This window comes from Plecotus auritus, assembly GCF_963455305.1.
Source record: "Plecotus auritus genome assembly, chromosome: 13".
NCBI classification, from domain to species: Eukaryota; Metazoa; Chordata; class Mammalia; order Chiroptera; family Vespertilionidae; genus Plecotus; species Plecotus auritus.
This window is the reverse complement of record NC_137779.1, coordinates 19368337-19438377: the sequence shown is the minus strand read 5'-3', so window position 1 is coordinate 19438377 and position 70041 is coordinate 19368337. Positions and strand designations below refer to the sequence as shown.

The 70041-nt window shown below is 52.8% G+C and overlaps 2 protein-coding genes across 4 annotated transcripts in view; one reads left to right on the top strand and one right to left on the bottom strand.

Annotated features, from left to right (window-relative positions):
• The window catches only part of ARHGAP32 (Rho GTPase activating protein 32), a 194294-nt gene extending 179051 nt beyond the window's left edge, over nt 1–15243 (top strand). For both annotated transcript variants that reach the window (XM_080649766.1, XM_080649765.1), the window contains 7 exons: nt 425–570; nt 1550–1745; nt 2563–2708; nt 3348–3419; nt 5473–6372; nt 7031–7992; nt 9183–15243. In XM_080649766.1, the coding sequence (XP_080505892.1) occupies nt 425–570; nt 1550–1745; nt 2563–2708; nt 3348–3419; nt 5473–6372; nt 7031–7992; nt 9183–11450 (4690 nt within the window). In that variant the 3' untranslated portion in view covers nt 11451–15243. The remainder of the gene's footprint in view (nt 1–424; nt 571–1549; nt 1746–2562; nt 2709–3347; nt 3420–5472; nt 6373–7030; nt 7993–9182) is intronic.
• A 23469-nt stretch (nt 15244–38712) lies between these two features.
• Nucleotides 38713–65371, bottom strand: KCNJ5 (potassium inwardly rectifying channel subfamily J member 5). Of its 2 annotated transcripts, XM_080650002.1 has the most exons (4): nt 64983–65371; nt 59446–59551; nt 43540–44487; nt 38713–40044 (listed from the first exon to the last, which is right to left on the bottom strand). In XM_080650002.1, the coding sequence occupies exons 3-4, from the start codon at nt 44474–44476 to the stop codon at nt 39722–39724; spliced, it is 1260 nt and encodes a 419-aa protein (XP_080506128.1). In that variant the 5' UTR covers nt 44477–44487; nt 59446–59551; nt 64983–65371; the 3' UTR covers nt 38713–39721. The 2 variants fall into 2 exon arrangements, with proteins under 2 accessions (XP_080506128.1, XP_080506127.1); XM_080650001.1 differs by lacking the exon at nt 59446–59551 and having other exon boundaries at nt 64983–65000.
• Between the last annotated feature and the right edge of the window lie 4670 nt (nt 65372–70041).

Sequence of the window (70041 nt, the reverse complement as noted above, 5' to 3'; positions counted from 1 at the left end):
TAAGTTGCATTTGACATTTGACCTTAAGTAGATCCAATCACCTTGGAAAGTCTAATTCATCAGTGTTCCTTAAGGACACCCTGTTCAAGTAAAACCGATCTGTTGTTTTTATGCGCATCTCCCCAAAACAGGCCAGTCAGTGGCACTTAGCCGAGGCCTGTGAAAGTATTTTTCTTCCTCTGGTTGGTGTGGGATTTACCAAAGGACTTGTATGTATGCATATAAGCATAACCAATGGACACAGACACCAGGGGAGTGAGGGCATGAGTGGGGGGGGAAGTAGGGGGGAGCAAGGAGGGATAAGGACACATATGTAATACCTTAATCAATAAAGAAAATTTGTAAAAAAGGATTTACATGTTTAAAAAAATGCCCTTTAAGATTGCTATGTCTGACGCTGATGGCGATCTTGTCTGCCCCACAGATCGAAACAGATCGAGTCCGCCTGCTTCAGCGGCACGGCGGCCTTCATGGAAGTGAGGATTCAGTCTGTGGTCGTCGAATTCATCCTCAACCACGTGGACGTCCTCTTCAGTGGGAAAATCAGCGAGGTCATTCAGGAAGGGGCAGGTGCGGCTCGGCCAGAGTGCGTTCCTGGGAGGAACGTGCCCCTACACTTCTAGAGCCATGGAGACTGCATTTCTTTCTTTATTTATTTTTTTTATTTTTATTCATTTTAGAGCGTCAGCCTGCGGACTGAAGGGTCCCAGGTTTGGTTCCGGTCGGGGGCACGTGCCCAGGTTGCGGGCTCTATCCCCAGTGGGGGCGTGCGGGAGGCGGCCGATCGGTGATTCTCTCTCATCATTGATGTTTCTCTCTTTCTCCCTTCCTTTCTGAAAAAAAAAAAAAAAAAGAAACATCAATGATGAAAGAGAATCATTGATAGGCTGCCTCCTGCATGCCCCCTACTGGGGATCAAGCCCGCAACCCGGGACCCTTCAGTCCGCAGGCTGACCTATCCACTGAGTCAAACCAGCTAGGGCAAAACCTGCATTTTTTATCTCCGTTCCATGATTCTGTCTTTGGTAGAAAGCAGCTAATTTATGCCTATTTCCCCAAAATACACAATTTAACAGTTATTTTGTGGTTACTTTGTTAATGCTACGTATTAGACCTTTTGTGAGTTATGTTCACGACAAATTAAAAAATATTCCGTGTTACTTATTATTGGTGGATGTAAAGGTGTAAGATGGAGCAGCAGCAGGAAAATTTTTTCCAGAACTAAAAATATTGGGTGATACCAGGCAAAGTCTTAAGAAAGGAAAATAGTTACATTACTTAAGAATTCTAAGTGTGTGTGTCAGTGTGTGTGTGTGTGATTGCTAACAATCCTGTATGTCACCTTCTATTCCTCACTTAGTATAAAGTCCTATTATTTTTGCCATTTAAAAATCGGAATGAAGAAATTTGAAACAAGACAGATAGGTAGGTAGATGGATAGACAGATAAGCAGATTGAGATACACACACACACACACACACACACACACACACACTTACATTTTTCCCCCAGGCAGAAACATTTGACTATTTTGTTTTTCTTTCCAAAGCGTCTCTATCCAGGCCCAAGTCCCTGCTGATTTCCTCTCCATCCACCAAGCTTCTGACATTGGAGGAAGCCCAGGCAAGAACCCAAGCTCAGATCAATTCTCCGCTTGTGACTGAAAACAAGTACATTGAAGTAGGAGAAGGGCCTGCCGCGCTGCAGGGGAAATTTCACACCATCATCGACTTCCCGCTTGAAAGGTAGCGTTCATGGAGCCCTCGTCAGTGTGATTCCTTGGTGTGTGTTCTCTTGGTTTTACCTTGGCCTCTGTGTTTCCCATCCCTCTGCTCCTGCATTGGTTCCGGCCAGTCCCAGGCACTCCTGTGCTCTGCCGGCTGTGGGTGAGACCTCCTAGGGGCTGAGAGGCGTGTTTCTCGCAAAGCGTGGCAACACCACGTCATTTTAAAAAGAAGAGAGTCCGTTGTACAGGGAAAATCGTTAGAAAAATGACACAGTTCACTGACTAGCTTTATAACATTAAGGCGGTTCACTAAGGGGCTTAGTGTTGTGACTTCCTTAGGTGTGAAATGAGGGTGTAGTACCTGCCTCCTATGCTTGGATCTCATTTAAGTGAGATATTACCTGGAAGGCAGTAGCACAGTGCCTGGCCTTCCATAGATGGCAGTCACTGTTCTTAATCCCTGTCTTTGTTTTTGGCTTCATTCACTCTACTCACACCTAAAATCATTTTCCCTAACTCTAGTTTTGGAGTTTTAATATTTCCTATTCCCAAACATGTCTCACTCCTGCTCATTTCCCAGATTGTGAGGGTAGTTCTAAGTGTGGCAGTCTGAAAACTCCCTGCGGGAGTGATCGCTAGTGTGGAAAGCCATGCAGTCGGCTCCCATTCCACGCTCAGCTGCACCGCACGGCTGGCTGCCCTGAGGCGTGTGCCGTGACGGTGGCTGTGCGTTCAGCTGTGCTCGCTGGCTCTGGTTCTCCCCATCCCTTGTCCATTTTCTGTGAGTAAAGAGAGCCCCTTGGATATCTCCGGACGGAAGTGTTTCCCTCTCATAGGAGGAGGCCTCAGAACAAAATGAAAAAGTCCCCTGTGGGCAGCTGGCGCTCCTTTTTCAACTTGGGGAAATCGTCGTCTGTTTCCAAGCGGAAGCTGCAGCGCAACGAGAGCGAGCCCTCGGAGATGAAGGCCATGGCTCTGAAAGGTCAGTGCCCTTCCCCGTCCCTGTCCCCGTGCTGCGCCGAGGGCAGCTGGCCCGCCGACAGGTCACCTCCTCCTGCTGCCGTGGCGTCTCTCTTCTTTCTCTGGACCCATACTCGACACGCTCCAGTGGGGTATGCTGTCTCCTGGAGGCTGCAGTCTGAGGTCACGGTGTCAGCAGGGCCGTGTGTAGGTGTGAACCCTGCCTTGTGCCTCTTCCAGCTTCCGGTGTCACCTGGCATCCCGTGGCTTGTGGTGGCGTCACTCCAGTCTCCGCCTCAGTCTTCAGAGGGCACTTTCCTCTGTCTCTCTGTGTCTGCTCTTCTTAAAGGGACACCGCTCTTCTTTAGGACCTACCCTCAATCCAGTATGGCATCACACTCCTCTTTAGGAAATATAAAAGGAAGATGTTTTTAAATGCATCTCTAAGCTCAAGTTTGTAATCCTTTAGAAAAGAGATTTTTTTCCTATAGGCAACCACTTGAGAACAACAATACATTATGTAGCACCATGCTAGCTTGAGAATGGTTGTCAAAATGTACAACTAATCACCTTGGAAGTGTAAGTACGTGTAGAGAAAAACACGGCTCCTTTTCACCGTCACAGTGACTAACACTCTCATTGTTTGGTTCTGATTCTGAAGGTGGCAGGCCAGAGGGAACCCTCCGATCAGCCAAGAGTGAAGAGTCTCTTACTTCTCTCCATGCAGTCGATGGTAAGAGGAAACGCACCAGTCATTTTATTCTGTATTTCAGAAAAGAACATAACAAGCAAGTATATTTTATAAGTACATGTTTAACAAAGAGGCCACAGAGCATCACTGCTTAAGAATACTAGTATCTATTTAGTGTTTTCCAGTGATGTTTTAATATAGTACCCGTCTCTAATTTCTTCACTTTTGACATAATTGCTATTTAATTTGCATAAGAATGGGTGAATCTGTTGAAGTTAACCATTTATATTTATCAATGCCCAGTGAAAAATTATATGATTAGTATTTCTTAGTTTTCACAATGAGAGCCCAGTATTACAAAGGATAAAATTAAGCAGTTTTGATATGCAAACTAGAAGACTCTTGTCTTGAAAATGGCTAACTTAATGTTAAATTCCATAGATCAGGTCATTTATGGAGGATAATCTTCTTCTCAGGAGGAGGCAGCATAAAGTGAATCTGCTTAAAATGGGGACCGGAGTTGTATGCTAAATAATGCAGAAAGGGTTGATTGTAACTGAAAAAGCAAAACTAAAAGGTTATGAAAATAAGTTTTAGCTTCTGTCTAAAGTCGGGTTATAGTTGCCACTGATTTTCAGAATGAACAAAGCACTACTTCATTGTTGACTTGGAGGGAAATAAAACTCTTTTGACAAAACCATGTAATAATGGAAAGTAGGACGTCCTTGACATCACCTTTGCCTTCTAATCCGTTAGAAAAGGGTTTGTGAAGAAGGCGGCAGGAGGTAAAGAAGGCCCTTTTACGACAATATTCAAGAGCCACCCTGATTGCCCAGGGGTTTTCCTTAGTCTGTTGCTGTTCAATTCGTGCTCTTTGGAAGTACCCTGGGATGTCCTACTAACTGTTCCAGTGGCACCTCCTCGCTGGCCAGTGACTGTGCTGTGATTCAACAAGTCTTCACATGTCACTGCAGTGGGGTGTTCCGCATCTTGTGGGTTTTCCAGGATTTTCCATTTCACTTTAGTTAAGAGAATGCTTCACAAAGCAGTGTGGTGGGCTGGGGAGATGCAAGTATTAAGCAGAAGATAATAGTCAAGGAGGGATTCATTTTACACGTGGCCAGTGCATTAGTGAATGTTTTTATTAAGACAATTTCTACCTCTCGGTGGTACACTTTCACTCTGGCAGCTCTCACCATTGTAATCGAATGCTGAGATGGAGGACTTCTGTCAGGAGGGTGCTTGGCAGTGGCATCAAACTGTGTGATTTGCAAGGGCCTCCACCACTTTCGAGGACTGCCTGCCTGAGAGACTTAGAGCCTGCTCCTAAGGGGGGAAAAAGGAAATTATTTTTGTTTAAGTATCTGAAAGGAATCCTTTACTAAATAGATGTTAATACTTTATAGGATTATAGAGATTTTTTAAACTGAGAAATTGGGGGTTATGAGGATTTTTCCCACTAAAAACAAAACAAAAATCTCTTTTGCTGCTGTATATCCAAAGTACCATTTAAAGTGATTGATCCCACCCAGCCAGTGTGGCTTAGTGGTTGAACATTGACCTAGGAACCAGAAGGTCACGGTTCGATTCCCTCTTAGGGCCACATGCCTGGGTTTCAGGCTTGATCCCCAGTAGTGGGCGTGCAGGAGGCAGCCCATCAACTCATCATTAATCTTTCTATTTCTCTCTCCCTTCCTCTTGGAAATCCATAAAATATGTTTTAAAAATAAATAATAAAAAGAAAGTGATTGATTTTTGTCTCACAAGTCATGTGTGAGGTCAGTGATAAAATAAGACAAAAAGAAATAAAAAACTTGCCTAAAGTCACAACAAAAGTCAGTGTTGGACGAGGGATAGAACCTGGCACCTCCGAGTCCTTTTCCGATTGAAATCGATGGCTGCTGCCTTCTCCCTCCCATCATGTCCGAGGTGCGTGTTCTTGAGCATTTGGCTTGGGGGCCCCGTCTGTGAGCCCCAAGAGCCAGTTACCTGTAAGAAAGGAAGTGCCCTTTCCCTTCCCCGCGTGTCCTCGGTAGGTGACGGGTGGGGGTGCACCTGCGACCTTCACATTGAGCGACTGTTGTCCGTTCACCAGGTGACTCCAAGCTGTTCCGGCCCAGGAGGCCGCGATCCAGCAGCGACGCCCTGAGCGCCTCTTTCAATGGAGAGATGCTGGGGAACCGCTGTAACTCCTACGACAACCTGCCCCACGACAACGAGAGCGAGGAGGACGTGGGGCTGCTCCACATCCCGGCCCTGGTGTCGCCCCCTTCGGCCGAGGATGTGGACCTGAGCCCGCCGGACATGGGCGTGGCCAGCCTGGATTTCGACCCCATGTCATTTCAGTGCAGCCCCCCGAAGGCCGAGGCCGAGGGCCCGGAGAGCGGCGCTGCCTTCTTAGACTCCCCCACGGGACACCCCAAGGATAAACCAAGTGCAAATAAAAAAGACTCGGAAGCCGGTGGCAGCCGGGCCCAGACCCCGGGAAGCACTGCCAGTTCTGAGCCCGTGTCTCCTCTGCAGGAGACACCGAGCCCCTTCTTCACCCTGGACTTGAGCCCGAGTGAAGAGAAATCTGCCAAGCCATCCTCCTTCACGGAGAAGGTTGTCTACGCATTCTCGCCAAATATCGGACGGAAATTAAGCAAATCACCTTCTATGAACATATCTGAGCCCATTTCAGTGACCCTTCCCCCTCGGGTGTCAGAAGTCATCAGCGCGGCCTCCACCACGGCCTCCGCCACGGCAGCCCAGACCCGATCTCCTCCCACCTGGCACACGGGTGTCGACGAAAGTGCCGTCGGAACTAGATCCCCTCCCCAGGTAGGAAAGATGAAGGCAAACGAGAGTGAGGCCCTGGAAGGATGTGAGCCTGGAGTCCAGCCCCCAGGCCTGGCGGCGGCCGCAGAGGTGGAGGTGCCGGCAAAGGAGAAGGAGGAGCCGTGCGTGTCCGACGGTCAGAGTAAGGCTGTACCTTCTGGACAGGCTCAGACAGGTACCGTTTGCTTTCCTCCACTCTTTCTTTAAGCTGAGCGGGATCTTCATTTCCGTGTGCCGCCTGTGCCTTGTAAGGGAGAGATTCACTTCACACCTGCCCTTTAGTCAAAGAGAATGTGGTTCCGGGTGGTGCTGAGTGCTCCAAGCCTTACACTAAAATCAAACAAAACCCCCGGAGGGCCGGTGGTCCTGCGTCCCACTCCATAGAGTCCGCGGGTCTCTTTGGACAGTCAGAATCCATGGATATTTTTTGCACAACTTCATAGCTCTTGATTCTGTTTTCTCTTCTCGTAAAATGCCTGTATTTTAGCCTTCCATGTTAACCAGCCAGCCTCCACCGGTAAAACCATCCTAAGCCATCTGCAAGCACGTGGAGCTTGTGTTCTAAGCCATCTTGCCTGAGCCACATGGGGGACCTGCTTGTTGTAGCAACTCAGGAGGAGGGGCAGGCCTCACCCATGCTCGGTGTTAGTTTTCCTCCGATCCAGATGTTTCTACAGCAGATGTTGCATGTGGGACGGAAGATCGTGGATTGCCATTTTGAAATATGGAAGGCACCTGTTTTTTAGGGATCAAACGGGGAGTGTTGGCTTTCCATAGCTGGGATAACACAAGCTGCCTTTTCACTCTCATTTTTTCTCCCAATTTCCCACCAGGAGCAGTTACCCATGACCCCCCTCAGGAGGCCATTCCTGTCAGTTCAGTGTCTCTTATCCCACCGCCACCGCCTCCGAAAAACGTTGCCCGCCTGTTGGCGCTGGCGTTAGCCGAGTCCGCCCAGCAGGCCTCGACCCAGTCGCTGAAGAGACCAGGCGCTTGCCAGTCTGCTCCTGTGAACTATGGAGACGTGGCAGGGGCTGCGACCGAAGAGAAAATGCCTATTTACTACCCTCATGTTACTCTGGACAAAGCCAATGTCCCCGCCGACGGGCCCGCAGAGCACTTTCTCCTCCCGAACCACGCATCCGGGAGCTGCCAGCAGCTCCTGCCCGACCCGGCCGCCACCCGGGACCAAGCCCGTCCCAGCGCCCCCGAGCCCGGGCAGCAGCCCCGCCAGGCCGACTTCCAGCCCCATCCAGCCTGTGTATCTGGGAGCCCGGAACAGGCCAGTACCACTGCAGGCCCCTTAAGAGACTCGAAGTCTGACGAGCACATCGGTTTCCCGGACGACCAGTCTGGGAAGACCACCGGGCCGACCGTCTCCTTTGCGGATGAGGACCAGACTCAAGTTCACTTCTACAGCGGAGATCAGCCGCCTTCTTATCTCGGTGCAAGTGTGGATAAGCCCCATCACCCCTCACAACTTACTGACAAATCTCCCACACCCTCTCGAGACAAACCCTACCCTCCTCCTGGGTCCCCCGAGGAGCCTGTCGGCACAGCCAGCCTGGCTTACGTGGCAGCGGCTGCGGCAGTGGCTGACACTGGCGCCTGGGAAGCCAGCTGGGAGCCGGCGGAGCAGCCCACCGCGGCAGATTTTGCCGCCGCCACCCTTCAGCGTCCTCACAGAACCCATCGGCCCCTTCCCCCACCTCCTTCCCAGAGACCAGCAGAGCCGTTACCAGCTGTGGGGCAGGTACCAGCAGCCGCCTGTGTAGGATTAAATAATTCCCACAAGGTAAGAAGCGGGGGGCGAGTCAAGGAAAGGAAAGGCACTTTTTGCAAAGGTCTGTCACTTAGCAGGGTGTGTTATCTTGGAGTCAGGCACAGTATCGATTTTCCAGTCCTCGGGCAGGTTTTCATGAAGCGTTTCCCCTTGGAGGTTGGGATCTGCCTTCTCCTCGATGCTGGTTTTTCTCAGGAAGGAGCAGTTACACAATGACCGTGGTCTAACCGCGTCTGCCCGCTGCTGCCTCCCGCCAGCCAGCCTCCGGGTAGTTTCTTCAGAGCGATACCAGAGGTGATAGTCAGTGAGTCAGACGGGGCTTCGGGTATCAGGGCTGCGGGTTCTCCCGGCACCGGCACTGACTCATCGTGATCTCGGGCAAGTCATTGAACCTCGCCCACTGCTTATTCGCCTCTGCCCGATACAGGCGGTTTAGTCTCAGGACGTGTGTAAGGCGTTCTGCCTTGCACACTTCTTAGAAGTGTGAGCTTGATTTCTCCACACGAAGCAGCAGGTTCTGCAGTCCAGCGAGCACCCATTTTGACGAGAGAATGTTGTACGCAAAATGCTAAGGTTTCTTCCTAAAAAAAAAAAAAAATGCCCCAGGTGTTCTGGGATCCCCTTGAACTAGTCTTCTGTAGAGGAAGGACGCTGTTTCTACAGCTGCATTGCAAGGCGGGGTGTTTGCAGCCCTGGCCTCTGCAGCCACCCCAGGGCGGGTCGAAGGCAGCGGGGGCAGTACCTGCTGGAGTTCAGTGCCCCCTGGGGCTTACAACTCCTCACTTCAAACATCTCTCCAGAGAGAACCCCTCTCTTGGTTTAGCAAAGGGTTCCAGCTGCTGGCCAGCCTGAGCTGGGCAGAGTCGGCACAGATTTTTAAGCGTGACTATTATGTGATTAAACCTCTGTTTTGGTCTGCACGTTAAGACAGTGTCACAGGCAACCTCCTCTCACATCTCAAACCCATCACCAGCTAGAACAGACCTCACGATGGAGGTGGCCGCCCCGCCAGGTGGCCGCGCAGGCCGTTTCCTGGCTGTGGGGACAGGGTGCCTGCGGTTCTGGCCAGCGCGACCGCATGGCTGGGGGAATTTCAAGCTGCTACCCACACAGCCTCAGCTTGTGAGTTACCCGTGTGATGGTGCTGACCCCACAGAGGGGAGCACAGAAGATAAACTCACGCTGTCCTCATTTTTCCGTAGGTCCCAGGAATAGTTCCCACTCCGGAGAGGCCACCGGAACCCAGGGCCGCAGATGACCCTGCTCCCGGCCTTGTGGGTGACGGCGGGGCTGCCGCTCCGTGTCCCGTCTCTGCTCCCACTGTGTGTCCTGCTGTCCAGCCGGGCCTCCCCGAAAAGCTGCGGGAAGGTCCCCGCGCGCCCCCACTGCACCTGCGTGCGGAGTCCGCCCCTGTACATGCCCCCTGCGGCTTCCCGGCCCCCGTGCCCCCCGCCCGGACGATGGAGAGTAAAGTCGCGGCCGCCATCCACTGCAGCGGTGCAGAGGCGGCGGGCGGCGCCAGCTACCATCCCTTCGCCTCCGCTGCCTCGGCCATCGGGGATGATGTCTTGCCTTTGCCACTTCCCGTCCCACAGCCGAAGCACGCGCCTCAGAAAGCCACTTACTCCACCTTCACGAGGCCCGATGTCACCCCTGAGCCCTTCGGTCCGGAAAACTGTGTGCATTTCAACATGACTCCAAACTGCCAGTACCGCCCCCAGAGCGTGCCTCCCCATCACAGCAGCCTGGAGCCGCACCACGCCTATGGGGCCCGGTCCGAGCCGCCAGCCTCCCTGGGTCCCCGTTACAACACCTACGTGGCCCCGGGGAGAAGCGCGTCGGGACACCACTCCAAGCCATGCGGCCGCGTCGAATATGTGTCTTCTCTGAGCTCATCTATTCGGGGTGGCTGCTACCCAGAAGACATCCCCCCCTACCCCACCATCCGGAGGGTGCAGTCTCTCCACACCCCTCCGGCTGCCATGATCCGCTCTGTCCCCATCTCCCGGACGGAGGTGCCCCCCGACGACGAGCCGGCCTACTGCCCGAGGCCCCTGTACCAGTACAAGCCATACCCGGCCTCCCAGGCCCGCTCGGACTACCACGTCACGCAGCTGCAGCCTTACTTTGAGAATGGCCGGGTGCACTACCGGTACAGCCCCTACTCCAGCTCCTCCGGCTCCTACTACAGCCCTGACGGCGCCCTGTGCGATGTGGACGCCTACGGCACCGTGCAGCTGCGGCCCCTGCACCGCCTGCCCAGCCGCGACTTCGCCTTCCACAACCCTCGGCTGCAGGGGAAGAGCCTGTACGGGTACGCCGGGCTGCCGCCCCGGCCCCGGGCCACCCTGACCGGCTATTTCTCCGGTAATGACCACGGTGTCGTCAGCATGCCCCCGGCCACCGACGGGAAGCACACTTACACCTCGTGGGACTTGGAGGACATGGAGAAGTACCACATGCAGTCCATCCGCAGGGAGAGCCGGGCCCGGCAGAAGGTGAAGGGGCCCGTCATGTCCCAGTACGATAACATGAGCCCGGCCCTGCAGGACGAGCTGGGTGGGATCTATGTCATCCACCTGCGCAGCAAATCCGATCCTGGGAAAACTGGACTTCTCTCCGTGGCCGAGGGCAAGGAGGCCCGGCCCCCAGGGAAGGCCCTCAGCCCCGAGGGCGGCGACCCCTTCTACCGGAAGCACCCGGAGGCCGAGCTGGACAGGGCCCATCACCACGGCGGGCACGGCAACGGGCAGCCGGAGAAACCGTCCCTCCCGCAGAAGCAGAGCAGCCTCAGGAACCGCAAGCTCCACGACTCGGGCTGCGGCCTCCCTGAGCACAGGGCACACCAGGAAGCAAGCCATAGGCACCTGTGCGAGCCGAAAAACGGGCCCCCGCACCCCCAGGGAGCCGGCCACTTGGATTACGGGTCCAAAGGGAGTCCGGACGCCTGTGAGCCCGCCAGCTACCATAACTCTGGAGGGAAGTACATGACCGTGGGCCCCGAGTCTTTGCGACTGAACCACAAAGAGACGAGGCTCTGCAAAGAGCTGGAGAGGCCTCGGGCCAGGCAGCCCCCCGCCCCAGACAAACACCCCCGAGACTGCTACCCGGAGGAGGAGCCGCTCGGCCAGGCCTCGGTCCCACCGCCGAAGCCGGAGCGGAGTCACAGCCTGAAGCTCCATCACACCCAGAGCGGGGAGCGGGACCCCGGGGCGCTGTGCCAGTACCCAGTGCACGGCCGGCGTCAGGGCAGCCTGGCCACCGTGTCCCAGTACGACAACCTGGAGGGCTACCACTCCCCGCCCCAGCTGCAGCGAGGAGGCTTCGTGGGAGGAGCCGTGGGGGCCTACCTGCCCCCGGGCTTCGCCCACCCACAGAGCAGGACCTACGCCACCGCGCTGGGGCAGGGCGCCTTCCTGCCCGCAGAGCTGTCCCTGCAGCACCCCGAAACCCAGGTCCATGCGGAATGAGCCCCGAGAGCAATAGAGTTGAAGCAGCCTCTGCTGGACAGTGGACTGTTCTATTTTTTTCAGTAACCAAAAAGATTAAAAAAAAAAAAAAAGAAAAAGAAAAAGAAAAAAGCTACAAACCCCCCAACCACATTCAGAAACAAAACATAGTAAGAAAAGTCAATTGCCACCTTTCTCCCCTTCCTGTTTCATTTCCGCCTCTGAGGACTCGCTTTGTCACCAGACGAGGGCCGAGTGGCTGTAAAGCACGGTGTTGACAGCCTAGCCGAGAGCCTGTCGCCACCTAGCGCGCATCCGTGAGAGCCCAGGACTGCCCGGACCTGCGTTCGATGTGGCTTTGTCCTCCGAGTGCCGGCGGCATACTTCAGAGCGGCTGCCATCCGTCTCCTTTTGCGTTCCTGCCGACGTGTCCCGGGCCCACGTCGCTGGCTCAGGCTGGCACTCAGCTCTCACGTCATTCTCCCCATCTCGTGTTAAATTCCAACTGAGAAAAAAACCCTGATCCTTCAGCTAAGTCAGTTGAACCTTTAGCAGATTCTGACTAAAACATACAGGGAGTAAGACTAAGCATTTAGTAAAGAGTCATCAGAGAGAGTCAAACCATGTCGGCCTAGGCTGCCCCGTGTCCTGCGCATCCTTATTTCTCACAGGTGTGTCTCAGCTCCGAGAACAGGCTCAGATCCCCATCGGGCTCAGATCCCCATTGGGCTCAGATCCCCGAGAAGAGGTGGTCAAAGGCAGAAGCAGACATCCTCAGGCGGGCGCCAGGGGGCGCTGGTAGCACCAGAGAGCTCTGTCCCTGCTTCCAGTGGGCCCTCTGCCTTCAGTTTCCGTTTCTCTTAAGGGGAGTTAGTGACTTGTAACCCTAGTAAAAAACATTTCACACCATTTATTTCCCTAAAGCAACTTTTTCCATTAAAAATGAAAACAACCCCCAGCATGGTTTGACTAGATAGACACGTAATTGATCATGATGGCAAACTTACACGTTAATTCCTGTTTCTCAACCGGACTGCAGGTTTCCTGGGAATTCTTAAAGTAGCTCTGTCGTCCCTGTTAGTAAACCTGCAATAGCCGTGTAGTACCCAGCCCCGTGTCACCGTGGGCATTCCCGCCGTGACTTGTGTGCCCTGAGGAATGGCGTGCTGTTTGCTCACTCCCTCTGCTATCACAGTCTACTGTAACTGCCATCGACACCAGCATTTCCGGTACCATTCTGATAACTCTGGGGGCCTGTTACACATGCCCCACGCCCAGAACTTTCTTTTGAAAGTTGCACTCATTCCTGATTCGAGTTGGACTAGGCACCTCTAGCCCAACGCAATTCCATTTTCTCAGCTCACCCCGAACACGTGCGCCAGGCGAGCCAGGCAGTCCTGCCTTTACGTGGACGCGTGTCGATTGTCATTTCATTCCAGGACTCTTAGTGACACTTGATTTTTATACATCCACACCTGGGGGCTTTCATTCCATTCACTGGATGGTCGCTGCTCTGGCTTTTTTACCACTTGGAATTAACTTGTATTTAGAGCAAAGGAAGAAATCTTTTAAGAGGCTAAATTTATGCTGCTATTATTGCTGTGAATTTGTATAAAGATTAGGAGTCATGCCAGTTCCTTTTTTATTTAATAAAAACAAAAAAAAACGTGTGATTGCATTTTAAGGGTTTATATTTAGGAAAAGAAATAAAGTTTTAAGAATAACACGTTTATTTATATGTGAAAATACTCAGTAAGGTTTTCCTTGGTTCCCCCAGAATTGATCAGAGGGATTCCGTCAGGATCCTGATAGAAGAAACCCCGAGAGCGATCTGTGAAGAGGCCTGTGGGCTGTGGGCCTTCCCGTTAAAGGTGCAGACCCGCTGGCCCAGCGTCGAGTTAGGCAGCCTGGCAGGCTCCCATTCGGTACACGGACCGCGGGTGCTGTGACAGGAGTTTGGTCTTTGGTGAACAGACGGCACTAGTTTTATTTTATTTTTCACTTTAACCATCTCTTTATCAAGTGGGCAGCCCGTTGCCCTTCGTGATCACACGGCCCTATGTTCCCCCGGCAGCATGGCCGTCGGAGAGAGCTGCTGTGGCGGGGACGTAGATGGCTTTAATGACAGGTTTTTCCCTCAATATTTGGTAAAGTGTCATCCTGGTAAAACATTTCACACCGTTTGTTCTCATAAAGCTATATATATATATATATTATTTTTAGTAAAAAGAAAAAGGATTTAGAAGGATGTGAGTCCAGAAGGGTGTGGCTGGAAAGTCCCCCCGTCCAGTCTTCATACTCGTGGATTTGTGGTCACACACGTTGACTCCTGCGACCGAAGTCTTTTATAAACACGACGGTCAATTCCTCAAAGCAGTTATTTTACTCATGTCCTATGGGCTCAGAAATATCAGGTAAATATTTTGATTACAGAAAAAAGACTCAAATTACCGGTATGAGTGTGAAACACGAACTCTAGGTACAGTCCAGCGTTGTTTCACTTCATGTGTGTAGAAACAGCCTTAACTTTGGAGTTTGTTATTTAAGGGACTCTGCCTGTGTCTTTCCCTCTCTAATACCATCGGGTAAAAATCAGATGGCAAATCACTGTGAGCCGGGTTACCTCAGCTAGTCCGCCTGTGCGACTTCCCAGATAGTGTGATGAAGGATCGTTCCTTTCCAGTGGTGGCGTGGAGCATGCTGGTCAAGGAAATGGAGCTGCCTTATGCATCCAACCCATATTTCTATTAGTATTTTCATAATCCCATCTCCAGGTTTTATCTTTGGCAAGATCCTGATGCCACAGTGCATGGTTTGATCGAAATCAATATTTCCCCGGGTGTCTTGGCCAGAGACGTTGCTAACAGCCCCAGAGGTGCCATTCTCTTGTCACTAAATTTCATCTGAGCCTTATTGCTTACTGTCTTCAGTTTCCTTTTAAAACGCTATCCCTGGATGGCCCCACGGGGAGGCCTGCACTTTTTTATAATGACGGCATTTTTAGAAAACGGTTAGGGTCAGGTTGAAAATTCTAGGACTCGTCTGTACAGGATGTGGAGAGGCGGTTCACACATCTGAGGCGGCAGTAGATGCACGCAATGTGAATCTGACATCTGCCCCTTCTGCTAACACAGGAGCCTGCCACGGCCACGTGTCTGTCCCCCGCCCTGCCCACCACCCATCCAGTATCGCAAAGCGTTGTCTGAGCAGGGTGTGTAAGGAAGTGATGATGAAAGCAAGAGTATGTCAGGAGGTTCCTTCCCAGTGGTTAGAGGCATGTGACTGTCAGTGCTGTGTGGGGCCGAAACGCCGGGGATGGTGTGTGCGGGCTCGGCCTTGTCCCATCCGTACTGTTAAGTGTTCAGAGATTAAAATGGTTATTTTACAGTTTAGATTCTGAGGTGGCAAAACCTGAGTTTTCAACCATGGCCTGCATGAGAGAAGCATCCTAGGACGTCGTAGACCACACTTTTGAGTTCTTTCATTTTAATTTATATGGTGGTTTTTTTATGTTCGAATATTTCTGTGAACCCGTGTAAATTGTTACTGCATATACAGCTTGTGTATTTTTGTAAATAGTTTTGTGATTTATTTCTCGATCCATATGTAAATATTTAGAGTCTCATTTCTTTAAAACTCATTTGAAGCTGAGCTGTGGGTTTGGGGTTTTGTTTGCTTCTTTGTTTTGGTTTGGGGGGGTGGGGCGGGGTGGGGGAGAGAAGGGCTTTTGTACTATGATAATCCAGACGGAGAATTCTGTGGTTTCAAGCAAATGTCCCACTTGAACGCAATTCAAATATCAACAAAACTATTTCAGGTTAAAACAGACTTCTTTGTGTGTGCTTCCTTCTTAACCTAATATGGATGATAACCAACTAGATGGGGTGATTGACTGGGGCGATTAGTATTTAAATAACAGATTATTATTCTGAAGGGGCTTTTATTTGGCAGGAGGGGTTAATGCCTCCTGTGTGTACCTGTTTGCCACAGTATGCTGTCTGGCCAACATTTCCCGGGTGAAGCAGCATCTTTGAAGCTGAGAGGACCCTTAATCTCATGGGCTGCCCTGGGGAGGCTGGGCACTGCTACCGCCGCCTGGCTCAGAGCTGGCGGTCCCCATCCAGGGAGCAGTTGGCTTCTTAGCTCAGGATCCTCCAGATGGGATTCTGAATAACAGGCCTGTGTCTAGATTCCCACAGAGCACCTTGGCTCCTGATTGCTTATCAGAGTGCAATGACCAGAAAAAAACCACCTCTTCCACTTGCTCACCGGTGGCCAGCTGGTTGGTGGCCAAGCCAGATAAAGTGCGTGAGTCGGGCACGTGCATTGAGCAGCCCAGCTGCCTGACGGGCTCCTGAGCGCACTCCTGTGCCAGGTTCTCAGAAAGGAGACATTTCAGTATCAACCAGCACTTTTGGAGGGGAAAACACACACCTCTTCCAGAGGAAGCCAGGGAAACCCTAGTTTTCTTACCGGAAGTCACAAATTACAAACCACTCTTCGTTCTAAAGCTATTAGAGTGTTTCCCTTTTTGCCAGAAACGGGATATTGCCTGTGGTCCAGGTGACCCTGGGGAGCCAGCCCTGCTTACATGCCTGCCCCCCATGCTCCAGACTGTAAGCAAAGACGTAACACCTGCCCTCGGTAAACACTCCCAGACCTGAAGGTGTCCCTGTGGGACCTGCTCATATGGGATTGAAGAAAAGACGTGGGTGACATTTCCACTGTGTGTACTGAATTTTCTGGGTCTCTCCTTCCCATTGCCAACTATTTCATCACCAAATTTTCGTCACACCTGATGAGAATGTAGTACGTACTTCTTAGAGTGCACCCTTGAGTGACTGGTGACAGGTGCATTGGTGGAGCTGGCGATTTTAATCATCTAGCTCTATGTGGAAAGGCACATTTTGAAGTAACACCAACCCCCCCTCACAGTTCAACTTCCGATTGACTCTTGTTTCTCCTAATTCATGGGTGAGGCCAGGGTGCGGAGGTGTGAGTGCTGGAGCCAAGTCCGGACCAAGTGTGCTGGACCCGAGTTCCCACTCTAATAAAGGACAGCTTGCCAGTGGAGAGTTGCATGTGACTGCCACTTACAAATTCTAAAACCCTTGCTGAATGCAACCTTCCGCAAGGATTCCTAAAACTCTAAGCCGTGGCTTTTCCATCTTTAAAAGGGAAATAATAGTACCTGCTGCGTAGGGTTGCTTGGAGGACTAAATGAAATAATCCATGTTTCTAAAGGGCTCCTCCAGAGAGCATGTGCCCTGACCTGGAATCAAACCAGTGACCCATTCAAGGCATCCAAGACTTTTACTTTGAAATGGTGCAAGGCCGCCCAGCAGTTAAAGAAAAGGGTTAGATGATGCTTAGACCATTACTAGAGGCCCAGTGCATGAAATTCGTGCATGGGTAGGGTCCCTAGCAGCTGCCATCTGCCAGCTGGGGCCTCCCTTCCCCACTGCTGGCTGCTGGCCAGGGCTTTCCTTCATTCCGCGCCATCCCCTGGTGGTCAGCAGACGTCATAGCAAGCAATCAAACTTCCAAAGGGACACTTTGCATATTAGGCTTATATATATATGTAAAGATATCACCAAGGATTTAATCAGTCGGGTCAGTCTGCTTGCAAAGCTGATGTTTCACACAGTTGAGGTACATTTTGCAGGAACAGCCTCGGCAAGGACATGGATCAGGGGTTGACATGAGACTTCCCAGTGGGATGCAGCATGACTCAGCATTAGGGAAGCCCCTGCTTTCGAAAAATACGTTGCAGTTGCCCGGCCAGTGTGGCTCAGTGGTTGAGCGTTGACCCATGAACCAAGAGGCCACTGGTTTGATTTCCAGTCAGGACACATGCCCAGATTTTGTCTCAATCCCCAGTAGGGGGAGTGCAGGAGGCAGCCAATCAATGATGTTTCTCTCTCATGGAAGCTTCTATCCCTCTCCCTCTCTAAAAATCAATAAAAACATTTAAAAAATAAAAATATGCTGCAGTTACTCAGTGGAAACCTTTCTGTGGATAGCACTGAGGACGACACTGAGCGATGCCCACGCTCCGGATTAGAGATGTTCTCTCCATTTCGCTCCATTGGCCTGCTGACTGCGGCTCAGGGCCATGGGCGGATGAGCCTCTGAGAGACCCTTCTCTGCTGACGAAGTTGCCCCCGACAGGTGCGCCTCCTTGTGTTGCCCACCTGCTGTGGGTTCATGCACGCAGCCCGGCAGGAGCAGGAGCAGGAGCAGGACTCTGAGTCGCTGCAGACCAGGAGGGGAGAAACAGGAACGGCATTTCGCAAGTTACTAAAGAGCTCACTCTGCCTCTCCATTGGTAAAACTTACGGTAAATAGTCAGGTCCTTCCCATTATTCTTAAACACACACTTTTTTCCTGATTCATCATCTGTTCAAGCACAATGCTTATCCGGAGGAGAGAGTATAGTGATTGTGTTGATAGACTGAGAATAACTACCAATGCTAACCGTACTAATGTATTCACCTATTATCCAGGCTATTCTAAGTGTTTTACATATGTTAATATCAATTCAGTCTTCCTAACAATTATGCAAAGTAGCATTATTGCTTTTCTTGCCACTGTACAGATAAAGAAACGGAGGCCCAGGAAGTTGAAGGTACGTGCGCTTGAGTTCATATCTCAGGGATTCAGGCCCACCCACCCCCCCGCCACTCCTCACCCCCCATGTGTTCACCGCTTTTATTAAGTAGAGGCCAGAGAATGGGGCACTGCATGTGCCATTCCCAGGGTGCAGGGTGCAGGCTGCCGAGTACCCGGGGGGAGAGCTGACCTGGGTGGCAGTGGCTGCCCTGATGGCTGCCACTCCCCTTAGCTCTCCACCAGCTTCTTCCACGCACCTTAATTATTGACAATCATGTCCTGGCATGGGAAACTGCTGACCCCCTGGGACAAGGTCAAGGACCAACAAATAGTTCTGTGGGCGGGGGGAGGGGGGGTGTGGAAATCCAAGGCAGTGGAGGGCTGGCAGATGCCTGGCGAGGGGTCCCTTTTGGGTGTCCCACAACGGTGGCAGGAAGTCGGCCCTGCACCCACAAGTTTCTGATCACAGCTTGGAGAAAGGCTTCGGAATGTAAAAGAGAGTGTCTTGCTCCGGGTCCAGAGAGATGGAGGAAGGCCTGTGAAGGGCAGGGGTGAACGGGGGTGCTGCTTGAGTCAATACTCCACAATCCCCTTTCCCATCACTCCGGCCTCATTGAGATCCTCATTCTTCTGCAAATGCCAAGTACACTCCGTACACTCGGTCTCAGCCTCCCCACTGACAGCCCTCCCCAACGATGCTCAGGTCCCAGTGTTTACCTGGCCTGCTCCTTGCTTTTAGCCTTTGCCCAAATGTCAACAACTCAGGAAAGGCTTCTCTTTATTTTTATTCATTTATTTATTTATTTATTTATTTATTTATTTATTTTTTATTGTTTAAAGTATTACATAAGTAGTACATATATCTCCTTTTTTTCCCCCCATTGACCTTCCCCCAGCCTCCCCTACCCCCTGTCGCATGTTTTTTAATATTTTTATTGATTTCAGAGAGGAAGGGAGAGGAGAGAGAGAGAAACATCAATGATGAGAGAGAATCATTGATCAGCTGCCTCCTGCACGCCCCACATGGGCGCCCAGCCTGCAACCCAGGCACGTGCCCTGACCGGGAATTGCACCATGACCTCCTGGTTCGTAGGTTGACGCTCAACCACTGAGCCACACCGGCCGGGCTGAAAAGGCTTCTCTTGACCACCTTTCTAAAGCAGCATCTCCCTTGCTCTCCATCCACTTCCTCTGTGATGTGTAATGTTTGTATCTCCTCTAGGACTTGAGCGCCAAGAGGACAGGACTAGGTCTTGTTTACCGGAATACCCTAGTGCCCTAAACAGCGCTCTAGCATAATGTGCGCACCAATACTTGTTGAATGAGTGAACGAGTGGGTCTCTTATCTGGGTAACGCGTGGGAAGCACGGGCTGGGAAACCCTGGGCTTGGGCACTGGAATATAGCGGGTTATCTTCCTTCAGCGGCAAGAACGAAGCCAGCACCGCTTGTGTGGTCTGCTGTCCTGTGTTACCAGCACTTCAGGACACTGGTGTTGGTCGCTGGCCCCAAAAGGAAAGCAAATAGGCTTAGCATATCTACATTCAACAGCTAGCGTGACTAGGCACTGCTGGGATTAGTCAGGAAATTGTGTTAAATAAAGGAGGTCAGTTTTGAAAAATGTTTGGAAGGGAGTGAAGGAGAGTCCCTGGGAGGAAAGGAATGGAGAGGATGTGTCCAGGAGCGACTTCCTTTCCACACTCAGACCCACCCTCCAGAGCATGTTAGGGCGGGGGCCTGAGAAGATGCAATGTACCCTTTCTTCCAGAGTAGGCAAACATAAGGCTTGGATAGTTTTCAGCAAATATACGCAGTAATCTGTGAACCAAGGGATGGTAGAATGTAGGGAAACCTAAATGAGTCAGTCCCTGCATCATCTCCTTCTCGAAGTGATATGAGTTTTAAAGGAGGTAGACGGAAGTATAGGAAATGACCTCACTGATGTTACCCAGACCCCTCAGGGTAAAGTTTCTGGGACTCTAAGACCCCAGGAGCCTCGAGAACTCTGAAGGTCATTGCCACGGCTCTGGGCTTCATGGCGTTCTGGCCCGTCTTTCCTTCTGTGGTCTTCTCAATGCCACTTAGCAAGTGTTTTACACGCATCATGGTGGGGAGTGGTCTCTCCCTACCAGAGTTTATGATTATGAGGGTGCCAGAGGCGGTCTTGACTCTTCTGATTTTTATGAATCTTTACTTAAGAATAAACTAGCCCTAGCCGGTTTGGCTCAGTGGATAGAGCATCGGCCTGCGGACTAAAGGGTCCCAGGTTCAATTCCGGCCAAGGGCATATGCTCGGGTTGTGGGCCCAATCCCCCCCTAGTAGGGGGCATGCAGGAGGCAGCCAATCAATGATACTCTCTCATCATTGATGTTTCTATCTCCCTTCCGCTCTGAAATCAATAAAATAAATAAATAAATAAAAATAACTAGTCTGGCCATCTTGGCTCAGTGGTTGAGCGTTGACCTTTGAACCAGCAGGTCACGGTTCGATTCCCAATCACATGCCCAGGTTGTGGGCTGGATTCCCAGTGTGGGGTGTGCAGGAGGTGGCCAATCAATGATTCTCTCTCATCATTGATGCGTCTCTCTCCCTTTTCCTTCCTCTCTGAAATCAATAAAAATATATATTTAAAACAAAAGAATAAACTAACCCAGTGGTCGGCAAACTCATTAGTCAACAGAGTGGCAAACCACGGCTCGCGAGCCACAGTTTGCCGACCACTGAACTAACCAATTAAAACATGTAGAGTAACTTCCTAGGGGCTAGGCAAAAGCATCCAATGTTGGACTAAAAAAATTATTTTGCGACACTGCAAATGAATTGTCCAGGGTAGCATACTAATACCATCATCTCCTACTTTAAGGTAATCTTTTTGGATATCTGGGATGTTTCCTTTTTAAAAAAATGTTTATTTATTTATTGACCTGAAAAAGAGAGAGAGAAGCATTGGTTTGTTGTGCCACTTATTTACATACTCACTGGTTGCTTCTTGTATTGCCCTGACCAGAGATCGAACCCCCAACCTTGGCATATGGGGACAACGCTCTAACCAACTGAGCTACCCGGCCAGGGCAACTGGGATGTTTCCACCTTACAAAGATGGACACATTTGTCCCCTATCTTAGAGAATGTGGCGCTTGTCCAAAGACCTCCTTAGCATCTGGGAAGGCACCTGCTCACCTGCTCTGGCTCAGCAACCTATTCAGCTAATCTGTAACCCATTACAGTGACGAGAGGAGGCATGGGAGGGAGTGATACGCAGGAGAGTCAACCTAAATATATGCAGCGCTCTCAGAAGATAAGAACTTAGACCTGTTCTCATGGATCCTAAGTGGTGGGCACAATGGGTAACACTGAGCAAGGAATTGTGGGCGGGACTGAGTCATTGGGTGTGTAATTGGAGTAAACTTTGGAGCCCCGCCCACCCCTGAGGTCCTGTTGTATTTGTGAAATCCTAAGGAGCCATGGCCTAGGCCAGTGGTCGGCAAACTCCTTAGTCAACAGAGCCAAATATCAACAGTACAACGATTGAAATTTCTTTGGAGAGCCAAATTTTTTAAACTTAAACTTCTTCTAATGCCACTTCTTCAAAATAGACTCGCCCAGGCCGTGGTATTTTGTGGGAGAGCCACACTCAGGGGGCCAAAGAGCCGCATGTGGCTCGCGAGCCGCAGTTTGCCGACCATGGGCCTAGGCCACTTGTGGGTCATTTGGGAGCTGCCTGCTCTACAGCTGAGCCAGTGTACCGTTCTCCCCTCTCCCCGTCCTGGCATCTGCCCCATCCAAAGTCTTCCAATAGCACTTACAATAAATCCAAACTCTTCGATCTAGCAACCTAGCCCTGACTTCTCTCTGTTGCCTCTCTCTGTCTGTCTCTCTTGTTAGAATTCAGATGACACTGGCCAGTTCTTTTCCCTTTATACCAAGCCTGTTCCCATCACAGGTTCCTTGTACAAGCTGTTCTCTCTGCCTAGAATGTTCTGATGGGAGACTGACTCTTCATTAAGATCTCACCACATCAGGCCTTCCTTGAGGACCCAGCCTGAGGTAGCCACGCAATCGCATCACCCTCTTCATTCTGTAAATAGCACTTCCCACTCAGACATTCTTTTTACTTATTGGTTTATCTACGAATTGTCTCTATTTCTTCACTAGTTTGTGTGCTCCATGAGAGGTTGGCACACGGTATGTTCTCAAATAGGTTTGCTGAATGAATGAATCATGTTTAAGAAAGAAAGAGTCGGGGGCGGGGAGGGGCCGGGATGAAAAAGGGTGGAGGGATTAAGAATTACAAATAGCGAGTTGCAGCATGGTCACAAAGGTGTAAATCACAGCATAGGGAGTGTGGTTGATAATATAGTAACTATGTCTGGGGCCAGGTGGGTATTTGTAATATCAGGGTGACCACTCTGGACCGTACATGATTGTCTGCTATGCTGCACCCCTGAAACGAATACAGAATAATAGTGAATGTAAGCCGTACTGATAAAATAAAACAAAGGAAGAAAGAGGTCATTGGCAACAATAACGCTGAGAAAACTTTATTTTGCCTAAGCTCAGCCCTATAGGAAAGGCTGTCATTTGTAACCATGCCAACTACCTAGAAATGAGTCTATTTTGAAGCAGCCACCAGGTGGTGCTGTTGACACACTTTTTATTCTCAAGGCTGTTGATGGGCAGGTTCACTGGGGCCTGCCTGGGATTCCCTGGGCTGCTGCTTCCTCACCTCCTCACCCCACCTGCACAGAGCAGTGTCCCCGCGGTGACCCGGCCGCCAACGCTGGGAACTGGTCGAAGGAGCTACTTTTTGGAGGCAGCACGGAAAGAAGAAGGTGACACGCAGGGCCTGGACAAAAATGCCACCTGTCTGGAGGACTCTAGCGGGCCTTTGCTTTCCTGCCAAGGGATTCTACGTGTTACTAAATTCTCAAATAGTATTTATTGTTATTTTAAGGAAATAGTATAAAATATTTAGAATGCGGTGTCTATTTCCATATGCTAAGTCTAGGCAGAACTTTGGAACCTCAGCTGAAGGTCCCACATTGGATGCATGTCAGAATTCCCTGAAGAGCTTTTTAAAAATATAGCTTCTCACCTGGCCGGTGTGGCTCAGTGGTTGAGCGTTGATCTATGAATCAAGAAGTCATGGTTTGATTCCAGGTCAGGACAACATGCCTGGGTTTGGGACTCAATCCCCAGTAGGGGGCATGCAGGAGGCTCCCGGGCTGCTGGAGGACAGAGACTACCCCCACACCTGCTGCTCCCAGGCTGCTGGGGGACAAAGACTCCACACCTGCTGCTCCCAGGCTGCTGGGGGACAGAGACTCCCCCCACACCTGCTGCTCCCAGGCTGCTGGGGGACAGAGACTCCCCCCACACCTGCTGCTCCCAGGCTGCTGGGGGACAGAGACTCCCCCCACACCTGCTGCTCCCAGACTGCTGGGGGACAGAGACTCCCTCCACACCTGCTGCTGGAGGAATGATGGGGGACAGAGACTCCCCCCACACCTGCTGCTGGAGGAATGATGGGGGCAGAGACTCCCCCCACACCTGCTGCTGGAGGAATGATGGGGGCAGAGCCACTCATGGGCAGAGCTCACACCCTTCTCCATCCCACACTCTGTAATACAAAGAAGAAAAGATATTTGCACAAAAGCCACTTATTGCATCATTATAACTTTCGCTTTGGGAATGAGACAAGGAAGTATGCATTACATCTCTCCGAATGCAAATGAGTTTTTGAGGAGCAGACGGAGTGTTCCTCGGGGTAAGATGCCTGATCTGTTGTAATGAAGAGCCTGGGGTTTCTGCTTGGCGCGTGCTCATCACCCCAGGCTTCCTTCTCCGTAGAGCAGCACAAGCACAGCCGGTGAGAACGTCCCCGGGACCAAAACACGGAGCTCCAACATGGGAGGACCTGGCAAGGAATGTGCAAGTCTACGTCTGCCTCTGAACGCTGGAAACCTATTAGGCATAAAAATGGATATCCTGCCTGTGATCATAGCTTTAGTGGATAAAGCTTCATTCCCAAGCAGACGTCTCCCTTCCCGGCAGGGGCTGGGATCCCACGGGGTCACGACAAAGCAGAGCCGGCCTCCGGGAGCTGTCGCCACAGAAGAAGGCGGACGCACCGACATCTTGGGCCATCTCTCCTGGTCGCCTTAGCCGGGACCTTGCATTTTCCCACCGGGCAGCCTCCCTCTGGGTTTGGTGATCTCTGGATTAAGTTGGGAAGGAACTTCATAAGGTTGCAGGAGGGATTTTAAGAAATGATACACGTAGCTTAGTGTTCACCAAGCTGGCTGCACTGGCCAAGGGTCTGCTGGGAAACGGGCGGGTAGGGAAGGATGGGCTCTCTGTTCCTTTTCCCCTGAGGCGTGTGGTCCCTTTAGCTCAGCTTCTGGCCTGGAGCGCCCGTCCCCGTCCCCTGCTGCTCCGAGAGCCTCCGGAGGGCGGGTGGCCTTCACTGGACTCTTCCCTGGGCACCTTGGGGACAGAGCGGCTCCTCCAGGGGGACCACGGGCGATCACGGATGCTGGGGCAGGCCTGCCAGGGGCCAGGCTCGAGGGTGGGGAGTTTTTTTTTGGGGGGGGGTGAGTGGGGGGAGTAGGCCCTGGCTCCTGATGGAACTGTTCGGGAAACTCGTGTGAGAGAGGGAACAAGGGCGGGGCCTCCAGGCAGCAGGGAGGACACACAGGGGGACATGGGAGGCAAGGAGGGGCCAGCTGCCCTGGACCGGGAGCAGAGGACTGGAAGGAGGTAGAGGGAGCAAGAAGTAGGAGGTGGAGGGGTAGCTACCATCCTCCCTCACCCACTCGGGCCCAGGACAGTGTCCTGTCAGGCTCTAATCTGTGACAGGACCCTGTGTGTCCCTGTCCCTGAATCTGAGAGCTTTCAATGGAAGTTCTCAGGGTGGATCAGCTCGCTTCTCCCCAGGCCCAGGCCCTTCCCTATTCATCAGGGACCCTGACTTCATTTTTCTTCAAGGAATATTTCATAAGGCAGATAACAGGCTTTTCTAACGCGTGTTTTGATATCATAGAAGCTTAAGCAAATCATGCTGTGCCTTGGGTGAAACAGCCTGTGTGTTGCGCATACACTGAGCACAATGGAAAAAAAAATCTGTAATTGTAATCCCGGGCCTTGGAATGGAACAGGTGGTGCCAATGTGAGGAGCGTGCATAGCCCGGGGTCAGGGGCAAGGGCACTGCTGTGAATCCTGCCGGAGGGGGAAGGATTTCAGCGGCGGAGAGCAGAGCATGCTGGTCCCTGCCCCCAGCTCCCTCTGACTCTACCTGGCTGCCTCCCAGGGCTTGTTGGCATCCGTGGGGCTCCCCTTCTCCTCCATCCCGGCTGGTGCAGATGCCAGGTGCAGGTGGGCTACCCCTCCTGAGGGGCGTCCTGGGAGGCGCCTGGCCAGTGACCCAGCCAGGGGAGCAGTGGCGCCTGTGGGGGACCTTAGCAGTGGGCCGTGTCTTCCACCTGTTCCTCCAGATCTGCTCCTCCCTCTCCCCAAAGGCCTGGGGCCCCGACATATGGGGCTGACGGAGGGCCCGTGTTTCATTGAGAAGGGGGAGGAAGGTACCCAGTGATTTGCTGTCTCCGTTCCACTCTCCTTTGCTCTGATGACCTTGGAGAGCCTTTTGTTCCTCCTGTCCTAGTTCAGTTTCCATGGGAACCAGAGTGGCAGCATCACCCCGCTGCTGAGGTGCAATGCCCCCAGGATGCCATGAATACCAAGGGGAGAAACCATCGGAGAAGGAAAAACCATCCCTGAAATCACCCTGCAGGGCACTTCCTGGCTCAGCTCCCCTGTTCTCCCAAGTTTCAGGTGCTCAGTTTTTGCCCCCAAGGTCACAGAGGCTGCAGGGGACAGGTGCTGTCTTCCACTCAGCCACCTGTGGTCCCTAGCGACTGCCCAGTACCTGGTTGGAGTGTGAAATCTGCTTACTGAGTCAATTCACAGGCCCAGGCTGTGAGCAGATGAAGACATTTGATGTCCTCTCAGTCCATCCGAGTAACCTCAGGGATCTTTGAGTTCTGGCCTCTCCTCAAATTTGCCGCCTGACAAAGTGACTTCATGACAGAGACATGAACTGCTGTGTGTGTGTGTGTGTGTGTGTGTGTGTATTGATTTTTTTTACAGAGAGGAAGGGAGAGGGATAGAGAGCTAGAAACATCGATGAGAGAGAAACATCGATCAGCTGCCTCCTGCACACCTCCTACTGGAGATGTGCCCACAACCAAGGTACATGCCCTTGACCAGAATCGAACCCGGGACCCCTCAGTCCGCAGGCCAACGCTCTATCCACTGAGCCAAACTGGTCAGGGCTGTAGATATATTTTATTTGAACTTTTCACAAAAGCTAATGGTACGTTGAGGAGTGCTCACTTGCAGCCAAGCTGACTGACAGCCACTGAGCTTTCCGGAATGGGCTGTGGGCTGTTCAGCAGGACCCCAGACCCATGGTTGGCAAACTGAGGCTTGCAAGCCACATGCAGCTCTTTGGCCCCTTGAGTGTGGCTCTTCCACAAATTACCACGGCCTGGACGAGTCTATTTTGAAGAAGTGGCGTTAGAAGAAGTTTAAGTTTAAAAAATTTGGCTCTCCAAAGAAATTTCAATCGTTGTACTGTTGATATTTGGCTCTGTTGACTAATGAGTTTGCCGACCACTGCCCCAGTTGGTGGGACAGATTTGGAAGGAGCAGTCTCCTAACTTTGTTCTTATAGAGCTGTTCAAAGCATGGACCCAGGGAGCCAGTCTGCCTGGGTTCAAATCCTAGTCCCACCACTTCGGAGCTGCATGAACCCAGCCTGTCGGAGTCTCGGTGTCCTCATCTGTAAAATGGGCCGATAACGGATTCTATCTCATAGATTGGCTGTGAGTATTAAATAAGTGAATCCACGTTAAAGGCTCAGAACAGTATCTGCCCAGAGTAAGTCCCAGACAGCTTATTATTATTATTATCCTATGTCATTCATTTTGAGATATGTTTTTCCCATTTTGACATCTCTGAAATCTGAAGGGTTTTTTTTTTTTCCTGTTTTCTTGGTACATAAAATACACTGTGCATTACAACAGATTGTATTTTAGATTCAATTAAATTCATTACTTTTTAAAAATATATTTTATTGCCGAAACCGGTTTGGCTCAGTGGATAGAGCGTCGGCCTGCGGACTGAAGGGTCCCGGGTTCAATTCCGGTCAAGGGCACGTACATTGGTTGCAGGCACATCCCCAGCAGGAGGTGTGCAGGAGGCAGCTGATCGATGTTTCTCTCTCATCGATGTTTCTAGCTCTCTATCCCTCTCCCTTCCTCTCTGAAAAATATCAATAAAATATATTTAAAAATATATATATATTTTATTCATTTCTTACAGAGAGGAAGGGAAAGGGATAGAGAGTTAGAAACATCAATCAGCTGCCTCCTGCATACCCCCTACTGGGGATGTACCCGCAACCAAGGTACATGCACTTGACCAGAATCGAACCTGGGACCTTTCTGTCCGCAGGCCGATGCTCTATCCACTGAGCCAAACTAGTTAGGGCTAAATTCATTATCATTGTTGTTATCCTATCTCTAGTGCATCTGGTCAATAACAAGGACTCCACATACTTTTGGAAAGATGAATTCTCAGCACTTATGTGTCTCTCTAGGCCTTCCTTTCCTGGAGTCACAGTGCCATTGTGATCATCAGGGTGGGCTCAGCCATGATCAGAGCAGCTCAGTCAGGCAGACAAACAGCCACTGATGCTGGACATGCCATCATCTCGCTTCTTCTCCTTAGCCACCAAGCCAGACGCTTCAATCAGCTCTCCCATGGTAGATAGACAGGCTGTTTCAGTTTGCATCATTCTGACTACAGAGGGAGTTTTGTGTCTGTATTAGAGTTCTCCAGAGAAATAGAACCAATAGAATGTAGAATGTACATGTATATGTATATGTATATGTATATGTATATGTATATGTGTGTGAGTGTGTGAGTGTGTGTGTATATATATATCTCTATATATAAAAGCCTAAGCAACCGTTCCACTGTTCGACCGGTAGCTATGACACACATTGACCACTAGGGGGTAGACACTCAATGCACAGGCATGGAAACATGGAACAGACTGATGAATCTCAGAGGGAAGGAGGGTGGGGGGAGGGCAGGAAGAGATTAAACAAAGATCTTATATGATTCGTGCACCGGTGGGTGGGGTCCCTCAGCCTGGCCTGCAGGGATGGGGCCGAATCTGTGCACCGGGCCTCCGACATCCCCCGAGGGGTCCCAGATTGCAAGAGGGTGCAGGCCAGGCCGAGGGACCCCACTAATGCACAAATCCCTGCACTGGGCCGCTAGTATATATATAAACACATGCATATTATATATGTACATATTTAAGGAATTGGATCACGTGATCACATGCCTGGCAAGTCCAAAATCTGCAGAATGCGTTAGCAGGCTGGAGACCCAGGAGTGAGCCGATGCTGCAGTTCAAATCTAAAGGCTGTTGCTGCCGTTTGCTACTCATTCAGGGAGGCAGTCTTCTGTTCTGTTCAGGCCACCAGCTGATTGGATGAGGCCCACCACATTTTAGAGGGCAATCCGCTTTACTCAAAGTCCACCGATTTAAATGCTAATCTCATCCAAAACATCCTCACAGAAACATCCAGAATAATCTTTGACCAAATATCTGGGCATCGTGGCCCAACCTGATTGACATGCAAATTCACTGTCCCAGTGGCTTATGGGAAGGTTCCTGGGGTGAAGGCGTTGCATTAGTTGAAGACCATCCTTACCTTGGGGAGACTCCTCCCCTTCCCTGCGAAGTCCTGCTGGGCCGAGCCAAAGGTTACAACAGTGTTTTCTGTTATCCCCGCAGCAACCCTGCTCGATAAGCAGGGATATTTTCATTTTTCAAATGAAGAAACAGAAATCAGAGTTTAAATGACTTATTAGTAGATAACTCTGAAAAACTAGGTTTACCTGTCTTTAGGTCCTGCTTGTTGAGGATAACATTATTATTACTATTGTTTTATTATTATATTTAACACTATGTTTTCAGGCCTTTTTCTAAGCGCTTTTCAAATATTAACTTTCTTTCTTTTTTTTTTTTTTTAATCCTCACCCAAGGATATGTTTCCATTGATTTTTAGAGAGAGTGGAAGAGAGAGGGAAAGACAGAGAGAAATATCAATGTGAGAGAAACACATTGATTGGTTGCCTCCTGCACGAGCCCCGAGCAGTGCCCGGGCCAGGGAGGAGCCTGCAATTGAGGTACGTGCCCTTGAACCGAATGGAACCCGGGACCCTTCAGTCTGCAGGCCGACCCTCTACCCACTGAGCCAAACCGGCCAGGGCAAATATTAACTTGTTAAACTCAATATCCCAACCGTCCCCTAGAATGCTGAAGACAGATGTGATAAACAACTTATTTGAAGGTGAGAAATGCCTACAATCAACATTGCCGGGGCATGGTCACCCAGGAGAGAGCTCTGTGCTGCCTGGGGCTAGTTATCCAGCTCCCACCAGCCAAGCTTCCTCTATTTTTACTGAGCACTGATTAAGGCCTGACAGGGCAGGCACGCCCCTCCGTGGAGTTCACACCTCATCAGTCCTCAGCACCTTCTAACGGCCTCTGAGATTAGCTCCCCTGTTTGTGTGACACATTTGATGAGGCACGGAGGACTCATACAGGAACCAGGACCGCTGTCAACACCGGCTCTCCCAGGTGCACCATCCTGAACTTCTGTTTTGTGCCTTTTCTTAACTGCCAGAGCTCAGCCCTGCCATCATGAGAATCACTGATGGGCTGCCTCCTGCATGCCTCCTATTGGGGATGGAGCCTGCAACCCGGGCATGTGCCCTTGGCCAGCATTGAACTTGGGACCCTTCAATCCACAGGCTGACACTCTATCCACGGAGCCAAACCGGCTAGGGCATGACTGTCTTTCAGTAGGACATTTTAAATGTATAAATTACTAATACTGGTGCGATGATAAGTCATTGATTTTTATAGATGAAATTTGAATTTTGAGTCTTTTCTTTGAATAATTTTTCACAAACATACCCATGTATTTTTACCTGATTCTTTCCTGTAGTAACCAACATACCGGGCATTTGTCTGCACCAATAAAACATGACGATAGTTGGCCAATGAGACTGGTCAGAGCAATCAGTTTGGAACCCTCCATCCAACTTGGCTCTGGGCTCCCAAAGGGCAGGGACCATATCCCATTCAATTCTGTTGTTTCCCTGGCTCCTGGCAGGATGCTCAGAACAGAGATGGTGCTCACCCAGTGCTGGCTGAGTAAGTGAGTAAATTGTTTTGAGTTAAGTCCGGCCTGAAAGGGTGGCCTGGAAGGACTTATGGACACAACCTAATCCCACTGAACTCTTCCACCCAGAAAAGGTTTTATTTCATTGTTTTATCCTCACCTGAGGATACGTTTTTATTGATCTTAGGGAGAGAGGAAAGGAGAGGCAGAGAGAGGGGGAGAAACATCGATGTGAGAGAGAAACATCCATCGGTTGCCTCCTGTACGTGCTGCCATCGGGGACTGAATCCCTGAATCCACACCTTTTGGGTGTACGGGACGATGCTCCAACCAACTGAGAAACCCGGCCAGAGCTCCATTTCATTTTTATTTTTTTTAAAAAATATATTTTATTGATATTTCACAGAGAGGAAGGGAGAGGGATAGAGAGTTAGAAACATCGATGAGAGAGAAACATCGATCAGCTGCCTCCTGCACACCTCCCTACTGGGGATGTGCCTGCAACCAAGGTACATGCCCTTGACCGGAATCGAACCCGGGACCCTTCAGTCCGCAGGCCGACGCTCTATCCACTGAGCCAAACCGGTTTCGGCACCATTTCATTTTTAAAATACAACCTTATTTCATATGCAGAGGAGGAAGGAACAGCGCGTTTTACCTCACTGGGGCCTGCTATCCTTGCAGGAGCTCTAGGAGGAAAGGCAGCGGAGTGGGAGGCATTGTGCGGCGGGAGGTGGGCAGAAATGAAATTTCCTTCCTAAGGTGGACATGTTCGAGGCTTTGAAGAGAGACTGCTTCTCCCTGGCGGATGCTGCCTGGAAGTGTGGCGGTGAGAAGGGCCCGCTGCCTCTTTGAAGCAAACCCGAGCTGCCAAGGTCAGCGCTGAGCGTCAGGAAGGCTTCCTGGGGAAGCTGAGCCGACCGATGCCGCATGGCAACCAGCGTGGGTGGCTCGGGAGGCTGTTGCCAGGCACAGGTGGGAAAGGCCCAGGTGGACATGGGTGAGGTCTGTGGCACTCCTAAGGATCCTCCACAATCTGATGTGTAACAGATGTGAAATGATACGATGAATTTGCTCAGAATGGCTCAGAATGCTGAGTACACGACTTGGAACCATTTGTAGAGGAGTATTTGGAATTAGCCACGGCTTTTCGGTCTTGGAGGCCAAGGTTGGGTGCAGCTAGACTGAGCGGCTCAGACAGAGTCCCAGTGATAGCCTGGGGCCCCTGGGGACCGAAAGGGCTGTGCACCTGAGCCCACACCCTGTCGCCGTAGAAGGGCATAGGTCACGGCTCCCATAAAATCCTTCCCACTGCTTCCCACTGTACTGAGAACAAAGTCCACTCTCACCGTATCTCTTAGGCAGGCAGGGCCTGAACCCCTCGCCTCTCTCCCCCCACCCCCAGCACTGCGGCCTCTCCAGTCTTTTCCTCTCGCTCCTTCCAGCTCAGAGCATTTCTAACACGCCGTTCCCTGCACAGGATCGATCACTCCCGCCAGTTTACCTGATCAGTTCTTTCCTGCTCATAGTTCACGCCTCAGCTTGAGGCCCCTCCTTGGAGGGACAGTCCCCGTGTCCCTCCTCAGTGCTCTTGCTGCCCTTGACCTCCGTGCCCTCTTGTTTCCTTCACGTCCCTACTGCAAACTCTCACCCTCTCATTGTCTGTGTACTTTTCCACCTCTCCTCACTCCCCACCAGACCGTAACTTCCACTGGGGAGGGAATATCTGTCTTTTTTAAAAATATATATATTTTATTGATTTTTTACAGAAAGGAAGGGAGTGGGGTAGAGAGTCAGAAACATCGATGAGAGAGTAACATCGATTAGCTGCCTCCTGCACACCCCCCACTGGGGATGTGCCCGCAACCAAGGTACATGACCTTGACCGGAATCGAACCTGGGACCTTTCAGTCCGCAGGCCGACGCTCTATCCACTGAGCCAAAACGGCCAGGGCGGGAATCTCTGTCTTGATCGTGACTTAGTCCCTGGCGCCCGTTCCTGCTTCCTGCCCATAGGAGGCGCTCACTCAGCGATGGTCCAGTGAAGGAGTGTGTAGGGAAACTGAGGCCCTGCAGTGTCCCAGACGCTTTGGCCACTGTGTGTAGTTGGCCCAGGCTTTCTGACACAGTGAGCCGCTGCCAGGATCCCTCTCCAGGCTCCAGCGGGCCTGGAGGGAATGACAGGTGGACGGCCGTGGGACTGACGGCCACGTCCTCCTGCTACTGTGGTCCCGCTGGAATTCTGGGAAACAAGAGCGGCTCCCGTGCAGGAGTCTCTCTTTTCACATGACCGGCCTGAGGACCCCTGAACATGGGGCATGTCCCCTGGGCAGAATCCCAGCTCACTGGGAAGAGGACGGAGGGCGAGGGCCACACCCACACGGTTCCTGAGTGGGAAGCACAGGGCAGCAGGCAGCCACGTTTCCACCCTCAGGGTGCAGTCTGGGTTCAGCAGGCACTTCCCTCTTGCCCATCTGCTCCGCGGAGCGGACCCAGCTGGGCTGTCCCTCAGCAAGGGGACAGATGCTCCGGCTGTGAGGTTCCCATCACACGGCTGGCTGACTGCAGCCTCCTCCGCCAGCGCGTCTATCTAAGAGGCAACGTGGACTGTGACAATGACAGGTGGTGTCTGCACAGCAAGGGATCCTAACTGCATGCGTCTGTCACTACTTTCTTACTTCCAGCAACCTCACCCCCTCAGCCCGCGACTTGTCCACGCCGGAGTGAGGCTCAGCGTGTAGGCCGACGTGCTCACCCTCACCGAGCCCGCCTCTGTGGTTTGGGCTTTGTGCCTCCACTACCAGAGGCCAGATCGCTTTCGTAGCAGCCCTGAGTAAAGGTAAGGAGTCCCCTTGGAAAACCTCGACAGGACTTCTGTCTCTGAAACTCCTTCCTAGACATTTATTTGCTGTAAAGGAGGGAACACACTTTCCGCCAGCATCTCACAGGTACACAGGGACACCCAGGGAGTGCCTCCAGCCAGTCCTCTGACCGGCACAGGCTAAGTCTGGACCTCCTGAGGGGAATGTTCAGATTCTTGCTTTTTATTACAAACTAGAGGCCCGGTGCATGACATTTGTGCACTGCAGGGGTGGGGAGGATGCGGGTTCCCTCAGCCCGGCCGGCACCCTCTCGCAGTCCGGGACCCCTTGGGGTATGTCTGCCTGCCGGCTTAGGCCCACTCCCTTGTGGGAGTGCAGTGACCACCAGGGGGCAGCTCCTGTGTTGAGCGTCTGCCCCCTGGTGGTCAGTGCGCATCATAGCGACCCGTCGTTCAATCATTCAGTCAATTTGCATATTAGCCTTTTATTATATAGGATGTGTGTATAGTTCTCCTTCCCCGCATTGCAACCCAGGCTTGGCCAGCAAATGTGTCCACTGAAGGGCCACTTCTTGCCCGCTGTCCCAGAGCTCCTGGCTGTAGCTTATGCTTCTATGTTACATCACACCATGGAGGCAGCTCCGCCCTCAGTGTCCCTGGTTCTGATATAGAGGCCCTGCACCAGCTTGGGCCCAGGCCACAGGCACTAACCTGCTTATACCTTGCTATAGGCGGAATGTGTGTGTCCTTCCAAGTTGAAATCCTGACCCCTATGTGATGGTAGGAGGGGTGGGGCCTTTGCTGTGAGTAGGTCCGGAGGGTGAAGGCCCCCTGAATGGGATGCGGGCTCCTCACTCTCCCATCCCGAGAGGCACTGTGAGAAGATGGCATGTGGGGACCAGGCAGCAGGCCCTCACCAGGCATCACATCGCTGGCACCTTGATCATGGATGCCCCAGCCTCCAGAACCGTGAGAAATAATGTTTGCTGTTTAAGCCCCCATCTGGGGGATGTTTGTTACAGCAGCTCAAACTGACCCAGACACACCTGGTTGCCGTGGGCCAGACGTGGAAACCTCCCATACGCATCAGTGCTGTGCTGCCTTTCACAACTCAAAACACTGCTCCTCCGTCTAAAAGCCCTGGCGAGCTGTGTTACCCTTTCGGAATGGCTCCAGGGGGCCAGGGAGGGGGTGTCTTCACGTGACTTCTCTGTCAGTCTGAACTATTCACTCCCATCGGGTGGACTCGAGCAGAGGAGAAGCCAGTGAAATCCTCCATACTGCTGACATTCCAACAGAGACATCTGGCCTTAACTTGCAAAATCCTGACACTACTGGCCCTCACAGCTTCCTCTGCCGCCTTCGAGTCGCTCGCTCATATGGACCATTTTGCTAGTTAATGCCACGAGTTACTGCGCAGTCCTCCCTAACGTGGGACTTTTTGCTCATTACTCATGTAATGTAGATCTGAATACTTAACATTAAAGAATGTGTGGAGATTAAAGGGGAGGGGGTGGGTGGAAAAATGAATGAGCTAACCAGAGGATCCACGCTGCTCATGTTCTCTGCGTCTTCTTGTTCCCCTGCCCGCACTTTGCCCGCTGAGCCCTGCCTCCTGGTCCAGCTCTCCTCATTCCGTTTCTCCTCCCCGCAGTCGCCTGCATCTCACCCTGACGCTGGTCTAGACGTTGCTACTGAGGTTTCAGACTGATGAAACTAAAGGACGAGTTTGCTTACGCTGGCAATACATTTCAGTGGTGTGGCGGGCCGGCACGGCCATGGCATACTCAGCCCCAGGGCGCCTTATGTGCCACGCCAGCTCCGCCAGGTTCAGTGACCCTGAGTGGGGGCGGTGAAGGATTGAGAAAAGACAGACAAGAGAAGAAAGCTGGGTCTGGGTGGGACGCTGTCCTTTCTGATGGAGAGCTTCTCTGATGGAGAGCTAGCGACAGCACCCCGGACTACAAGCCGTGTCTTTATTTTATAGCCAGATTCCACGAGGCAAAGTAAGGGTGTGGTCAAGATGTTTACAACATTCTCGTGGGTTTTGATCCTACTCAATTACATGCTCCTGGTCAAGCTTTGTTTACTTGCAGCCTATATCACTCAGGCACATGGGGCCACGTGTTTGGACCATAGGCTCAAGCTTACAACTACAGCTGTTGGCTATCATTGTGCTGGGAGGGCTCTGCCCTCTAGGCTGGGACTTGCACGTGGCCATGAGAGGACTGTCCCCTCTCATTAGTCCAAGGCTTGAACCTGTCCAAACACTGTAGCCGCTCTCCACACAGTGGGAAGGCCATGGTCATCTGCTTAGACGAGGAAGAGTTTGGTAAGATCAAATCCACTTTATTGGATGAATTCTCAGCAGCGCGGTGGTGTTCCTTTTAGTAAGAAGATTCACAAATCCTACAAGGGAGAAACACTGGACAGAGCAGCCTAAGGAGATGCCATTAGCAACAGCCAAGCCCAGCTTCACTGTCTTCTTCCCGGAGCAGCACGTCCCCCTCTAATCTCTCCCACAGCTCATTCATTCTCTGGGAATCAGAGGAAGCCGTTTCCCAGTTCTCCTGCCAGGGAGGACCCACTGGCGGATGGAGGCTGCCGCTCTCCCGCACAGCGCAGCACGCAAGCCGACCATCTGGAGAGGCGGGGCGTCCGATTCCTGCTGCCCGAGCTCGGCCAGATGCCCCAGACGTGGGTGCTGTGCAGGATGATGCCCATCTGTGTTTGTTTGGGAGGCGCGTGGCACCCCGTCATTATCTGTGTGGCCTTGAGCAAACTAATTAACTTCTCTGAACCTCAGCCGTCTCATTGGTAGCAAGGGTTTCTAAGGGCTTCTCCGCAGTGTTTTGAGATTTAAGTGCAATCACCCAGGTGAAGTGCCCACCCACAGCGGGGCACATAGCAGCGCTGGGGAATGGTGCGTGGGCAGAGGTGTTCCTAAAAGGCCGCAGGCCAGCTGTTTTTGTTTGGGGCAATGTCCATACAAAAAGAATCAAGTTTCTATGGCTCCCGATTTCCAAGAGACGCAAGGCCTGCTGGGAGGCAGGGCATGGGGTAAGTCATGTGCAAGAAGGTGCCCAGTTTTCACAGATCACGGGCAGGGAGGGTTCTCCCCAGACTGACCAGAGCTCTTTCTCCTCCATCAAGGTCAATGCTGAGGCCATGGTCTCTAAGCAGCAGAAGGCAATGACAGAGGTGGGCTCTGACCGCCCAGCCAGGACGGCGTCGGAATCATGGGCAATGCCCACCCCACCTGGCCTGGGAACAGGGTCCCTTCGGTAGTGGTGTCAGCACCTGTCAGGTGTCAGATGGATGGGAGAGGAGAACGAGGGGGGCACTTACCTTCTACTGAGGTCCCCCGGGCCTTCCCCTTATGGCGGATGTTTGTTCTCAGAGAGGAGGGACAAGGATGCTGGGGCAGGAGTTAGCTGCCAGTGCTTTCAGGGTCTGACCAGGGACCTAACACTTGGGATTTGGGAGATGTTGAGGCCTGTGGGAATTCACAGCCTGGCTCACCGCTCTGTGGCCCAGCAGAAGTGATGGGTGGACCCCAAGCCATGCAGTGGGGGGCTTCGACCCCCAGTGGCTGGTGTGCAGGCACGTGCTTTAAAGTGGCTCCCTGAAGCCTGGCTGTCAGAGCACATTTAGTACGTCCCTGTCTGCACAGGAGCTTCCATAAAACCATCTGGAGAACTTGTCAAGCTTCAGTTGGAGCAACTGGCCACAAGGAAGGGTCTCCTAGGGCTGTGGTCGGCAAACTGCGGCTCGCGAGCCACATGCGGCTCTTTGGCCCCTTGAGTGTGGCTCTTCCACAAAATACCACAGCCTGGGCGAGTCTATTTTGAAGAAGTGGCATTCAAAGAAGTTTAAGTTTAAAAAATTTGGCTCTCCAAAGGAATTTCAATCGTTGTACTGTTGATATTTGGCTCTGTTGACTAATGAGTTTGCCGACCACTGTCCTAGGGGTATGAACGGCAGTCCTGCATGCGTGTTTCCAGAAGAGAAAGCAGCTAACGGGCACACTCGGATGAATGTGTGACTAACCCGGCACACCTGGGCTCCAGCCGGGCAGGAGCTTGGGAATAGGACTGTGTTGATCCCTTCCTCTCCTGTCACCTCTGCGGGTTCTGTGCTTGGCAGAGGGCTGTGGTTTGGGTTTGTGGAGGCCCCTGCAGAGACTGACAACTGGAGAGCATCTCCTTGGCCAGGTGGAGAGGTTTAGAGCAGGCATCCTCAAACTACGGCCCGCGGGCCACATGCGGCCCCCCGAGGACATTTATCCGGCCCGCCGGGTGCCACTGCCTGTCCTGCTTAGCAGCCGACTCATCCCGGGCCCGCAGTGTGTGTAGGAATTTGTTCATAGTTGTTTTTTTTAAACTATAGTCCGGCCCTCCAACGGTCTGAGGGACAGTGAACTGGCCCCCTGTTTAAAAAGTTTGAGGACCCCTGGTTTAGAGTCATACACTGAGGAGGCAGATGGGATACAGGCCCAGGCCCAGGCCACGACAAGGCTCCTTTCCCCTCTGGTCCTCGCTTAGCTGCGTCCCTGCAGGCACTGGTCGGTGTGACTAAGGCGGGTTGTAGGTCTGCCTGGGGCCACAGGTGGGCCTGGGGTAAGTTCCTGCCACAGCTCCTCTCACCCGAGGCCTCCAGTCTTAGGAGTGGGCTCCTGCTTAGATTCCTAGCTGCGTGCCTGTTCCCACTGGGGCTGCAGGCTGCCTGCTTCCACTCCTCCCCACCCCCAGGGCAGGTTCCAGCCCATCCCAACACCTGCTTCACCAAGAAGGGTGCCTGGAACCCTGGCTCAGCACCATGACCCCGGGGAAGACCCCCGCCGTGTGCCCAAGCACAGGGCCCCGCTGCCCTGAGGGTGGCAACCAGGGACACCAGTCTTCATCTCAGGCTGCCTGCCTCCGCCCTCACCTGCACCAGGACCCAACGCAGTTCTCTGTGCTGAGCCTCAACTTTCTGCCTCGGGCAGCTTCGCTCTGACTCCTGGGGAGGGCGCTTCACGTTTGGGGCTGGATTATGCTTCTCTTTCCAAAGGCCAGTCCAGAGCTGTGGAGACGGTGGGTGTGGCCTCCATAACTCTAAGGCTCGGGGCCCTTTGAAATCTCGCTCCAGGTCTAGGTCAGCTAATCAGAAGTCTGTCTGCCTCGACACGTACGGCTCCATCCATCGACATGACAATCTGCACTGTCGGTCTGTCCATCCATCCGCCTGTCCTCTTTCTGAGCCATCTCTACCGGAGAAGCTGGCAGTATCAAGGCTCATCCCTGCTCTTTTCTCTCTAATGTTCACCCACTCCTTCTCCCACTGATGCCCCTCACCCCATGTTTGCAAGATGGGAGGAGGCAGCCCTCCCCTTCCCCTTCCCTGGGCACCATCCCTGCTCCCCCAGCCCCGCCGCCTTCTCTGACCCCTGCCCACTGGAGGGCGGGCCCGGGGTTTCTTGGCACCACCAGCTGAGAGTGGGTGCCTCCTGGGCTTGTAGGTGCAGCTGCCTCTGCAGTCACCTTTCGGTTTTGCCTCCCGTCCCCTAATTCGCTGGTTAACAAAGATGTGCTGAGCCCTGAAGTCAGACACCTCAGTCAACGATCGTTGCTGATGCTTTTACTTAACAATGCTACTTGCCTGCCTTTCTCTCTGCTGTCCTTCCCTCTCCCCTCCCTGGTTGGACCCTGACGGGCTCATGTTGCCCTCTGAACCCCCGCTTCCTTTCTCCCTGGAGCCGCCGCAGGCTCTGTGAGAGGTGGAAGAAAAACACAGTGAGGGGCAGAAGTACTTTGAGATTTTTGGGCGTCTGCGTTCTCCCTTTGATGGGGGGTGCAGGCCACAGTGTGATTGGGGGTGGCCGCGAGGGGGCTGAGACACTGTCCAGGTGCTCAGAGGAGCTCTGTGGCCCAGGCCACCCTCTGAGAGTCACGCTAAGGAGATGAAGGGTCCAGCAGGCAGCCTTGGACACGCAGAGCTCAGCAGAGGAAACACACACCCTTCACGGATCACAAAACACCATCAAGGCCCTGTTCTCTGTGGCGTGCAATAGTGGTTGTGAATCTCAGATCGGACTTGGACCCACGCTGACGCGTGAGGTCTGTGACCTCCATCTAGGATGGGTGTTTGAGCCTCTAAGAGGGCAGAATCTCTCCTCCTTGAATCCATGATGAGTCTTGGGCTGGTAGGAATGAGGGGATGGGAGTGACTGCCCTCCCTAGGTGTCAGCCCTAGAGGGGGGCTGCCCCTGGGTCTGTGAGACCCGAGGAGGGAGGTGACTCCAGGTCAGCTGATAGAGGTGTGTGAGGGCAGAGGCCATGCTGAAACTTTCATTGTGGGGGATCCCATCCTGGCCTGGCCCTTAGCCAGCGCCTACAGAGGCTGGGAGAGAAGAGGCAGCATTGCCTCAGGGGGCCCAGGCAGGTCACCTGTTTGGAGAGGCCCTGAGGCTGGGAGGTTCTGAGGCTGGATATACTACTACTCTCCACAGAGTCCCCCAAACATGGCACTCAGTGAGTTCACCCCAGCCCTGGCGCTGCAGCATCTGAGTTCATAGAAGCCATCGAGGGAGGCTGTGGGGAGAGTGCAGCCCTCACACCAAGCTCCTGGTCTCCCGGGACCCATTCAGCCCCTCCAGCTGGTCCTCTCCATCCTGCTCAGCCTCAGCATCCAGCTCTGCTTTAGCACAGCTTCCTGGCAGGGGGGTGCTGGGGAGGCACGGGAAGAGCCGGCCTTCCTGCTTCATTTCCGCCAGCTCCTTGGCACAGCAGCTGGGTGTGTTGGTCTCATAGGTGTCATGGAAGGTGTTGTAGTCCACCTCATAGAAGCCCTTTTCCAAGGTGAGGACTGGCGTGAACCGGTGTCCCCAGAGCACCTCTGTATCCATGTAGGAGCTCCGCGCTTGGCAAGTCATGCCTGCAGAACAGAGGGTACATGTATTAGGATTGGCCACGGCCATGCATGCATCCAACCATGCAGTTATCCATCCATCCATCTATTCACCCATCCACCCCATCATTCATCTCTCCATCCATCACCCATCCATCCACCCACCCACCCACCACTTGATCATTCATCAAGCATTTGCTGAACATCTACTTTGTGCTAAGCCAAATAAGGAATAGTCCTTGCCCTGAAGGAGCTCAAGGTGTGAGACAGAAAGTAACAAATTAAATCCAAGAATCTGGCGTGGGCTCCTGGAGACTGGAGTGGATAATTCTGGAATAGCCGGGGCTATGGACATGGTTCCTGAAAACAGCACTGAGGTCTAGAAGACTGGGCAGAAAAGAGGGAAAGAGCTTGAACAAAGACATATTCAGAGTGAGTGCACACAGAGAAGCAGACAGGCATTTAGGACACACGGGGATTGTTTTGAGTAGACACATATGGGCAGAAAACTCCTCTCTCTTCCCTCTCTCTCTCTCTCTCTCTCTCTCTCTCTCTCTCACACACACACACACACACACACACACACACACACACACACACAGCTGGCTCCTTGATGGGAGCATGCTCCAATGCCTCAGCTCCCTGTCCACTCAGCCCGGCATGCCCGTGTTATTTTTGGGTGTCGCTTGCTCTACGGAGAGGGAGGGGAACTTTGTTTCGTGGGCCAGGAAGCCTCTGTGCTCAGGGCAGTAAGAAAGCCCCACTCTGATACGGAGTCTTCTGCCCACGGAAGGGACGAGCAAGCACTCTGCAAGCTGGAGGAGAAGCCCGCAGCATTGGCCTTTCTCTGGAGGGGTCTCAACAAACCCATCCAAGTCAGAGACTGCTTCCCAGCAGTCTATGCTCTATGCTGGGCCACCCCAGTGCACCCTGCCCACCGCGGGCTTCGGTTTCTGGACTGCTCTCCGCTCTTGGGGTGGGGGAGAGGGATGCCTGGGTCGAACTTGCCAATTAGTCTTTGCCCCTCGTTGTCCAACCCCCAGCATCAGCAGAGCTGTGGGGCTCAAGCTGGGTACCAACCAGGTCAGCTGTCGAGTCAGCTGTCAGGTCAACTGTCGCAGATTCTGGGCCTCAGGAAAGACAGTGGGCAGGGCCTCCACAGCGCCTGTGGGCCCAGCCTTGGGGCTCTGCCTGGTCTTCTGTCGCCATCCAGGGTGGACAGGGGGTGACCCTGCAGCTAGAGATCCCACCTGTGCCCTGATGGTCCTCTTTCAAAGCCCCAGGTGCCAGGCACGATGCTGTAGATGTTATTCATTGAATCGTTCAATCCCCCAATGACCCTGTGAGATTGGAATCCTCATTGACTGACCACGCTCAGAGGCAGGTGATGGCAGAGTTGTGCTGGGCAAACCCGGGCCTGAATCACAGCCTACGCCGGGCTCCATAAGTGTGGCCATCAGGCCATTAAAGTCATTGATCGGGGCAGATATGGGGGGGTGGTCTCCTTCCTTCATCTCCCTGGCCTCCCTGCAGCCCCGAGGACAGCAGCAAGCGGAACCCAGGTCATGGTAGGGGAGAAGGTCCCCAGAAAGGTCGAGTCAACTGCAGGCCACTGACTTGGAAGGAGAGCAGATGACCAAAGCCAGCTGTGCAGGTTCCAAACCCGCTCCCTCTGCTTCAGGTGGCAGTGAGGGTGGCCAGGGGGATGGCAAGGGCAATGCCTTCCTTCCCATTTGTCCCCATGGGTCTGATCTGACCCATCATTCGTGGCCTTGGAGTTGAGCTCCTCCTCCAAAAACTCAGCCTGTGTTCTGACCCTGAGCCCAGCACCAAAGGCAGCATAACCCGTGAACCCCAGCCCGGCTGGAGGAGGCTTCTTGCACCCTGACTGCCCTCAGTCCCAGGGGCTCCCGCAGCTGCCGCCACATGATGCCTGGCCTGGCTCTGCCCAGCAGATGGCCAAGCGGCCTGGCTGCACCAGCCCCTGGGGCCCATTAGTATCCCCAGCCACGTCCCACTGGCTCCGCAGGGGAGCTCCGTGGCTGCCCCTGCCTGGCTCTCCCACCCAGCAACCAGCTTTCTGGAAGGTGCGGATGGCTTGTTTGGTCGCCGGTGTGACAGGCCCCTCACATTTGGGGCAGCGTGGTGTGGTGGGCCAGGCTTTAGATCTGTAAGTGAAGGCCTGGGTGTGACCACCTCGTCTGCACGAAGCTGTCCACTGCAGATGGAAGCCAGGCCTGCGTTGTTGTTGCAAAAATTAGAAAAATGCTTCTACAAATGAGTTTTCTACAAGTGTTACGTCTACTCAGTGAAAAACGAAGAAGGTAGTAAGAGGAGTGAGGGGGAGGTGACTAAGGAGCAGGTGTGGGTTTGGCTAGAAGGCCCCTCATCCAGGAGGTCCGGCCATGATGGGTGTGGGGCTTGGACTCCATGGGCCCAGGGCTCCTCAGAGCCCCACACAGGAATGAGGACACTCGCAGTTGCCAGCTGCCTGTCACAGTCAGTAGCTAAGCAGGGAGGTGCCAGGCTGGCTGTGGAGAGGGCATGGTTTGGGCATACATGGATGTGGAGAGTTCTCTGCACACCCAGTGTTCACTGAGCCGGAAGCTGGGGGCAGGCTGGTGGGGGCAGGAGGAAGAGCCAGAAGAGCCCCCCTTCCCACAGGTCTGGGACGTAGGTGTCTCTTCAAAAAGAGGACTCTGAGCCGGGCCTGCATAGCTCAGTGATTGAGTGTTGACCTATGAACCAGGACATCACAGTTTGATTTCTGGTCAGGGCACATGCCCGGGTTGTGGGCTGGATCCCCAGTGTGGGGCGTGCAGGAGGCAGCCGATCAATGATTCTCTCTCATCATGGATGTTTCTATCTCTTTCTCCTTCTTCCTTCCTCTCTGAAACCAATAAAAATATATTAAAGAAAAAAGAAAAGATTCTGAGACTTGGGGAATCCCTGAGTCTGGGAAATGCAGCTCACTTTCCTCTCTTCACCAAGTACTTCACAGCATGGAAAGACACCTTAAAGTCCCATTGTTAGGAACCAGGTCCCCTTTGTTTAACCCCGTGTTCCCCAAAGTCATTTGATCACACAGCTCTTCTCGGGTAGACACCAGGGTCAGGCTGGGAGGAGGCAGGTGGGTTAGGCTGTTGGAAACTAGTGACAACTTTGGGGTCCCTACCTTGGTGTGAATCTTGACCCTACCACTTAGTAGCACCTCTCTTGGGCAAATAATAACTCGCCTGCCTGTGCCTCTGTTTCCTAACCTGGAACACTGTCTCATAGACTGTGGGAGGGCATTAAATGAGATCTTATGTGTTGGAAGTTTAGAGCCCGGCCTGGAAGTTGGGAGGGTTCGATGAACACCAGCTGTTGTTATTTCTCGACCTTGAACAACAAGGTCACACTTTAGGGAGCAGCTGGTGTCTCTGCCAGCTCAGGATTCTCAGGCAGGAACTTCCACCCTCTGCAATGCCAGTGGCCTAAGCTCCTGGGTGTGGGACGGCCAAGGAAGATGAAGTGTCTTACCTGTGGCCTCCACCATTCCTTCCAGAATGACCACGATTTCAAACTCCTCTTGACCCAGCTGGGCCCGAGACATCTCCCAGAAAGGGCTCTTCTCGTTGATCTCGTGGGAGATGATGAGCGGCGACACCAAGAAGAGCCGGTCGTCCCCGGTGTCAAAGCCCACGTTGATGTCGGTCTGGTTCAGGGGGATGAACTCCCCCTCTTTGGTCTGCCGGGACTTGATGAGCTTGGCCCGGATGGAGGCCTCCACGATGTGGGAGTTCCTGAGGTCCCCCACGCGGAACATGAGGCAGAGCTTCTCGTCCCGCATGGAGATGACTGCGTGGTTGGAGAACATGAGCGTCTCGGCTCTCTTCTTGGGCTGACTGATCTTGACGAACATGCAGCCCACCATGAAGGCGTTGACGATGGAGCCCAGGATGGCCTGCACCATGAGGAGGATGATCCCCTCCGGACACTTCTCCGTGATCACCCGAAAGCCGTACCCGATGGTGGTTTCCGTCTCGATGGAGAACAGGAAGGCGGACACGAAGCCACTGAGGTTTTCCACACAGGGAACCCACTCTTTGTCCCCGACGTGGTCCAGGTCGCCCCGGATGTAAGCGATGAGCCACCACAGGAAGCCGAAGAAGAGCCAGGTGATGGTGTAGACCATGGTGAAGACCAGCAGGTTGAAGCGCCACTTGAGGTCCACCAGCGTGGTGAAGAGGTCGCTCAGGTACCGGTAGGTCTCCTGGACGTTGCCGTGGTGCACGTTGCACTTGCCGCTCTTCTCCATGTAGCGCTGGCGTGGCTTCTTGCCCTCGGCCAGCAGGCGGGTGCGGTCCGTGGTGATGGGCACGTAATCGCGAGCCTGCTTGGGGATCTTCCTGGGGTCTCTGGGAGTGACTCCAATCTCCATATTCTGGTTCATAGCATTCCTGGAATCCCCAGCCATTGCTGGGACACCTGAGTTTAAAAAAAAAAAAAAGACATCATCATGAAGTGGACTATTCTGATTCTTAGAGACAAAGGACTTCAAGGTCACTCCCGCCTCTGAGCTCGCCAAGGACTCTCCTCTATGTACAGATGACCAGACTGTGGGATTCTCAAGGGATGGGAACATGTTTTCTTTTTAAAAAAAAATATATTTTATTGATTTTTTACAGAGAGGAAGGGAGAGGGATAGAGAGTTAGAAACATCGATGAGAGAGAAACATCAATCAGCTGCCTCCTGCACACTCCCCACTGGGGATGTGCCTGCAATCAAGATACATGCCCTTGACCGGAATCGAACCTGGGACCCTTCAGTCCGCAGGCCGACGCTCTATCCACTGAGCTAAACTGGTTAGGGCGGGAACATGTTTTCTTAATGATTGACTTGTATCCCTGGTGACTAGTACAGGGTCGAGGTATAATAGAGGGTCAATAGGTGTTTGTTGAAGGAATCAATGAGGTATAATAGAGGGTCAATAGGTGTTTGTTGAAGGAATCAATGAGCAGTTCCTAGGTGCAAACTAGACATGATGGTTAAAGGAGTTAAAGAAATCTGGGAGCAATTTAAAAATTACAATTGCAACAACTTACTAAATTCTTTCCATAGTCCACATATTATATACATGGACTGTCACTTGTATCCACAACAACCCATCGGAGTAGGATCTCGTACTCTCATAAATACTGCATTGTTTGCTTACGCATCATGTTTACTTCTAATAGTCTCTTTCCCTCCATTAGAATGTAAGCTCGGTGGTTGCCAGAAGCAGGAGGGAGGGGGAGGGAGGGAGTGAAATGGGTGAAGGGTTCACCCGGCTGGCAGCTGGCTTGGCTCAGTGGTTGAGCATCAACCAGAAACTAAGAGGTTGCTGGTTTGATCCCCAGTCAGAGCAGATACCTGGTTAGGGCACATGCCTGGGCTGCAGGCTCAATCCCCAGTGGGGGCCATGCAGGAGGCAGCTAATCAATGACTTCCTCTCTCTCATCAATGTTTCTATCACTCTATCCCTCTCTTTTCCCTTCTCTCTCAAAACCAATATATATATATATATTTTTAAAGAAATGGGTGAAGGGTTCAAAAGGCACAGACTTCAGTTATAAGGTAAGTCCCGAGGGTGCAATGTCCAGCATGGTGACTACAGGTAACAATACTGCATCATATATTTGGAAGTTGCTGAGAGAGTAGCTCTTAAATGTTGTCACATAAGAGAAAATATTGTGACTGTGTGTTGAAGTGCTAAGGACGTTACCTAGACTTCCTGTGGTGATGATTTTGCATTGCATACCTATATCAAATCATTATATTGTTCAGCTAAAACTAATGCAATGTTCTGTCAGTTATATCTCAAAAATAAAGTTGTTAAAAGGCTGTAAAACGTTTTTGGAATGTGAGCTGCTCTTGAAAGAAACACCCAGAAGTTGTGGTACTCGGTCTAATTTCCTGATGTTCTGCTCACACCCGTTTAAGATGCTAGAAGATTATCTCTGATTCTCACAACAAAGATATCAGACCAGTGCTGTTATTCTCTCTCCAACCTTCAGATGAGAAAGTGAAGTTCAGGCAGAGAGTGGCTGAGTGAGGTTTGGGTCTCGGTTTCCCCACGCCAGCACCCACCATACGTGGCCCGCAGAGTGGATGTTCTATGGCTTGTGCGTAGACTGATGAGCTGCTCCCTCCAGAAAGTTCTATGACCTTCTGATCCTGGGAGAACCCACCTCCGGGACTGCTATCATTCAGCCCTTCTTCCTCTTTATAAACAAGCTTTTCTTGATTTCCCGGGGTCTCGCCTTCCCCAGAGACTGCATCCCCAATAGGACAACCTGGATGAATGTCCCCTAACCACGGAGCCAGCTGCCTTATGGGCCACGCGAGGAAGCTTTCGGCCCCCACAGAAAGTCGGTGATGCTGGCAGACCCTTTCCTCTGCTGACGGGCGATGGCAGAAGCTTCCAGATATCTCACTGAGGGGCACAGGAAGGCTGTTTGTGCCCATTTCCCACTCTGCACAGGGCCATCTGCTCCTGCTCCCGACGCGACAGTCACAAAGGCAAATGAGGGATGCGCTCCGTGCTGTTTGCAGGATCCCAGCATGAGTTTGCTCTGCCCCCTGGCAGGAGACTTTTACGGAAAACTCCATGGGAGATGCCCAGAAGCAGTGAGACACGCCAGGAATCCCAGCGGCTGGACCCAGATGAGGCCTAAGGGGAGTGCTGCTGGGGCTTCCCAAACCCCTGAAGCTGGGCAGGCAGGCGCAGTGCCCATAAGAGGAGTCCTTGGCCTGGGCACCTGGGAAAGCGCGCTCTGCTCTCCTGCCCTCAGCTCTTTGGGGAAAACAGCTTTCTGCTGATTTTCTGCACTGTTTCCTCTTTATTTTTAAACACATGTTCATGTGTTCTTGCAGGAGGAGGCCTTGTGCTGTCCTGGAAGCAGAGAAAGGTTTTCTAGGACACTCGGCCCAGATGGGAAGCCGCTGGTGACCAGCAGATGGGAAAGGGGGCTTCCTCCAATCCGGTCCTGGGGTGCGTTCTCCCAGGGGCTGGGCTTATCTGCGGAAGTGGCTCCTTGCTCAACCCAGGTGAGATCCCGGTCTTGCTCAGCTTCCAACTGACTTGCTCTGAGATCCAAAGACACAGTCCCTACTTGCCTCGGCCTCAGTTTACTGCTATAAAACTCGAATACTATTTTTCCCTGGGGGTCATTATGGGGATCCAGGGAAAGAATGTCTGAATAGGAACCTAAATGTAAGTATAAATGTAAATGTATGTTCATCAACTCTCCTTGAATTGACTAGTAATAGAATATTCCACTAACCCCATTTTAAACAGGAAGAAAGAGGCCTAAGCATCTGAGAATGAAAAGCACCCCAGCCCCTACCCCAATTTGCAGGGCAAGCTTGGAGCTGAAAGGCTTGGAGCCTCTACTCCCCAAATTTCTTCAAAGAAAGAGCAAGTGAAATACGCATTTTAGAAACCTCAGCCTCCAGGGCTGTGGCCCATCAAGTCAAAAGAGTATTCAGGGGCAGTGAGATTCTTTTTATTGAGATACTAGAGGCCCGGTGCACGAAACTCGTGCCCTGGGGCGGCAGGGGGGGGATCCCTCAGGCCAGCCTGTGCCCTCTCGCAATCCGGGACTCCTTGCTTCTTACTGCCCACCTGCTTGCTGCTCCTTAATGCTTGGCTCGCTGCTCCTTAGCGCTGCTGCGGAGGCGGGAGAGGCTCCTGCCACCACCGCTGTGCTCACCAGCCATGAGTCCAGCTTCTGACTGAGCAGCGCTCCCCCTGTGGGAGCGCATTGACCACCAGGGGGCAGCTCCTGCATTGAGTGTCTACCCCTGGTGGTCAGTGTGCATCATAGTGACCAGTCGTCTGGTCGTTCTGCTGTAACAGTCGCTTAGGCTTTTATTATATAGATAACTGACATATCACATTGTATTATGAGATTTTCAAGAGCCATTCTATTAATTTGTGCATCTTTTCAGCCATCAATAGCTGAGCCACCACTACAGTCCATCTCCTGTGCTTAGAGCTGGAGATAAAGCACTGACTAAGATACACGCAGATGCAGGCCTGTGTAGTTGATATTCTGGCCTTGCCCCTTTGAACCCAGGGGTCTGTGGTCACTGCCTGTGGAGGGAGGAGCAGGGAGAAAGGCTGTGACTGGCCTGGCTGGATACCACACCCACGCTCCGCACGCAGGACCAGGGAGAGGCACCCATTTGAGCAAATCCTATTAAACCTCATCAAGTCCCTCCCTGCTCTTCATCTTCAGTCCTTCCTGTGTCCCTGAGTGGAAAGCTGTGCTGAGACACGATGAAAGCTCTTGAAGAAAAAGTCCAACAAAGTGATTTAATCTCTTTGATATAAAAAGGGGAATCAAAAGAGGCAACATCAAAGGAAGTTGCGTTGTAAGGGATACATTAACGAATGTCACATCCATGGCAATGGACGCCAGTGTGAAGAGTTCCAGCCGCTCCCTCCCCAGTGAAGGAAACTCTGGAGGACGCTCTAGAAAGTCAGGAGCTGGGTAGGAGCTGTCCTTGGGCTGCAGCCGGGTTTCCTGAACACTGCGCTGGGCTGGGAGTCGTGTCTCAGACTCAGTTTCCCTAAGTGGAGATGGGAAGAGCAGACACCTCCTTTCTTTCCTATGCTGGGTCCAAGTCTGCCTTCCCTGAGATGTGGGATACGGGGTGAGGTTGGAGGAAGAGTGGCGGCGGGGGGCGGGGGGGGGGATACACTCAGATCTCACACTGAGCTGTTTGCATGCTGTTCTATAGGAATCTCCATGGCCGTACTGGTTGTTAAGACATGAAAATATTCCAAACAGGTTGGTGAATAGGCTGCCCCAACGCCCTCAGAGGTCCTCCAGGTGAGCAGGGAGCCTTAAAGGTGTGATCGCAAAATCAACTGATGAAGGACATAGAAACAGAGGCGTGGATGCATGGAACAGACCGACAGCTGTCCAGGGGGGTGGGGGAGGGGCGGCTGGATGAAAGAAGGCGAAGGGATTAGCCAAAGAACATATATGCATAACCCATAGACACAGACAACAATGTGATGTTGGCCAGAGGGAAGTGTGGGTGGGGGCTGGGTGGAGGTGGGCAAGGGGGGAAATGGGGAAATCTGTAATAGTATAAACAATAAAAATACAGTTAAAGGTGTTATCAATAGACTAGGTAGTAGGTATAGGAAGGCTGAATTCTAAGATGCTCAGAAGGCTCCTGCCTTTGTCCCCCAGGTATATTCCCCCCGCATATTCCCCCAGACTTGGGGACAGGGCACTTGCTTGGCATGATTCGATCATGTTACGGCCCAGGTGACTTGAAAACATCCCTTCTGGGATGGGCCCGGCCTGATCAGAGAGGCGCTTCGAGGGACGGGGTCTTTCCTGAAGCAGGGGCTTTGATGCCTGCGAGGGATGAGCTGGGAGAGAAATTCTCCTTTCTGGCTTTAAAGATGGAAGGGGCCATGGGGCAAGGGATACGGGTGACCCCTACGAGCTCAGAGCAGCCCCTCGCGGACAGCAGCAAGGACGGGGGGACCTCAGTCCTGCAAACCACAAGGAACTGACTCCTGCCACAGCCACAGGAGCTTGGCGGACGCCCCGAGTCCCAGAGGAGGAGGCAGCTTGCTGACGCCTGCGTTTTAGCCCTGAGACATCAGAGCGGACAGCGTGGCGCTGTTGGGACTGGACTTCTGCCCTCCACATCCTGGTGCTGTTTTAAGCCGTCACGTCGGTGGTCATTTGCTGTGACGGAAATAAACCACTAATACCATCGAGAAGCCAGAGCCAGGCAATGGCCAGGCAGGGGGACTCTGGCATCATCCTGCCTAGCTCCTTACTGTACCTTGAGCCCAGGACTTTGGGGGAAGGTACTTCTCTAAGACTCAGTTACTTGACCTGTAAAATGGGGATGAAAATGGTGCCAACCAGAGCAGGTTGCTGTGAGGATGAAATGAAAGGTGTGTGTCCACTGAGTGGCCAGATTATTATGATCTCTGAACACATAATAATCTGGCCACTCAGTGTATATCCTGTATAATAAAAGGCTAATATGCAAATTGTCCCCTCGACCAGGAGTTCAACCAGCAGGTAGGCCGGCCAACCACCCATGTCCCCTCCCCCTGGCCAGGCTGGCTGGACCCCACCCATGCATGAATTCATGCACCGGGCCTCTAATATGCGTTCAGAGATCATAATAATCTGGCCACTCCGTGTATAGTGCAGGGCTTACAGAAGCTCTAAGTGATGGCTATTGTTTATTGTTATTATTATTATTTTCTACCTAGGGGTAGGGTTGGCAGAGGGGTGGAGAGGCCCACCCCAATGCTTCAAGCAATTCAAGGATGAGGAAGGGGAACTACCGGGTCCCCAGTGGCCCTGCATGCCAGCATCCCGCTTCCGTGGCTTCATGTCATTTGCTCCTGCAGGAGAGGGACAGTCTTCATTTCCCAAAGCGGGAAACTGGGAGAGAGCATCAATAATGTGCTCACAGTCACACAGCCTTGGAGCTGGGACCCAAACCCAACTGCAGGCGCCAGGCGGCAGGTCCAGGGGGGCAGGGCCTCTAGTGCTCCTGCTCAGAGAGGAGGCCCTGTCCCGGGAGCAAGAGGGAGGCCCGAAGCCGGTGTCCGAGTCCCTCTTAGCCAGGGAGGGGTCAGCCTGCGGCTTCAGCCACCCAGAGCTCATGTGCCCAAAGCACACTTGGCTGGCTCCTCCCAGGGGCCAGACCTGGTTTCCTGCTCCCAACATCACCAACCTCAGGGCAAGGACAACAGCAGCACCCCCTCTTTTTTCTGCATTCCGAGGTTTAATGGGGAAGAGCCCGGTCGTAGTAAATCTTTCAAAACCCATCTGGTATTTTATTTAAAACCCTTTTCATTTCGCAGCTATTTGTTCTCATCAACCTAGGTGGGAGTCTAGTCTTTAATTCTTGGGTGTTTTACGGTCTTACTTTTTGAACTTGAGTTAAAAAAAAAAAATCTAGGTGAGGTCGGCCGCTGTGACTCAGTGGTTGAGTGTCCACCTATGAGCCAGGAGGTCACGGTTCAATTCCCTGTCAGGGCACATGCCTGGGTTTCAGGCTCCATCCCCAATAGGGGGCGTGCAGGAGGCAGCGGTCAATGAGTCTCTCTCATCATTGATGTTTCTCTCTCTCTCTCTCTCTCTCTCTCTCTCTCTCTCTCTCTCTCTCCCCTCTCCCTGCCTCTCTGAAATCAATAAAAACACATTAAAATGAAAAAAAAATCTAGATGATAGTACAGGAGATATTAAGTGTGAAAACCTCTTGGAAGCTTGGTACAGATTCATTCAGCCAGTCAATCAGTGAAACCCCCATTGGAGAGCCTCTGTCAGTGGGCACTGTGCTGGGTGCTGAACTGGGTGCTGAGCCAGGTGCTGGGGGCGGCAGGAGGGGGCGGGCAGCACTGCACCAGCCTCCCCTCACTTCCCATCACAGCTTCTTGTTAAATGCAGACTCTGACTCAGTAGGTCGGGCGTTCCCAGTGTGGACGGAAAACCTAAACCTCGGGGCGCCTGCCCGGTGGCCTCACCAACTCAGCGAACACACAGGAAGGTCTGAAGGTAAAAATTCCTAAGCAAAAGCGCGTCCCGGCAGGCAGTCACATCCTTGGCCTGTAGCGTCCGGGACAAGGTTCAGTCTTTGCCTGAAGGGAGCCTGTCTGTTGTCATGTGCAGCTAAGGGATCAGACCTCTGAATCTCAGAGAAATCCCCTTTTCCAGACCTCCCAGGGCACAATCACTGGCACCTGAGCAGAGACCACAGCGCCCTCACTGTTATCTTGTTCTCCGAATGCCATCTCCGCCTACTGTCAATGTTAACCATTAACTGCCCCACACCCACGGGTGTAAAAGAAGGATGGGTTCTCCATCTTGCCTTTTATCTGTTCCCAGCTGATTTCCCTGCTTTGCTTTCTCCTGCCCTCTTAATCTACCACCCATGGATACCATGTAACCCCACTACATCTCCTCCTTTTATTCTAATGTATAAAATAAGCTGTAAAACTGCCATTCTCTGGAGCATTTTTTCAATCCACTGAGATTTTGCTTCCTGGCAATTGTCATCGATCTGGCTCAATTGAACTCGTAAAAACTCTACAGGTTAGGACATTTCTTATGTCAACTCCTGAACCTGCAGTTTTTCAAGGAACTTCCGGTGATGTGGATGCCACGGGTCCTCAGTCCAGTCCCCACCCTTGTTCTCAGTCCACGCTTGTCCTAATCAGCTGGGAGTTGGGCCAAGGGCCGCGGCTCTATTTTCTGCCTTCGAGGAGCTCATGTTATGGCTGGTAACACATAGGCAACAATGTGTGTGACACGGAGTGACAGAGACCCAGGAGCAGCTCTAAGCTCTGCATGGCCAGGGTGGTCAGGAGGAGCTGGGGGGCAGGGTGGGCAGGAGGAGCTGGGGGGCAGGGTGGGCAGGAGGAGACTGGGTAGGCAGGGTGGTCAGGAGGAGCTGGGGGGCAGGGTGGGCAGGAGGAGCTGGGGGGCAGGGTGGGCAGGAGGAGAGTGGGGGGCAGGGTGGTCAGGAGGAGCTGGGGGGCAGGGTGGGCAGGAGGAGTCTGGGTGGGCAGGGTGGGCAGGAGGAGACTGGGTGGGCAGGGTGGGCAGGAGGAGACTGGGTGGACAGGGTGGTCAGGAGGAGCTGGGGGGCAGGGTGGGCAGGAGGAGACTGGGTGGGCAGGGTGGGCAGGAGGAGACTGGGTGGGCAGGGTGGGCAGGAGGAGACTGGGTGGGCAGGGTGGGCAGGAGGAGCTGGGGGGCAGGGTGGGCAGGAGGAGACTGGGTGGGCAGGGTGGGCAGGAGGAGCTGGGGGGCAGGGTGGGCAGGAGGAGTCTGGGTGGGCAGGGTGGGCAGGAGGAGACTGGGTGGGCAGGGTGGGCAGGAGGAGACTGGGTGGGCAGGGTGGGCAGGAGGAGCTGGGGGGCAGGGTGGGCAGGAGGAGCTGGGGGGCAGGGTGGGCAGGAGGAGCTGGGGGGCAGGGTGGGCAGGAGGAGACTGGGTGGGCAGGGTGGGCAGGAGGAGACTGTGTGGGCAGGGTGGTAAGGAGGAGACTGGGTGGGCAGGGTGGGCAGGAGGAGACTGTGTGGGCAGGGTGGTAAGGAGGAGACTGGGTGGGCAGGGTGGGCAGGAGGAGCTGGGGGGCAGGGTGGGCAGGAGGAGACTGTGTGGGCAGGGTGGTAAGGAGGAGACTGGGTGGGCAGGGTGGGCAGGAGGAGCTGGGGGGCAGGGTGGGCAGGAGGAGACTGGGTGGGCAGGGTGGTCAGGAGGAGCTGGGGGGCAGGGTGGGCAGGAGGAGACTGGGTGGGCAGGGTGGTCAGGAGGAGACTGGGGGGCAGGGTGGGCAGGAGGAGACTGGGTGGGCAGGGTGGGCAGAGTGGGCAGGAGGAGACTTGGTAGGCAGGGTGGGCAGAGTGGGCAGGAGGAGACTTGGTAGGCAGGGTGGGCAGGGTGGGCAGGAGGAGACTGGGTGGGCAGGGTGGGCAGGGTGGGCAGGAGGAGACTGGGTGGGCAGGGTGGTCAGGAGGAGACTGGGTGGGCAGGGTGGGCAGGAGGAGCTGGGGGGCAGGGTGGTCAGGAGGAGCTGGGGGGCAGGGTGGGCAGGAGGAGCTGGGGGGCAGGGTGGGCAGGAGGAGACTGGGTAGGCAGGGTGGTCAGGAGGAGCTGGGGGGCAGGGTGGGCAGGAGGAGCTGCGGGGCAGGGTGGGCAGGAGGAGACTGGGTGGGCAGGGTGGTCAGGAGGAGACTGGGTGGGCAGGGTGGGCAGGAGGAGCTGGGGGGCAGGGTGGGCAGGAGGAGCTGGGGGGCAGGGTGGGCAGGAGGAGCTGGGGGGCAGGGTGGGCAGGAGGAGACTGGGTGGGCAGGGTGGGCAGGAGGAGCTGGGGGGCAGGGTGGGCAGGAGGAGACTGGGTAGGCAGGGTGGGAGGAGGAGCTGGGGGGCAGGGTGGGCAGGAGGAGACTGGGTGGGCAGGGTGGGCAGGGTGGGCAGGAGGAGACTGGATAGGCAGGGTGGGCAGGAGGAGACTGGGTGGGCAGGGTGGGCAGGGTGGGCAGGAGGAGACTGGGTGGGCAGGGTGGGCAGGAGGAGACTGGATAGGCAGGGTGGGCAGGGTGGTCAGGAGGAGACTGGGTGGGCAGGGTGGGCAGGAGGAGACTTGGTAGGCAGGGTGGGCAGAGTGGGCAGGAGGAGACTTGGTAGGCAGGGTGGGCAGGGTGGGCAGGAGGAGACTGGGTGGGCAGGGTGGTCAGGAGGAGACTGGGTGGGCAGGGTGGGCAGGAGGAGCTGCGGGGCAGGGTGGGCAGGAGGAGCTGGGGGGCAGGGTGGTCAGGAGGAGACTGGGTGGGCAGGGTGGGCAGGAGGAGCTGGGGGGCAGGGTGGGCAGGAGGAGCTGGGGGGCAGGGTGGGCAGGAGGAGCTGGGGGGCAGGGTGGGCAGGAGGAGACTGGGTGGGCAGGGTGGGCAGGAGGAGCTGGGGGGCAGGGTGGGCAGGAGGAGACTGGGTAGGCAGGGTGGGAGGAGGAGCTGGGGGGCAGGGTGGGCAGGAGGAGACTGGGTGGGCAGGGTGGGCAGGAGGAGCCTAGGATCCTGGTGGGCAGGAGCCGGGGAGCCTGGTGTAGGAGGCTGAGAGGAACCTTCCTGCCCTGAGAACCTGGGAGCAGACAGTACCACCCCAGAGGCTCAGTTATGGGGCACCCACTGTGTCCTCTCTGCTGGGTGCTTTCTATACATTGTCTCCTTTAACACTTAAATGGGGGCAGTCCGACCGGTAGCCTCCTTTAGAGATCACCAAGGCAGTGATTTAGTGACTTGCCTAAGTCCACTCCCTTATTAAGCAGCAGGATCAGGGTGGTCCGACTCCACAGCCTCCCAGGGCAGCACCACTGCCTCCCTCTGAGGTGGCTCCTCCTCCCCCCTCGGGGTCTGACCAGCTCGTCAGTGGTTCTGAGCCTCTGGGCTCAGGCCCTGACACACGTGGCCAGGAGGCAGCCAGATGACACGTGCTGATCTGCACCAGGAAACTAGTCTAGGATTTACTGCTCTGTGCCTCGTGGCCAGGCTGTGCAGCAGGGCTGGGGACCCCTTACCCCTGCTGGGGTCACCCCCTTACTCCTGCTGGGACTGTATCCTCCCCGACCCTCCTGCTTTCAGCCAGAGCTAAAAGCCACCTCTTAGTGCTTACAGCTGCTCCTGGATTTTTCTAACTACAGCCATATTTGCACCCACAGGTCCCTAATTGCTCCACGAGACAGGGTGTCCACGTGTCCCAGCGAACATCTATTGTCCTGGAATCATCAGAGTGTCCCATTAACTCCCAGAAGCGTCTCTGTTTAACAATATGGCCCCTTACAAGGAAGAGACCACTAACTGACAGCCGCCAATTTCATTCCTAACAACCCGTGAGTGGATTTGACTCCATCTAAGGTGTGTCTGCCTCTGTCGGGAGTGGGGTGAACATCATCACTCGTGAATATTTCAGCTGAGTGGGGTGTGCAGTGTAGTCACCAGACCCATGAGGTCGGTACCGAGCTCTGCCGCCTACAGAGGCAGAGGAGAGAGGCCAGGGACCGGAGCGGCTTCTTCTTGCAACACAGACACCGCAGGTGCTTGCTGATTGAATGAGACACTTTTCCTACTTTTATCCAAATGTGAGGCCTTGATAGAGAAAAAGATTTTAAAAGGTATAACTCTCTTTATTTTAGGAAAAGCAATTATATGAACACACGGTAAATGCAACCAAAACTTGCTCTGGGTTTGGGGAGTGGCGGGGACTGAGGTGAGCTGAACACACATGAAATCTAGGTACGGAAGCTCTCCCCATGCAAGGATGTGGAGCTGGTGCTACAAGACCTCCCGCTTTCTTTTTCCAGAAAAGCTAGAAATGACTTTTCAACATGAAATTCCTTTTTTTAAAAAACGTTGACAGCAAATTCATCAGTTTTTGAAGCAGTGAGCTAGCCTAGGGAAATATATCTGAGTCAGATTCAGTCGGTCAGCTGCCAGTTTACACTCTGGGAGGGGCCTTCCTCAGGGGCACACGCCGGCTGTACTTTGAGTTTGGCCGAGTGTGGTGTTCAGAGTCGTGGCAACGTCGATTCATTCTCCCCCTGTTTGCACTTTCAGAGCAGTTTGCACTAATGAGTCTGCCACAAACAGCCCGTCAATTCTCAGTACAAAGGAAGCCAGGACGCCAATCTGGGACACACACCATAGCGGAGAGGTGTGTGAGTCCCCTAGTTCCCACCATCCTGGTTCCCAGGTCCTAATCAGCCTGTCTCTGTGTCCACAGCCTTGTCCCCTCTCCCTTCGCCCCTCTTTCATGCAGGTGGCTGCTGTGACCCCAGAGCATCGGCTGCCTGGCTGCCTTCTCGTCTCCAGCTGCACTCCTTGCAGACTCGCTGCCGAGGTGCAGCGCAATCTGGGATAAGCAATGGGGCCTCCACGCCCCTGCTGGTGGAGGTGGTATCAGTGCCGAGAGATTGCTGGCTATAAATACCTCAGAGAAGGTGGAGGGGAGCCCTCTCTACAGGAGGGGCAGGCCACCTCCAGGGCCATTTCTGGCTCAGATGTAATGGATGCTGAGTGCCAGCGACGAGGGCAACCTGGGGAGACAGGGTTGTGGGGCTGTGTGAGGGGTGAAGGGAGACCACGTGGGCTGGTTTTATGCCCAGGATGCTCCTGGCCGTCATGGGCTCACGAGCTCGGGAATGTACACTCCCGTCAGGTCTGCTCCAAGCGAGCGCCCGGGAAAGGAGGTTCAGTGGAGGTCTGCCCTGGTCCTGGTGACTTTGGCAGCCCCTCTCTGGATGGCAGGAGGGTCTCATGGCTGTGTGAGAGGGGTGGGCTAGGAGCAGGGCGAGGGGCTTTCGGTGGGACCTGGAGCCAGGGACAACGTGGATGAACAGACTGTCAGATGGGACACTTCACCAAGGATGCCCTGCTCACCATGTCCTCACGCTGAGCTGCTGAGGCCTCTGCAAGGGGCCGCTGGGTAAGGCAGGTGACAAAGTCCCGGGGACCAGGGCTCTGATGCTGACAATGACCTTGCCTGGAGCCTCACAGTTCGCCCCTCCTCAGGCATCCGTCCTGGGGCTGCCTCTGTCCCTCCAAGGGCAGCCCTTGAACCTGGTCCTCACTGAAGTCAGGGTGAGGATGGGGGTGCAGGACTTAGGTCACAAGCTTTCTAGGGACCATGTGTCCCATCTGCGCCACTTTGCCTCTGCCCTTTGCACTCTGTTTGCTTTTGGTTTGAACATATGTTCTGTGCATGTCCTGCAGTGGGCTGTGCTCACTGGGTTTCTTTGCACAGTGTCACCGGAAGTGATGTTTCTGTGAGTGCAGCTCCGCCCTGGCTGTCATACATGTGCTAAGTCATGTATTCATCTCAGCTTCCCCAAGGAGTGAGCACATGTGCACACTGTACAGACAAGGAGACCGAGACTCAGAGAAGGCAGGGACTGGCCCAGGTCACATGGCTTGTGAACAACACTGGCCTGGCTGTAGCGCCCACGTTCCCCCGCTCTCCCGCTCAATGCCCATCAAAGTCTAGAGCATGAAACAGCAAGACCTTGGTCCTGAAATGTAACCCTGACTCTCCTGGCCCTGAACCCTACTTTTCCTCCCCACAGGTCCCTACCTGGTCTCCATCCTATATAAGAAATGGAATATCCACAGGAATCATAAAGTCAATGAAATGTCTGCCTTTTGATCAGGAAGAGCCTACCCTACCAAATACCAGTATAATGCACTCCAGGGGTGGGCAAACTTTTTGACTCGAGGGCCACAATGGGTTCTTAAACTGGACCGGAGGGCCGGAACAAAAGCATGGATGGAGTGTTTGTGTGAACGAATATAAATTCAAAGTAAAGGAGCGGAGGGGAGAGCAAGAGAACCCTCCGCTCTTTCGGCTCCGCGGGCCGGATAGAACAGCCGAACGGGCTGGATCTGGCCCGCGGGCCGTAGTTTGCCCACGGCTGACTTAGCCCCTTACCTGCATTGTTACAGGGGAGGAGCAGGTATGAGGTATGAAATAATACCAGTGTTACTCTCACATGGAATCGTTATGGAATGATCATGGTAGTTTGCATCTCTGTGGGTCCTTTCAGAACTCATCGGTTGGCTCATGAGAACCCTATACGATGAGTCCCATCTTTCAGTTGGATAGTGTGGCTTGTCCAGGGCACACAGGTGCTGGCCAGCTCCCCAGATGATGACATGGTGGACACAGACGCACTGAATGCGCAGTTTTATGTAAGGCAGACACTGAGAGATTTAACAGCAGGTCCAGCAGGTGGTCCTGGCTTTCAACTGGACGGTCAAGGGGGCCAGTCGGTGCCACCAAGGGCCCCAGAAGGTGAGCCTGGGGCCTTCAGAGCCTCAGGCAGCCCAGACAAGGGGAAGATAATTGGGAGCTCATTAAATTGCATCATTGGAGGATGCTCCACCGCATTCTAAGGAAGTAATAACCGTGGCATTGTCTTCCGGTATCTGAAGAGAAACGTGTGTGCTGTTAGAAGTGCTGTGGGCTAAGCCCATGCTTGCTTTGTCATTAAAGAAACAAAAGTACTGCGAGTTCACGGGAAAGAGAAAAAGGAAAAAGAGAGGATGATTACATGGTGTTTCGAGGAAGGGCTTTTTAAAGGAAGACAGAAATCCTGTCTGAAATGGGAGCAGACAGATCCAGCATTTGCTGGAGGAACGCAAATCTTTGGAGACAATAAGATGGAGACAAAAATGATCACTTTGATGCCTTTTAAAAGATGCATTTGAGTATACCTAAAGGAGTCTAAATATATTCAGCAATCTCTAAAAGGCCAAAATTAGGCCTAATGCAAGGTATGGAGTGTGGTTGTAAAAGGCTTAATCACACGTGAGTACCTTTCAAGCTGATTTCATGTGTAGCTAATTATTGAGCCATGGCACCTGTGGAACAGGCTGTATGCTGGTGGCTAAGGCTCTCGACTGTTTTTTTTTTTTTTTTTTTAAATATATTTTATTGATTTTTTACAGAGAGGAAAGAAGAGGGATAGATAGTCAGAAACATCGATGAGAGAGAAACATCGATCAGCCGCCTCTTGCACACCTCCCACTGGGGATGTGCCCGCAACCAAGTTACATGCCCTTGACCGGAATCGAACCTGGGACCTTTGAGTCCGCAGGCTGACGCTCTATCCACTGAGCCAAACCGGTTTTGGCACGACTGGTTTTGCTTTAGGTGGAATATTTCATTTCCCTCCTTGACAGGCTGCTGTGGGCCATTCGCGGGCATTACACCTACTCATTTTAACACTTATCCATGGCTCACTGGCCAGCAGGCAGACTCACCCTCCCAAGCCCTTGTAGAAGATGTGTAAAAAATGATGAATAAAAGGGCATGGAACTCTAAGTTATTTCCCATTTCCCCCCAGGTTTGTACCTGTTTATCCAGTACTTTTCCTTGTAAGCCTGTTATCTCTTTGGAAGTGAGCTGCACAGCGATGCTACATTCTCTTCATCGTAACCCTGGGCTGTGAGTATGTATTCTGCGTTAAATAATAAAGGAGATGAATAATTAAATCAAAATGAAAAACCACTTGTTTCCTCTTTACAGCCCAAGGGACACATTTTCTGGGCTGGTGCCAATTTATCAATGACAATTAGGGAATTAGAGTTGGGCGTAGTGCAGACAAGACAGGATGGAGAGAGCAAGAGGGTGTGAACATGAATATGCTTATATGCAAGTAAAAAAGATGGGAGGTGGTAGAAGGTCAGTGAGCCAGTGAGGAAGGACCAGAGACGTGGGGCATCATGGGTAAGATTCTAATCATGATAACTGAAATCTCCGGGGGTTACCATATACCAGATTGCATTTTAAATGCTTTTCATGTATTAAGTCATTTCATCATTTCAGAAAAGACGTGAGATAGGTTCTGTTTTTCTCATTTCATAGCTGAAGAAACTGAGGTACAAGATATGATGAGTAAACTGCTAGTGTTGTTTATCTGGATTTGAACCTGGGGTGACCAGCCATGAGGTCTAACTCCGAGTTTAAGAAAAACAAGGAAAAGAGAATGCCCCACATGACCAAATACACAGTGAATGAGACAAATATCTTGGGAGAATGAATGAAACAGGAAAACCCAGTGAGATAAGAGAAAAACAGAGTGAAGAGAATTAGAATAAGGGGTTGAGAATGAAAGAAGGTTAAGAAAACAATGAATGAAGAAAAAAGACAGTGAAGAGAAGTGAAAGCAAATGTGGGAGGTGGGAAGAAGAAAAGAACCGAATAGGTAAGAGAATCAGTCAAAGGGAAATAAGTCATTGAACACTTAGAGCCAGACACTTCTCATTTGCTGTCTTATTGGACCATGTCATTTCATGTTAGTATTATTATACCCATTTTGCAGAAAGTAAAATGAAGGTCTGAGAAACTAAGTGACATGAGAGCACACAGCTGGTCATGGCGGATCACAAAGAACTGCAGTAAACCATAAATGCTGATGAAAGAAATCAAAGAGTATCTGACTAAATGGAGAAACAAACTGTGTTTCTAGATGTGAAGACACAAGCCAGTAAAGATGTTAATTCTCCCTAAATTGATAGATAGATTTAATGTAATTCCAATAAAAATCTCATGCCCTAACTGGTTTGGCTCAGTGGATAGACCGTCAACCTGCAGACTCAAGGGTCCCAGGTTCAATTCCAGTCAAGGGCATGTACCTTGGTTGCGGGCACATCCCCAGTAGGGAGTGGGTAGGAGGCAGCTGATCGATGTTTCTCTCTCATCGATGTTTCTAACTCTCTATCCCTCTCTCTTCCTCTCTGTAAAAAATCAATAAAATATATATTTTTAAAAAATCTCACATGAGTTCTTTTTTTGGAGCTATAGATAAGATTATTCTAAAATCTATATGAAAGTCAAAGGCACTAGAATAGGTAAAACAATTTTGAAAAGGAATAAATGGATGAAATCAGTCTACTTGAGTTTAAAGCATTCTGTAGCTACAGTGATCAAGACTCTGGTATTGGCAAAGGGGCAGATATAGAGATTAATGAAACAGAACAGAGAACCCAGAAATAGACCTTCACAGATATGCTCAACTGATTTTTGACAAAAGTGCAAAGGGAATTCAATGGAAGAAAGACAGTCTTTTCAACAAACGGTACCAGAGGATGGGCAGAAAAAGTGAACCTTGACCCTTTAAGCCTCAGACTCTATATAAAAGTTAACTCAGAGTGGATCGTGGACTTAAATGTAAAGAATGAAACTATGAAACTTCTAGGGAGAAATATGGGAGAAATTCTATGAGATTAAGAGCAGGCAAAGAGCTCTTAGACGGAAAGCCTGATCCATAAAGGAAAAAACTGATAGATTTGGGCCTCGTCAAAATGAAAAGCATTTGCTCCGTAAAAGGCCCTGTTAGGAAGATGGTAAGACCAGATGCAGAGGAGTGGCCCCGACAAGTGGGTCACAGCAGATGAGCGTGAGCGACTGGGCGCCTTGTCATGATTGCTCCTCCCCCTCCCCCTCCATGTCTCTTGTCACCCCCCACCCCAGCCTCTGGCCACCAGATGGGTTGACCCTTGATGACTAGGAAGTGCTGTTGCCACCTGCCACGCTGGTCAGATGAGTCCTGGCCTTTGCCCCTGGCCCACTCGGGTCTGGAATGATAATGGAACCTCACGTTGGCACACGGGCTGGTTCCCCGGGGTCATGTGCTGAGGGTCTGGTTCTGACATTTAACTTAACACGGCTGTTGACAAGGGCCGCTGCCAGCTGGGCTCCAGGGACGAGAATAGCTCCCTTATCAGAATGTCAAGGTGGGAGGAACAAGATAAGCTGTGTTGGGCAGGCAGGGCCCCCACTCTGTCCCTTGTCCCTGGGCAGCAGGGTCTGGGAAGGGGAAGCTGTCCCCTCTGGCCTTCTAGAGAAAGCCACTCTGCAAGTGTCTTAGAAAAATACATCCAGGTATTTTCTTCCCAAATGTCTCCCTATAATTCTTTGCATCTGCACTCCAGTTCTTCTTATCTCATCTTTAAGAAAAACAGAAAAATTCCTTCATGGCTGATGACTGTCTCAATAGACATCTCACGACGGGCCCTTTTAGAAGCACTGCTGGCTCCCAAAGGCCTGCCTGTCGCCCAGACCCATGGAAAGGGCACCTGCCAGCTACAGAACGGAGGCCTGGGCTCCTCCCTCTTCTTTGTCGTCCGCCCCCTCCTCGCCTCCCCCCGCCCCCCGTCTAAATATTCCACCAGTATTGCTCAGAAAATGCAAGCTTTTTTTGTTTTGTTTTTTAAAATCCTCACACCAGGATATTTTTTCATTGATTTTTTTTTAGAGAGAGGGGAAGGGAGAGTGCAAGGGAAGAGACAGAGGGAGAGAAACATCTATGGGTTGTCTCCTGAACGCGCCCCAACCAGGGCCAGGGATCAAACCTGCAACTGAGGTACGTGCCCTTGACCCGGAATCGAACTCAGGACCTTTCAGTCCACACGCCAATGCTCTACCCACTGAGCCAAACCGGCTAGGGCAGAAGATGCACGCTTTTGATAACATTCTCCTAAGTGGAAGGCATAACCGGGCTCAAATGATCACATTCCAAGGTTTTCAAAATTGGATTATTCCTGGCACATTATAGGTGATCAAATAAATGGCTGAGGAATGGCTTTAAAACCAAAATATAGATGTAGATGTGGATTTGAAGTACGTGGATGCTAAGTGCACTCTTTGCGACGTTGCCCACTGGTGTTGAGAGGCAGGTCACTTTAAGAGCAAATGAAGCGTGGAGAATGGACCCTCCGTTCTCTTGTCTGCTGGAGGGCTAGCTGCATCCCAGGTGACCAGAGCCCCTTCTGACAGAGGCCCAGGCGGGCGCTGGCAGAGGCCCCGGAGGGCGCCTGCTGCACACTCTGCGGGGCAGTGAGGCCTCTGCTGGACCACAGCGGACAGAGCTCTGCGCCTCTTGGGATGTGCCCATGGGCTCAGGGCACCCATGTTGGGGATGCCACTGGGACCCCACTCAGCGCCAGAGAAGGCAGCGCCTCCCCTCCCCTAGCGCACTTGCTGATGGAGCTAAGCTTTCTCTGCTTAGACGTGTTACTTAACTATGAGACACACCCGTGAGGATGCAGCAGTGAACAGCGGCTTTTGGAGAGGACAGGATGCCCTGTGGCAGTGGGACCCCCGCTCTGTCTGAGAGCTGGGGAATCTAGGACAGGGCTGGGGAGGAGTGGGTGCTGTGCGTGGTGGAGTGTGCAGTAAGCTCTCTCTGGGATCACTCCCTTCCGAAGGTGGCCCTCTGCTTCTAATAATTCAGGCCGTTGTAGTACGTTCTTATCAATCTCATAATGAATGAGCAGGTCTGACAAGCCATAAACACTTGGTAATGCCCCGCACCCCTAATTCCTCCCAAGGTAAAAGAATGCCGGTCTTTTTCCAGCCTTAGGTTATCCGTCTCTACCCTGGGAACTTCGTTTCAGAGTTTGGGTCCAGGATGCTGGGGGTTGGGATGGGGTGAGGTAGAGGGAGGAGCAGTGGGAAAAGCAGTGGATGGGAAAAGAAGACTCAATCCCATGTAAATACGCAATGCCTAAGGTCACACAGTGAGCCACCGATACGTGACAATTCCTTGCTATTATTGCCGAGAAGCGCACGCCCTGTGCCCTTGTGCCCACGGCAGGTCTGGCCTTCCGCCCCTAAGCAGCGATGCCATCTCGGGTCGGAGCAGGAGTTTGGGGTCCCAGTGCCAGACCATCACCCTAACCGTCTCTCTAACCCTTACACCAGGGCCCGTGCTGGACCGTGGAAAGACCCTGGGTTTGAACTTGGAGGAGAGGGTGCAGAGTGCTCAGAACTCTCTATGCTTCCGTGTCATCCATAAAGCCCGGGAAATAACTGACCTCCACCCCAGGACGGGGCCCAGATGAACCCAAGTGCCCGTGTCCAGCCCAGGACGCCGTGCCATAAATATGAGCTGCTTCCCCCGCCCCTCTCCCACGTGGGAAGCGCTTTGTGAGCCAGAGAGCCCTGGGGCACATAGCTTCCTGGTGAAAACTCCTCTGGGAGTCTCCCTGTAAGTTGTGAACATCCCAAAGTTACTCAGCCTCCTCGAGCCCCAGCCAGTCCTCCCCTGGAGACGGAGGGTGATAATTTCTGTTCCATTCAAAGGATCAAAAGAGAGCAAGGTACTTGGCACAGCCTGACCCAAATCAATCACGGACGTGCCCATGGGTGTTGCTGGACTGGTCTTCCCTGACCCGACGCTGGGGGTAAGCCCTGGACCTTTGAGGCTCAGATACGGTCTGGGGAGCCCGCACTACATAAGCCCGGGGAGAGAGGCCTGTCTGAAGGGAGGCACAGCCCGGGGGGACCCCTGGGTTTGGGAAAATGGGAATAAGGGCCATGCCCTGCCCTGCTCCCTCTCCCTGCACTTGGACCCTGTCCCCTGGCCTTGAGGCACAACTGGAAAGATGTTTAAAGAGAGCCGGGGAGGCACACAGGAAGTGACCGGGCACAGGAGGGCACACACAGCAAGGCCACACAATCAGTTTGGCCAGACTTGAAAGCAAGCAAGATGAAGTTGAGGATCTAAGGCTGAGGGAGCTCACCCCCACCCCAGCCCACTGCACCCCCTGCACTCTCACCTGAAGACAGAGCCGCCTCCAAGGGCTGTGATGCCCATCTGCCCCCTGCCCTGGCTTCTAACACCCCTGATGGGGGTCTGGGGGCGGGGGCAGGAACCCCTGCTGGAGTGCCAGGACAGAGATGGACAGAGAGGTTCACAGCCTTACAGTCCTCTGAGTGTCAACTCCCAGCCAGATTTCAAGGCTGAACTTTGGACCCACCCTAAACCCTCCCTGGTTCCCATCAGCTCCCCCCACAGGCTGGTTCCCCGTCAAAGCTAGTGGCTAGGGGCACAGGGCGCCCCACGTGCTGGGGGAGAAATGGAGGAGCAAAAGAAGAGAACTTACTTGTTGAGGTCGCAGCTTCCCAGTGGCACTGATGCTAACTTCTGGGGTGTCCCCTAGAGGCGGGGCAGGGGCGGGTGGGGCCCTGGAGGGGGCTCTGCAGCCCCAGCCATCACCACAGCCTGGGACGCTGCCTGAGCCTCTCCCTGCCGGGTCCTGCTGGCAGAGGCTCCCAAGCCACCCTGTCCCTTCCCCGCCAGCCCCTCGGTCACTCCCTCCTCCGGCGAGGGACTGGAGGCTTCTCTCTCTCTCTCTCTCTCTCTCTCTCTCTCTCTCTCTCTCTCTCTCTCTTTCTCTTCCCCTCTCTCCCCACCCTCTCGCCCTCCCTCCCCTCCACCCTCTCTCCCCTGTTCTCCTCCCCTTCTGCCTCCTGTATGAACAGACTTCTGAGTAATAACCGATTTAAAGGGCCACAGGCACCGCAGCGGGGTGGGGGTGGAGGATGGGGACCAGGTTCCCACGTGACCAGGGGATACCGTCAGTTCTGAGTGACTCGGGACCTGCAAGGTGGAGGGAGAACCCGAGGGGCGGGCGGGCAGGCGGATCTTCGCCCCCTCCCCCGGCTCGCGCCACGTCCGGCTGCACTCACGGGGGCACTGGGTGTGCCCTGCTCCTGCAGACGCCGATGGCGGAGGTTCTCTGCGCCCATGTGTGCATGTGTGTGCGCCCGCAAGTGCATGTGTGTGCGCCCGCAAGTGCATGTGTATGCGCGAGTACGTGCATGAGTGTGATCGCGAGTACGTGCATGAGTGTGAGCCTCGCGGTTGCCGGTGTGAGCGCGCGGTTATGGGGCGGTGGAGCCGACCCAGAGAGGGACGGACCTAGGAGGGCAGGGATGGAGGATCGGAGTCTGGGAGGGGCTGCTCAGTCGCTCCACGAGGCGTGGAGAGAAAGACTGGAAAATGTAGTTGCGTTTCTTTAGCTGGAACCGAGCAGCAGGGAGAATTCCCTCGGGGAAGTCGGGGGAGCCACAGCCTGGACGCCCTCGTTCTTGCGGGTGGAGTGAGGGTCTGGGGCGCCCCGACCGCTGGCGGGAGGGGGCGGGGGCGGGTCCAGAGACAGGAAACAGGTCTGCTGGTGCCTGCTGGGCTCTCAGCTCACCCCCTGGCCCTCTGTCCGCTCTCTCCAGCGACAGGTGGCCGAGGCTGGGCTGGAATAGCGGGAAATGCTCTCTCCGCGCACATCTCTGCGCGGCGCACAGGGAGTCCTAGCAGAATGCTCAGCGGGCGGGGCAGGGCCACTCCCTCCCTCTGGATTCCTGCCGCGCGGCCAGGAAAGAGAAAGGCAAGCATTTTTTTTTTTTTCCATGAATTCGAGCTGCGTGGCAGCTGCAGATGCCACAGCCCCGCAAAGGGACAGGCTTCTCTGAGGACTGGTGCACTCTGGTGGCCCTTCCTAGCTGATGGTGTTCCCTAGGGCCCTGCTCTGTCTGTTGCCAACTTTCTGGGTTCAACACCCCTGAGTGTGTCTCCCCTGGGTGGGGAAGTGTGTGTGTGTGGGTGGGGGGGGGGGCAGGCACAGCTGATGCAGCCTGTGAGACCAGTGTCCCCCAGATCGAAGGCTGCACCAGGCAGGGGCTATGACTGTCTCTTTCTCTGCTGCGTCCCTGCACCCAGCACAGGTGCTCCATGAATATTTATCGAGTGAACGCTGTCAACAACAAGAAAAGGCGGGTGAAGTTCCCAGGGGACAGATGCTGGTCGCAGGGACCGTGCACCAAGCCTGCCCTCTCTGTGAGCACAGCAGCCTCCAGCTACAAGGAGGCCAGTCTCAGGGTGCCACCTCAGGACTCCTCTTGCGGTCCCCACAGACCAGAGTGGACGAAAAAGGGGGGCCCCATACTAAACCCGAGGAGCTCAGGAGGCCTGCACACTCAGAGACGGAAAGCAACCACACAGGATGGTCTGAACATAAAGATCCCCAACTAAAAGCAGATCCAGTCCTGGGCCTGTAGCTTCCTGGACAAGGATCAATCTTTACCGGAAGGGAGCGGTGATTGCCCTGTGCATCTAACGTCTCAGACCTCTGAATCTCAGCAAAATCCCCTTTTCCAGACTCCCCCACTCTCCCCGCTCCTGCACAACCACGGGCACCAGAGCAGAAACCACAGCGCCCTCACTGTTCTCTCATTCCCCCGAATGCCATCTCCACCTGCTGTCAATGTTAACCATTAACTGCCCCCACACCTGCGGGTGTAAAGGAAGGATGGGTTCTCCGTTTTGCCTTTTTATCTGATCCCTGCTTTGTTTTCTCCCGCCCCCTTAACCCACCACCCATGGATACCATGTAACTCCCCCTACATCTCCTCCTTTGATTCTAACATATAAAATAAGCTGTAAAACTGCCATTCTCGGGAGCATATTTTCAATCCGTTGAGATTTTGTTTCCCAGCAAATGTCCGTTTGGCTCAAATAAGCTCATAAAAATTCTCTATGGGTTTGGAGACGCCTTATGTCGGGACCAGCATGCACACAGCTCCCTGCCTAGGCACCCTCCCCGGATCAAGGGTGAGGCTCTGTCAGGGTTTGCCTCTTCGATCCCCCCCCCCCCCCCCACCCTTCCCTCTCTCTGTAGAGGGTTGGATGGATTGCTCGGTGTGGCTGGAATTGGTTCTGACTGGCCAGGATGTCTATTAGTCCCCTCAGGGGATGTAGCCTGTTTTCCTGCTCATCCATTACATGTTGATCTGCTGCTTTAACACTCTGAGAAGGTTCTTCGTTTTTTAATTTCCCAGTTCTTGGGAGAGGCTGTGGCTGTGCAGCTCCGTGGTCGGTGAGACTCATACTGCACATATTTCTGAGCCTATGAGGTGCTCTTTCCTGGGGAGACAGTGACTTTGGATTTAGCGTAAAGATCATGGACTTTCTTCTGCCCTGATTTGGGGGAGGCGCGGTGGAGGGGAGGGAGAGGAGCTGGCTTTGAAGCACAGTGGAGGGTGGTCTGTAAATGTCATTCTCACAGTGATGGAACCTTGGACCGGGAGACAGAACGCCTGGGTCCAGTTCTTGGTCTAGACCTGAAAAATGAGAACTATGGGGGTTCTAGTCCTGACTGGTTTTTGCAAATGTAGATGAGCCTTAACTTTGTCATGCTCACGTTTCCCAAAGAGCACAGGTGACCTCTGAGGGTAGGGGACATGATGAAGAACTACTGGGGTCTTGGACGATGCTACTGGCCCTTCCCTGTCTGAGAACTGACGAGGAGGTGCGGAAGGCAACGGAGAATGTGTGGGTTCTCAGGTCAACGAGAGCGCAGAGCCCTGGTCTGTCCGCCATCTGCTTCTCCTACCTTCCTTCATCGAGCAAGAGATGCGTTCCCAATTAAGTTTTCTCTGTACAAGGACACACAGGAAATTATTTTTCTCCTATTCATAGAAGTCCATTTGCATTTGTGAGGCTCATAATGTCTCATACGTCTTTCCAGCCAGATAGAAGATTAATGAAAGGCTTTGCTGAGTTATACTCCAAAGCCCGAACGAAAACTCTTCTAAGTCTTAGAATCTAAGACAAATGCTTTCAGCATATTCTCACCTGTCAGGAGAATCCCTCACCCAGTACTTGTACGTGTTAAAAAGTCCAGGTACAAACAGCAGATGTGAGTCAATTGATAAATATCAATTTGCAATATTTAAGGGTACAAAAAGGTGTGAGAAGAACATAACCAACAATGGTGTGATTATCACTCAGCTTACGAAACACAGCGCGGCATTGCCAACCCTGTTGACTCCGCCCCATCATCTCCTCTTCCCTCCAGAGAAAGTCAGTGAGTTACCTGAATTCGGTGTTTCTCTTTCTCATGATTTCTTTATGCTAAAAACCACACACACACACACACACACACACACACAGACAAAATCAGTGAATATTAACAATTTTTAAGTATTTCTATATCCACAAACTTTTTTAATTGCTTCATGAAGGCTGCTATATTTGAGATGCTTTGATGGGTGCTGTGGGAAAAACTAAAAAGTATAAGGTTGGGCTTTGATCTAAAATGCCTTGCATCCTAATTGGGAGAGTCAGCCCAGGTGCAGGAAAAGTTAGCAGACAAATTCACAGCCCGGGCTTTTAATTCGTAGGTGGTAATTGGATGGCCGGGTGAGTGGGAGCTGGGGGCTGGCGCTGACTGCAGAGAGAAGGGGCATCTGGAGCAAGCCAGGACGTCAGAATAGGATTTGAGTATGAGGGTTGGTGTGTGAGAAAAAGGCTGGAGAGGCAAAGAGGTCGGCGCTGGGAGCAAGGGCAGGTGAAGTGTAGGGAGGTGATGATAAGTGGCTCTGATTAGCTGAGTGCCTACGACTGTGCTGAGCTCTGCAAAGTGCTCCAGAGAAGTGAAAGCTTTTTTCATCTTCCCAACAACCCGGCGAGGGTGGTGGTATTATCCCCATTTCTCAGATGAGAAAACTGAGGCTCACACAAGTAAAGAGTCCTCTCATTGGCACAGTTCTTCATAGTGAATTTCAGAACCCAGTTTTGTTAGATAGCGGTTACATTTCTCACTGTTGTAGGCTGAACTGTGTGTCTCCATCCCCACCACCAGCCAATCCTCAGATTCAGATGCTGGAGCCTGTACACCTTGGACCTGGGAATAGGGCTGTATTTAGAGACAGGGCCTTCAAAGAGGTGATTAAGTGAAAATAAGGCTATTATGATAGGCCCTACTCCAATTTGATTCCTGTTTTTATTTCTTTTCTTTTTTTTTAAGAAAAATAAACTGGACACACAGAGAGACACTGGGATGCATGCACACAGAGGCAGGACCATGTACGGACACAGCGGGAGGTGGCCAAGGAGAGAACTCTCAGGAGAAACGAAACCTGCTGACACCTTGATCTTGGGCTCCCAGCCAGTGTACCAGACTCGTTTATCACTATTTACACAGTAGTGTTTACCTAATGAAGACGTGCTCAGCACAGCAGAGGGTAAGAAAGGTGTGCCCACAGTTCCTGCCGACCACACAACCAGAAAAATCAAGGGAAGCAGAGCCAAGGAAAAAGAACCGTAACACTGATCAGATTACCCAGAGGTCATCAGCGTTGCGGGATGTGTTAAACACGCATCTG

Excerpts from the sequence above, each read along its gene's own strand:
- KCNJ5 (XM_080650002.1), bottom strand. The coding sequence starts at position 44,476 with ATGGCTGGGGATTCCAGGAATGCTATGAACCAGAATATGGAGATTGGA. Across the intron at positions 40,045-43,539 it reads AGGAATGGTGGAGGCCACAG|GCATGACTTGCCAAGCGCGG; the intron begins GTAAGACACTTC and ends TCTGTTCTGCAG.